This window comes from Dipodomys merriami, unplaced genomic scaffold, assembly GCF_024711535.1.
Source record: "Dipodomys merriami isolate MVZ:Mamm:240054 unplaced genomic scaffold, mDipMer1.0.p SCAF_45, whole genome shotgun sequence".
Taxonomy (NCBI): domain Eukaryota; kingdom Metazoa; phylum Chordata; class Mammalia; order Rodentia; family Heteromyidae; genus Dipodomys; species Dipodomys merriami.
The window spans coordinates 3436331-3507303 of NW_027206013.1; the positions used below are offsets into that span (position 1 = coordinate 3436331).

Below are 70973 nucleotides of genomic sequence, written 5' to 3' on the forward strand. Positions count from 1 at the left end.
TGGTTGTTATCAGTCTGGGAGCCTGGCTTGGACTCCAGGACTAGAGGACCTTTCCCACCCATCTTTGGCAAGCCTGGCCCTTCCTTCAGCTTCCTAATCACCTGTAGCCTGCAGGGAAAGTGTCCATGGGGAACAAGGAAGCTGCTGTTCCTCCACAGAGGCAACTGCTTAATCTCCTGCCCTTGTGGATCCTGGCCTCCCCCAGCCAATGTCCGCCTGGTAGCCACAGGATATGGGCACCATGCCGTGTCCTTGTAAGCCTGGAGGTGAGAACAGCCGGCTGGATGGGGGCGTTTCACATGCACAGCACGCATTCCTCACGCCTGTGGGTGTGCAGGGCTGTTTGCGGTTACATGAAGATTTCAGATCCGAGGTACTGAGCTGCGGCTGAGCAGTGCCCAGGGAGGGCTGGGGAGCAGGGTCCAGACTAGAAAAATGGGGTGACTTTGATCTCCAGCTGGGATGATCAAGGGCTCTTGTACCAGCTTGACTGTGTTTGGGAGACACATAGCTAAGGTCCTACATACACGTGACTTGAAGGTTTGGTTTGAGGCCTCTTCCTCCTCTCCCTCATAGAGGCCTGGCAAAGTGCAGTGTGCTGCTGGTGGTGTGTGTGTGTGGTCCTCTCATGATCACACTCCACCTGGCAGCAGAAGTCTAAACACACCTTGCCTTGCCTCTGCCAGCACGCCCCCCCCTTCCCCGAGGCCCAGCTTCAAGAAGGGGAGCTACTCTCTCCAATTTGGACAGCACCCCTCTGCTTTGTGCCCCACACCACCTCCCTCACAGCTATTATAGCATCTCGGGTGGGAGTGGGAAGCCGGATGCAGCCGGCTCTGTTGCTGTTTTAGGAAAAGAGGGGCTCAAGACAGGGAGGGCCGAGCCCATGTTCCAGCCGGGTTGTCTGACTGGGGGGCCTTGCGCCTCGCCCCTGCACCCCCCAGGTTTCGGGTTTCCTGCCTCGTGCATGTGGCCCTCTTTCCCTGGCAGGCCCAGGGCCCCCAGTCACAGCCCGCCCTGCTGCGGGTGTGATTTCTCAGTGGCGTCCTCCTCGCCAGCTTATGTCTCACATAGGGGATGTTTCCATTTTTATATCAGAAAGGAGCTGGTTCCAAGCGCCTCATCCACAGCCAGAACATGGTGCCTCTCCTCCCCCCCCCCCCCCCCCCGCCATTGCTGCCTCGACAAGGATGTCAGGTGCTTTGGGGAAGGGATGGGGGTACAGGCCGTGCTGCCAGCCAGGGCCCTAATTGCTGTCACTCAGGGAGCTGGCTCTAGCCTGGGGCAGGGAGGAGCCACAGGGCAGGGTCTCCGAGGCAGATGCCAGTCCCTAGGGAAATCAGAACCTCTGTCAGGATCTGCTGACATCCCCCTTCCAGACCTGGAGCTGCACTGGCTCCAGGTGGGATGGGTGGGTCTGTGATTTGGGGACAGAGGTGTTGCTTGCAAGATGCTTGTATTGGGGTGGGGTATTCAGGGAGGTTTGAATCCCATCACTGCTCCAATCTAGCTTTGTATCCAGGCTTAGTTCCCCACCCATGGCAGCCTGTCACAGAGCTACTGCAAGGATAGACTGAGGCTCACAGTCCACTGACACAGGGTACAGCGCACAGGTAACTGTTGCCAACACATTACCTAACTATTGCCAAGTTGGACTCAGATGGTGTCCCAGGGGTGGGGGACACTGTGCCCATTGTTATCTCCTAATTTTACTGGTGCTGGTGCCCTAGAATCCATGAACCAGATTTTCTTGGGAAGAAACATTTGCTATCCAGAGCACAGAGCAGTCTGTGACCTTGACATCCAAAGGTCTCATAAACCAGCGTGCACGCAACTCTGCTCCTGAGACTTAGCGAAAAGGACAGAAAGGGCGGCACTTGAAACACATGGCAATTTACAAAAAAAAAAGGAATAGTAAAAATTCCTAGGAAACATGAAAAAGACTCCATTTTATGTCATCAAAGTTGTGTACCTTAAAGGAACAGGGTACTGCTTGCCCAAGAGCATTGATATTGCAGTGTGCATTGGAGGTGGTGCTGCCTAGACTGCAATCCTCTAGGGAGGTGGGATGTTGGCCTCTAGGTCAGGCCTACTGGGATCTTAGATCCCTGAAGAGGTGAGATGAAGAGCATCCACTCTTCCCAGTGGTCTGGGTGACCATGGGAGCTTGTCTATAGGCTCCAGAGTGGAAGAAAGGGTAAACTGAAGCATGAAGGACTCAAGGTAGGCATGGGCTATGAGCCTAGCATGAGAAAAGGGTCTAATCTGGGCCTGAGGGATTGTCTTCTCCATAGCTACTACTTAGGCCTACGTTCAGGGTGTGTGGTTGAAGGCCTGTAGGTGATATCTAACTTGTCAGGACAAGAGCAGTATGAAAGTAGCTATAGAAGATGTTTTTGAGGGTGTCATATGAGGTCTGGAGCCTGGGGTAGGCTAGGCCAAAGTCTCCCTAAGGATTCACTGAGGGATAAGGGCCCAGGCCTGGGGATAATTGGGAATAAGTGCCACTTATGTGCTCTGAGGCCATGGCCCCTCTTGGTTTTAGTGTTTTCCTGACAACTGCTCTCTCTCTGAAGCCCAAGACTGGTGGGCCTCAAAATTCCTCTGCTGTAAACCCAGAATTTGGTGTTACAAGATGTCCAGTCTCTAGGCCTGATGCTCTCATTCTGGCTAGGAAGCCTCCCTGGACTCATTCCTTCCAGAGTTCTTGCCCTCCTGATCCCTCTCTTCTGGGACAGATACTTCTTCACTGAGGGGCTCCATCAGTGCCAGAACACGAGGCCAGGCAAGGGCCAAGGGGTCAATCCTGCTCTTCCACATGTTGGCCTAGGTGACAAAAGCATAGCTCTTTATTCACAAGTGACCCTGCTCTGTCCTGCCCCAAAGCCATCTCCAGCTCCAGGTGGAGATTACACTCCATTCAACAAGGGGAAACTGAGGCTTGGGTTACAGGCTTTGACCAATATGCCATGAATTGCTGGCTTGGTCTCTAGAGAATGGGTTATGAAATCTCAGGTGGTATCCTGAGTCTCAAAGTCCTCACCCTGGGTCAGAGGACACGTTGTTTTGCCTGTTGTTGTTGGCTTGAACTCAGGGCCTGGCTGCTGTAGGGGATCTCTTTTGCTCAAGGCTAGCACTCTACCACTGGAGCCACAGCTCTACTTCCAGCCTTCTAGTGGTTAATTGGAGATAAGAGTCTCAAGAACTTTACTGCCCAGGCTGGATTTGAACTGCGATTCTCAGATCTCAGCTTCCTGAGTAGCTAAGAATATAGGTGTGAACCACTGGCGCCTGACTGAAGATTCTTGGCCACAGAAAATGTTTTAGAAATAGCACTCACTCCATATGAAGATGAAAGATGGCTAAAGTTGGGTTAATTTCAAGAAATCCACATGATTCCAGCAGAGGTCCAGGCTAGCCTACACACACTGCTTCCTGCAGTTTGAGGGAACAAGAAGACTTTGTTGTGTTCCCCAACATTCTGTAGATAACTAGGTTGGACATGTAGGTCTTGCCTGTATCCACCCCACTCACCTGTGCCCCTAAATGTCCCTCTGACCATCTGAGGAGCCCGGGTCCCACCCTCCTGGCAAGCCTTCTGAGGACAGAGGCCCCTTTCACTGGGCATGCCCCATATGCTGGTACTGACCACCAACAACCTCTCTGATGGGTTCCTGGAGCCTAAGTAGGATACCATATGTAGGGAGCAGTAACCTTCTCAGTGACCTGTCCAGTCTGGATCATCCTCAAATCTGTACCTCACTCTTTAGCCCATCCCAGCCCTGTGCCTGGCAGGCAGCATTGTCCAGGTTGTGTTTCATGCTTTATGATCCCTCCTGTGAAGTCACCTGGGTACTTTGAGGCATTGGGTGGGGGTTGCCTGTTTTAAAACATGTTTTGTTGTTATTCCAGGAGGAGGAGGCCAACAGATTAGGAGACAAGTGCCTTTTAAGATTTAATTTAATCCTAGTTGCTCAAGAGGTCGAGATTTGAGGATTATGGTTCAAGGCCAGTCTGAGTAGGGAAGTCCATGAGTCTCATCTCTAATTTACCACCAAAAAAGCCAAGAGTGCTAGCCTTGAGTGAAAAAAGCTAAGGGACAGCACTCAGGTGGAGTTCAAGCCCCCAGTACACACACACACACACACACACACACACACACACACACACAGAGTTTATTACCCATAATTCCCAGGAGAGGGTATATCCCATGGGAAACAGAGGAAACATCAGGGCTAGTCAGGAGGCAGATAGGATAAGGGGAAAACATGGACAAAGCCTCTATCATGCTTTTTGTTTGGAAAACAAAGGTGAGGCATGGTGAATAGGCTGTCCTTGGGCCATGTTAGAATAATTTCAGCAGGGCTGAGAAGGTGGCTCAGTGGTAGAGCGCTTGCCTTGCATGCCTGAGGCTCTGGGTTCAATTCCTCAGCACCACATAAGCAAAAAGAAAAAAGCCAGAAGTGGCGCTGTGGCTCAAGTGGTAGAGCGCTAGCCTTGAGCTGAAGAGCTGAGGGACAGCGCCCAGGCCCAGAGTTCAGGCCCCACAACCAGACCCCCCCGCCCCCCAAAAAAAGAAAAGAATAATTTCAGCAGACTCTAGGGCCTAGGGCCTGTTCTAGTTGTCTAGTAACTGAGGTAATCAAGAAAGGGGCCTGATGGCCTGGGTTTTCACATACTGGGGTGATGGAATGTGGGCTGTCTTGCATAAGCAAGAAGGGAGCCTTATACTATCTCTAGTAATTGGTTAACCCTGAGATGTTGAGCAAGACCCCAAGCACAGAAAGTAGGAGGCTTGTTTACTGCTGCTCTGGTGGAAAGCCAGGGTGGTAGGAGGGTGGTAGTTCACCTAGCAGGTGCTGGCTTCCCAACCTCTAGGTCCGCAGAGGAACCCCACAGAGGCCTCTTGCTGACTGCTCCAGCTAAAATCACTCTCAAGCTTAAGAGAACTGCATAGGTGGGATTAGGCTAGAGCTCCAAGATTCATGCCTCTTGCCTCTATCCCAGGCCTGTTTCCTCCTAGATTGCTGTCTTCGTATTGTTCCTGGCTCGTGTGTGTGTGTGTGTGTGTGTGTGTGTGTGTGTGTGTGTGTGTGTGTGTGTGTGTGTGTGTGTTATAATTTTTGTTTGGAGAATTAAAAATATACATATGAAAGTTCATCATGCTCTGTGCCAGTAGTTTATGCCTGTAATCCTAGATATTCAGGGAGCTAAAATCTAATCAAGGTTTGAAACCAGCCCAAGCAGACAAATCCTAAAGACTCTTATCTCAATACTGGAAGTGGAGATGTGAATCAAATGGTATAGTGCCAGCCTTGAGCGAAAAAGCCAATCAAGAGTTCCGAGTTCAAGCCCCATTTCTGGCACACACACACACACACACACACACACACACACACACACACACACACACACACACACACACACACACACACACACACAGCACACACAGCACACAGCACATCAAAATCTAAAGTCTGGGCTGGGAATGTGGCTTAGTGGTAGAGTGCTTGCCTAGTATGCATGAAGCCCTGGGTTTGATTCCTCAGTACCACATACACAGAAAAATTCACAAGTAGTGCTTTGGCTCAAGTGGTAGAATGCTAGCCTTGAGGAAAAGAAGCTCAGACAGTGACTAGGCTCTGAGTTCAAGCCCCAGGACTGGCCAAAAAAAAAAAATCCTAAAATCCACAAATATACCATGCTAGTCCAGTCTTTTTCCCTCAGACTCCTTGGGTCCCTTGTTGCTCAACTGCCTATCACAATTGCTGGTGGAGACCAGATTGCAAAAGAAGCAAGCTCAGCCTCTCATATCCACTATACTAGCTCTCAGGTGGGGCCAGCACATTGTCCTGGAGGGAAAGGATTCATCCTTTCCAACAAGGGCCATCTGTCAGGGACCTCTCTGACATCAGCATTTTCTCTTTGTAGCTCATATTTCCTGCCTCCTGTCTTTGTCCTCCTGAGAATGTCCAGTCTGTCCCATTACCACCATGTCAAGCACAAAGCCAGCATACAGAGGCTCTTCAGAATTGGAAAGAAATGTCTGTCTTGCTGGATATAGGTGGTTCATGCCTATAATTCTAGCTACTCAGGAAGCTGATATCTAGAGGTCAAGGTTCAAAATAAACCTGAGCAGACAAATCTGGGATACTCTTATATCCAAAAAACCAGCAAAAAGCTGGAAGTAGAGGGGTGGCTCAAGTGGTAGAATGCCAGTTTTGAGCAAAAAAGCTAAACAGAGGCATGAGGCTCTGAGTTCAAGACTCAGTACTGATATTTTTAAAAAGTGCCTGTGTTGCCTGCATCCCTCCTTTTCTCCCTCCCAGTGGGCCCCACCTGGAGCTCCTACCTGGCCTTGGCCTTGGCCTCCAGTGAAGCTACACGGACTATTTCATTGCTTTGACCCTTCAGAGGGCATCTGTCTTTTAGAAGGAGATTTGAAATCTTTTCATCACAGCGTGACTGCTGCCCGGTCTTGTTTCGGTCATCCAGTTTTATGTGTTCCATTTTATGCTCATTCTCCTCCTCTGGATCCTTTTAACTAAAATGATCCATTTATATTGAGTTAAAGATTGTATATTCAGGGCATTCACTCAGTAGGTGATTCTGAATCATAAACAAGAAGATGAAACAGAGACCTGTTTTTGCATATTTTAAAGTATGTGATGGTATTTGTAATACTTGTACAATTGGCTTTGGGAGAAGGGGTGGGATATTCTTTTGTCTCTAATTGTGAAAAAGTATCCAAAACATAAAACTCATTAGTTTAACCATTTTTAAGTGTGTCGTTCAATAGCATTAAATACCTTTGCATGACATCATTACGCAGCCACTGTCACCATCATCCACAGAACATTTTCATCTTCCCAAACTGAAACTTTGTACCCATTAAATAACTCTCCCTCTCCCCCCAGACCCTGGCATCCAGCCTTCTGCTTTCTGTCCCTACAAATTGGACTATTCTGTATATAAGTGAGATCATACATTTGTCCTTTTGTCACTGGCCTATTTCACCCCTCTGTTGTATACCTTTTTGCTGCATAGCATTTGGGCTCTTTATATTCTACCACTGTAGGAGGTAACGTGGATGTCCTGCTTTTAATTCTGAGGGCTTGATTCTCAGTTTTCAAAAACATACTTTTTAATCCCTGTTTCTCTAGTTATCAATATTGTAGACCCTGGAAAAAGACAACTCTGTCTGTGCCAGAGTTAAATCAAGGTTCTGAGTTCTGAACCCCTCCCACATACCCCAATTCTCAATATTCCCCCCCCTTTTTTTTTCTGGTGCCAGTTCTGAGGCTCAAACTCAGGGCCAGTGTGCTATCCCTTCGTTCTTTTGCTTAAGGCTAGTGCTCTACCACAGTGAAGGTACAGCTCTACTTATGGCCTATTGGTGGTTAATTGAAGATACAAGTCTCATGGATTTTCCTACCTAGGTTAGCTTTGAACCATGATCTTTAGATGTCAGCCTCCTGAGTAGCTAGGATTACAGAAATGAGTCACCATTGCCTGGCCATACCTCAACTCTTGGCAAGAAAGGTAATAGTGACTCATGAAAACATTAATATTAATTACATGCTTGTGTGAGCACCCAGACTCTGGGGTGAGCCTACTACAGTCCAGGAAGTTATCTCAGGATAGTGTGGATCTTATGGGCTCCTAGGATGGCCTGAAGACCATACAGATTTGGGCCAGGATTGTACCTCCAGACCCCCTCCATGGAGGAATGGGCTTCACTTTCTACTTAGGTTTGAAAATTTTCAGGGAAGCCTTTGATTGGCTTGGCTCAGGTCACATGAGTCCCCCTATAGCCAATCACTGAAGAGGGGAGAGGAGATATTGTGATTTGACCGGCCTGGCTATGGTGTTTGCTACAAATCATCTTTGGGAGTTCAGCTAGACCACCTTATGTCACATCTGAGAGTGACTTGTGGCTTCCCTTATGCCTAGGATAGACTTCAGGCAGCTTCCTCAAGTAGGTGGTCTCTCAGCCTTGCACCTAGGTTTGTGTGGTCAATGGTTGGCCATCTCCAGCTCTGCTGTTCTCTCAGCATATCAACTCTGCTCTGCTTTCAGCCTCAAGACTTTGGGACATGCCATCAGAGCCAAAATGGCTTCTTCAGCTCTGACCATAATCCACAGTCACCTTGCTACTCCTGTCTATGCCTTTCCTTATACCCCAGTATCATGGGTCCAGTATCATGCTGGATGAAGTCAGTTCTGCACCTTCTGCTCACTGAAGGTCCAGTGCTACCTCATTACAGCAAATGTAGCATCAATTTTGTAAATTATGGACATTTTTAAGTGTTTATGGTGCTCTGGTGTGATTTTTGGCATGTGTGGCTGGTGATTCAGGAGGCACATGAGGAGAAGACAGCCTCATAAATGAGAAACCACTGAAACGCCCCGTTATGGAGATTTACACCACGCCTTAAATATTAGAGATTAATTTTTTGATAACATCTATAAAATAAAGAGATTTATGCCTAAAACAATACTGTATATGGTGACAGGAAGGGATTAGAGTCAATTTATTCATGTATTAGTAAAAAACTCAATTTCTTATATTGTGCAGAAAAATTAAAACCCTTTCTGCATTTTATTACAAATTATGCATTCTCCATATATGGAGATAAATAATTGATAGCATTACAAATACTTAATCTAGAAAATATTTATTAGGAACAGACAACTCATTTTTTATGTGTTTTGTTGAGGACAATATTGCACATTTTAAAAAATTAACGATGAATTTCTGCAAGATAAAAAAATACCCTATCTCTTAATTCTCTTGTATAATATCAAATCCAACCCAAAGAAGCACAGCTGGCATCCGAATATTGTTTCCTTGACCTTAGCATGGACTAACCAGAGGGTCTTGGGTGTCATGGCTCCCAGCAAGCCTCTCCCTTCCAGTTTGGGAAAGCATTTTGGAAAGTGGCAACCTAGTTTCTTCTTCAAGCTTTCCTTCGCTTGTAATTTAAAAATAAGTATCTCAGACTTAATTTCTGAGAAAGTGTTGAATAATGAGATTTGTGGACAGACTCACACAGCCAAGAAATCAACACACAACTCTCAGCCCCGAGAATTATGGAGCCCATGAATTATCCAGCCCCCACTCCTTGCAGGCTCAGGTCCCAGGCTCTGTGTGTGGAGGACAATGGAGTTTGTGGCTGGTATGAAGTGGAGTTACCTACCAGGGTTAGTGGCCTTGAACTCCACAGGTGGTCCAGCCCATTTTTGGTGGGGACAGGTGGCCTACCATTCTCTCCTGTTGTCTCTGTAAGGGGGATTCCTTAGAGTCTGGAACTTGTCCTTGCCCAGGGTCATACTCACTGTCATCCCATCCCAGGTGACAGTAACAATGGGAGATAAAAGAGAGCCAGGCAGGGCTCCGAGTACTTTTCAGTCACCTTACAGCTGGGTCACATCTCTGACCTCTGATGGGGCTTATCTCTGTCCTCTATCTCTGCTGTTTGTGTGTATGACTAGAGGCGGGGGTGGGGAAGGGGGGGGATAGGAGTCCATGACAATGCCCTGGTAAGTCCTTGTCTCCCCTATACCAGGCCCACCCTGGGGAGCACCTGGGAGCGAATAAATAACAGCCATGTTTATTAAAAAATAAATTTTGTGCCTAGCGGAAGTGCTGCTTCTATACATAGAAAATATGTTGAAAACAAAACGGTTTTTAAAGGCTCCATAGCATTAATTATTCATTGTTCACTAATGAACACATGCCTTTTCAGAAGGCACTCCCCCTTCCACATGGGGGTCTCAGGACTCCTGGGAAGCCTGGTTCAAGAGCTGATGGTTGGAGCGGCTGGGGTGAGGGGCCTCTGTGCAGCAGCCTCCAGGAAGAGGGCAGGTGGCTCTGAACCTGGGTGTCCTATGAGAAAAATGGAGGTGACCATGTTACCTGTATGAGTGTTAGATGGATGTGGGTACTGGATCTAGCATGTGTGCCAGGAAGGGGCTGCTTCAGGACTGAGGTCCGATGAGGGCAGCCTGATCTGGAGAGGGCCAGTGGGCACTAAGCACAGGTTGGGGACTAGTGGCTAATCCACTCCCCACCTCCTCCCCAGACTGGATATGAGGGATTGGCCTAGAGACAGAAAAGAAAACAGTCTGGAAACTCGATTCTGATTGGATGATTCAACCCAAGGATTAGCCAAAAACATCTCTCAGTAGCCTGCCTGGATAAAGAGGGCCACAGCTCCTCGGGGAAGAGCCCAAGTCACGCTAGCCCTTGCCCTAAGAACTTCCCCGTAATGCAGAGTTGTTGGCCCCTCTAATCAGTCCCATCGTTGGGGGTCACTTTCATTGGGTTCAAGTCTACAGAGATTGGCTGGACCTCAACTTGGACATCCTATGGAGAAAGGTCTTTCCACTCATACTTCTAGGAAGCCTTGGACCCTATGACCCATTTTTGGGGTCCAATGAAGAACTAGCCTAGTTCCTGTCTCCTGTATCAGTCAGGATGGGCAAGATATGCACTAATAATGAACAGTCCCCTATCTCAGGCCTGTTTAAAGCAACAGAGGAGGATTTTCAGACTAAGCTGGTCCTGTTCTAAGTGACTGAATGAATTGGACCATTCATTCATTCATTCATTCATCAATTCATCTATCCCATCCATTCATCCACTCATTCACAAACACTCTCAGCATCCCCAGGCATACATTCTGGTAGGCAGGTTTCCTGGGGAGGGAGGATGCTGAGCCCAGCAGTCATCCTTAGGCTGAGGGGCCTTGGGGGACCAGAGGAAGCCTTTCAGAGCTGCGCTGACAGATGGGGGCGGAGGCGAATGTGGTATCCAGGGCAACAGATCCCCTGAGAGGGAGATGAGCTATGCCCTCAGGCAGCAGCAGCTGAGGGGGACCCCAGCCAGGGGCCTTTGAAGCCCTGCCAGCCCCTGGGGCAGGTGGAGGAGAGAGAAGGGGCTGCAAGGAACATGTACACCAAGAAGCTCCATATCTGCCATCCTGCCATTCCACCCCTTCTTGGTCAGCAAAGCTCTCACTCTCCTGTCCTGGCCTCTGTTCTGGCTTACATAGGGACATAGGGTGGTGCTTGTGTTTCTACTGTCAGAACCTGGGCTCAGGTCTTGGCAAGGGCCTCCCAGGGTCCAGGCTGGACCTGGGTGATAGCCCAATGTAGCTTACTCAGAACTCATGTGGGAAGCTGTCCAGGACATGGCTTGATTTCAGGCTGTGAGTGGCTGAGGGGAGGCTCCTGGCCTGAAGCCAGGGCTCCCCCCCCTTGCTTCCCTGCTTGCCAGCAGGTCTGACCTCGCTGGAAGCATCCCTCAGTCCAGTATGGATTTCTTGTCTTCACTGAGCTGGCTGCACCCGCCGGGTGCAGTGCTAAGGGAAATAGCTAGGCCTGGGGATGTTTTTCTGTTATGGTGAGAGGTAGAGGATATGTGGACCCCAACCTCCCAGAGCTAGAACTCCTCTTTCTGCCTATCACCCTGTAGTTATTCTTACTGGCTCCTCAACCCATACGGGGGCTGATCCTGTCTTTACCAAGGCTTAGACCCTCTGCCTACCTCTCAGGACAGGAGGCTAGTATCCCAGTAACACTCTGGGGGCCTTTACAAATCCAGCATAACAGAGATGCACTCTCTGAGCTTCTGTGTGTCAGGCACAAATGATCTCACTCGGGCAACAGTGCAGTGCCAGTGGGCTAAGAAGGGGGCATGGACTGCTAGTCATACAGTCAGGCTGGAAGAGGCACCCACATTGCTCCTTGATCCCCTGTTGACACTGGATTGGCTGAGGAGGGACAGGGAAACCTCTAGGAAGGGAGGAGAAGACACTGGACAGAAGGAGAGAAGATATGGAGATGAGGACATAAGCTTGAGAGGCAGATGGTATGGCATGGCAGGCACACATGGACTTGTACACTTGGGAGGCATGAATAGCATGTATATACAGCATGCTCACAGATATGCCATGCACACATGTACAGCCATATTTTGTGCATATAGGTGCACTCATGCACGCATGTGCATACATGCACAGGCAGAACTAGCCATGGGGCCTGTGGCAAGGATAGAAGGCCTGCCAGCCAGGAAGAGCTGGCTGCTAGTGATAATTGATCCCTGGTAGATGGGCCTGACTCACCTTCTTTAAAGCCAAAGGGTAGCTGCCAGCCCCCTGGCTCTCGAGAGAGGCCTGAGAGGCCCCCATATCGGTCTTGCCATGATTGTGGGAATTACTGGGAGAACTCTGAGCAGGAGCCCTGGGATATGGCAGGGCTCTAAGGTATGGGCTTCAAGGCCGCAGCTCTGCTGGATGTGCCCAGACTTGCAAGCTCCTTGCACCCCCCAGTACAACGATGGAGTGGGGGTGAAGATGAATGTGGAAAGTGAGAGCACTTGGGGGTAGGATTGCTCCCTGACTCCCTCCAGACACATCTCATAGGGCCAAGCTCAAGGCTCTGCAATGATCGCAGGGATTTCAGGTGAGGCCCGAGGGACCCATCACTCCCTGGAGGAGAAATTCAATCCAATATTCAGGAGCCCAAGGTCCCAGGCCTGTGGGCCTCTTCAGCTACCCAGGCTGGACCAGGTCAGGAACCTTGTACCAAGGTGTTGGGAGTGTCCAGGGCATAGCTCCCTGGTGCACAGAGAAGGAAACAGCTCTGCTGTTAAAACAATTTATTTTGCTGTCTAAGAAACTAACAGCTGTTTATAGTCAGCGTGTGGGAGCTGCCCTGGGGTGATGGATCCAGCCATTCCTTGGCTTTCAGTGAGGAAGCACTATCTCCCGCCAGGCAAGATCAGCAGAACAGGCCATTGGACCTAGGCCTTGATGCTCTCAGGCATCTCCGTGTCCTATCCACCAGGGCTCTGGGTACCACCTTAGTGAGTGCAGTGGTTTGCAAGGGAGAGTATCACCATATAAGGCTGATGAAAGGTACAGGGGCTGTCAGGGAGGCCCTGCTAAGGCGAACTCAAACAAGCCCAAAGGATGAAGGCAGGAATCAACCTAAAGCGAGGCTCGGGGGTGATCACTGGTGGCACAAAGAAGGCCAGTGTCCTGACACTCTTAAGCAAGCCCAGCTCTCCATGAGGGCAACACAGCGTCTCCACCAACCCATAAATGCTTACTCAATTTTTAAAAATGGCTTCTATAAGCCAAGCCCTGGTGGTTCACACCTGTAATCCTAGCTTCCCAGGGGGCTGAGATCTTGAGGATCACAGTTTGATGAAAGTCAGCCCAAGTAGCAAAGTCCATGAGACTCTAGTCTCTAGCTACCAAAAAGCTGGTAGTGAAGGTGTGATTCAAATGGTAGACCACCAGCTTTGAGCAGGAAAAAAATAACGGACAATGCCAAAGGCCCTGAGTTCAAACCCCAGTACCAGCACAATATAAGTAAACAAATAACAAAAACGACTTCTAGCAAAAGATGTCAGAGAAGATCCCCTAAGGGGGGAAGCAAAGCTGAGCTTAGGCAGGGAAAGCATGGTATCCAACCTGACCCCATCTGCCTTTGTACAAGTGAGCCTTGCATCATAGCTACCCACAGCAAGCAGCCAAGGGGCTGGAAACAGGAGAGCAAGGTCTCCCCAGGGCCCTGTGGAGCAGCTATGCTGGGGAATATTCCCAGTGACTACAGCAGGGCTTCTTGCCAGTCATCCCTGGAAGTATGTCACCAGGAAGTGGCTGTTTCTGGGTTCTGCCATCTTCCATCTCCACAGAGGTCCCAGGACTTCATCTCTGCTGTCTTTCTCATGGTGCTGGAAACTGGTATAGTGTGGGCCCTGCTACACCTTTGCTCATCGCCAGCCCTAGCATGGATACTTTTCTAGGCCAGGCCAGCTGCTCCTCTGAAGTCCACTGTGTTGCTGCCCAGTGGGGCCAGGCCGATCAGTTTCTGCAGCAGCTTCAAACTCTAATGCCAAGTGAATATGAGCAACACCAGCACATGACAATAAAGGGTTTCTGCGGGAGCTTTTGAAGTGAGGTTGGGGCTGTGGGGTCTCTGCTTCCAAAACCTTCTAAAGAAAGCTCTGAATTTTGCACAGGGACCCCAGAATCACCTTCGGCAGTACTGAGAGTCAAGGCTGCCCTGTGCCCAGCAGGTTACCTCTCACCCTGACATATCCTCAAGGTGGGGACATGTTTATGTCCCTAGAGATGAACAACAATACTAGCTGAGGTGACAATAAATACAGGCTCAATGGGGACTTTCTGGATCTCAGACAGCTGGTGTTCATGACAGAGACTGGAGTCTCAAAGCTTGGAGCCTACCTTGGGGGACAATGCCAGAAATGACATGAGGGTCCGTGGGCTGATGGCATGTGAGCTGGACTCAGATTACTTGGTCTTAGGCAAGAAACAGGTCCAGCAAATGAAAGACTCAAGGTGGGGGACACAGGATGAGGGAACCCCAGCACAACCATGTTCATTGCAACATTGTTTACCATAGACAAGATATGGAATCAACCCAAAAGCCCTTCAGTGAATGCATCAAGAAAATCTGGTGTATATATACACAATGGAATTCTACTTGTCCATCAGACAGTCATAAGGTAATGGAAAGACTTGGAAAAAATAAAATATTAAGCAAAGTAAGCCAGACCCAAAGAAACATAGGGTGCATGTTTTCTCTCATTTGTGGTAGCTAGAATGAGCCTAACAATCTACAAGTAAACACACTGGATGGTTTAAAAAATTAGCCAGGCACTGGTGGTTCATACCTGTAATCCTAGCTACTCAGGAGGCTGAGATCTGAGGATTATGGTTCAAAGCCAGCCCAGGCAGGAAAGTCTGTGAGACTCTCTTATCTCCAATTAACCACCAGAAAACTGGAAGTTTGGCTTAAGTGGAAGAGCACCTGTCTTGAGACGAAGAGCTAAGGGTCAGCGCCCAGGCCTAGAGTTCAAGCCCCATGACTGACAAAAAAAATACACTGGGACTTGATAAAATATATAGTTATCTAGACACACAGTGATACCAAAGGAGGATCTTCATAGGAGTGGATCACAAAGGCTCAATAGCTATATACATCTGACTATATAAAATAATAGTTATTGAAATGAACTCCAGGAAGTGGAAATAAGAGGGTTGGATTTGTTTTTCTGTTTTTGTTTGCATTTCTTTTTGTCTTATTTGTTTGTTTGTCTATCTTTGGGAAGGTAAAGGGGCACAGAAATGGTGGGACAAAGACTGAACAAATTCAGCAGTGATACTCACTAGACACTATGTTGAAAATGAACTATATAACTTGTAGGTGGGGATGGGGGGAAAACTGAAAAAGTGAAGGAAAAGGTGACATTTTCTTTTTTTTGGGGGGGGTGGATCTGGTCGTGGGGCCTGAAATCTGGGCCTGGGCGCTGTCCCTCAGCTCTTCAGCTCAAGGCTAGTGCTCTACCACTTGAGCCACAGCGCCACTCCCAGCTTTTTTTTTCTTTTTGCTTATGTGATGCTGAGGAATCGAACCCAGGGCCTCATGCATGCAAGGCATGCATGCTCTACCACTGAGCCACCTTCCTAGCCCCAAGGTGACATTTTCAAAAAGAAATGTACTCTTGGTCTGACTTGTGTAATCATAACCCCTCTGTACATCACCTTTACAGTGACAATAAATAAAAAATTAAAAACCCAATAACATTCATCTTTTTTTGTTGTTGTTTTTTCCAGTACTAAGGCTTAAACTCAGGGTCTCACACTAGCTTCTCTTGCTTGCTCATAGCTGGCACTCTACTATTTGGACAACACCTCCAGCCTGGCTTTTTGCTGACTATTTTCAAAATAGAATCTAGCACAGTTTTCTGTCTGGATTAGCTCCAAACCACAATCTTAGCCTCCTTGACATAACTAAGATTAGAGGTGTGAGCCATGGCACCCAGGAAAAGTCATATTTATTCTTGGCTGTCCTTGAATTTTTTTTACATTTAAAGGCAGCATTTTTCTGGCCCAAATGTGTACAGCATGGAAATCACACAGGGCACTGGTTCAGCCCTAGAAGTGCCAACCAACTGCTAACAAAAGGAGTAGGATGTGATTTTTTTTTTTTTTTAGGTCTAAGATGGGGACTCAAACTTGGTACCTGCTGCTTTTATTCATTGGCTAGCACTCTACCAACTGAGCCATGCCTCCAACCCCTGGATGAAAATTTTTATTAAGAACTCAGAGATCCCAGTGATCAGGCAGTCTGAGTTGGAGGGATTAGACCCTGGAATCTACCAGGTAACTGTGGCTCATGCCTGTAATCCTAGCTCAGGGGGCTGAGATCTGAGGATCTTGGTTGGAAGCTAGCTCATAGGAAAAGTCTGTAAGATTCTTATCTCCAGGGAGGGGGAGGGGGAGCAGGGAGGATTGGGTGGGGGGGGGACAGGGGGAGGATGGGAAGGGATGGGAAGGGGAAACAAAGGAGGAGGCTACAATGCTTGATAAGAAATGTATTCATTATCTTGCCCATGTAATTGTAACCCCACTGTACAGTATTTTCACACACACAAAAAAAGATTCTTATCTCCAATTAATCACTAAAAAGCCAAAAGTGGAGCTGTGGCTCACGTATAGAGTGCTAACCTTAAATGAAAAAGCTGAGGGACAGTGCCCAGGCCCTGAATTCAAGTCCCAGTATTGGCAGGTACGCATGCGCACACATACACACAGAGACACACACACACACATACACACAGAGACACACACACAGACACACACAGACACACACACACACAGACACTCACACAGACACAGACACACACAGACAGACACACAGATACACACACACAGACACACACAGACACATACACACAGACACAGACACAGACACACACACACACACACACACACACACACACACGTGGCTTCCCCTGGTTGTCACAGAGTCTGTATAACCAGATCTGGAGCCCCCTCTAGTTTGGCTGCCAGGACTGGCCCTACGTGATGCTAACAGTAAATATTTGCTTGGCCCCATCTAGGGGCTATAGCTGGGCTCTCTGAGCCTCTGGGGACACTGTCAGCCCTGAACCAAGCTATAGGGAGGTTACCCTTCCCACGCTAGGAGTTGTACCCCTCCCTGCTCCTCCTGCAAGGCTCCCAGGGGCCTGGAGCTATTTTGGCTGTACCAGCCTCTCTACTCCTGCCAGGCTTCAACGAGCAGATTGTGCCGACGTCGACAGAACGGGTAACAAGCCGCCTGCGTGGCACTAGGTGGAGAGAAGGCCCAATTAGAAGTGGAAGGATGGGGGGCAGGGCAGGCTCAGTCTAGTACACAGGGGGCCCTCAGACCCAGTCTGCCCAGGGATGCCATGCACAGCTTTCAGCCACCAGCCCCAGCACTCAAGCTGCATGACACAATAATGACAATGTGGGGGTGGTCTTAGAGGGATTAAGCTTACAAGCCTCCCTCAGCCATCATGTATGGGAGAAGTACTTAACACATAGGGACTTGGCCCCAATGTTGTCCTGAGACATTGGAGTGCCCACCAGAAGCCAGGTTCCCTTTTAGGTCTCAGGAAACAGCACACAGGTAAGTAGATAAATGCAAGCCGAGACCTCACTACATTTCTGGGCCCACCCCTGGATCTGGTATCTCCTGCCCTCTAGGAACGTAGGCACAGGATGCTACGGTGATGCTCTAGATTAGGTCAAAGTTTTTGCCAATCACAAGCTCTGAATAGAGAGGCATATGATTTGCTTTCTACTCAGAGCATGTGGGGGAGGAGCCAGAGTCTGGCCCCTCCCCTCCAGCCAGAAGGAGGGCTGCTTCCAGTAGGTCTTCTCCCAATAACTGAGCTCCTCCCTCCTGCCAGTGTAGTTAGATTAGTCTGAAAATCCGAGAGTTAGATACTACCTGGTCCTTGCTGGATCCTGCCTGCCTGGGCTGGCCCTCCTGGGGTCTCAGGGTCTGGGTAGGTACTAGAGGGCATGTTGCAGAGTCCAGCAGAAATAGGCTAAGCCATGAGACCTTGTGAATCTCCCAGTGCCCCACTTGTGAGGATCAACATCTCCCCTGGGCCCAGCCTGCTCAGGGCTGGCTATGGGTCTGGAGGAATGGCTTGGGATGAGTCTGTAGAGGACATGGGGGCTTAGAGGAGGAGGCTGCCAAGGGGCCCTGGCAGGCTCTAACAGATTGATGTATACTTGGCATCCTGGACTGCATCTGGCCACTGATGGGCTGTGTTAGTAGGCTCAGGACCAGGACTAAGGTTCTGAGTACCTGCTGTGGAAAGCTACAGCTGGGGGTCAGGAACCCCTTAAGATCTCAGCAAGATATCTGCAATGCATACAATAGAGCCGTAACTGGGAATTTGCTACCTAAATGGATAGCTGGCCTGGACGAGGCCTTCCAAGCAGGCACTTTGGGCAACACTTTGGTGTATTATAAGGGGAAGGATGCAGGGGCTCACTGGGAATTCAGGGAGTCCTCTCCTTGCTCCTCCCATCCCCCACCTTCACTCAGGCCCAGGACAGTGAGTACAGATCTCCTATGCCAGGGTACCCACCAAGAAGGCACGTAGCCACCATGCAGATGAAGGCACGTAGCCACCATGCAGATGATGGCACACCATGTCTTGATGTGGCACCTCGCCCCTGACCCCATACAGTAGCCACGGACTAGCCAGTGAGTTGACTCTGTCACACCTAGACGTAGCACTGTCTTCCTTCATGTCATCCCCATCCCTAAGGCTACCCAGGTTCCCATGGGATCTGGAGGCTGGGCAGCACAAGGCGTTCAAGCTCCCTTCTTCACAAGGGCTTAGGAACAGGTAGGGTACTTTATGTCATGCATGGGCAAACCTGGCCTTGGCTTTGCCTAAGTAAGGCTCTGGGGCTTGCAGGTATATGTGTGATGGTGAGGGTACTATAGTTGGGGGAGGGGAGGGGACAGTTCCCCTGGCTGCTTCACAATGTCTGTGTCCTGTAGCTGTGGGTGGTCAGGGATCAAAATGGCAGGTCCAGGATCCCCTGAGTATTGCCTCCCCCACCCAACCCATGCCTGGCGAGTCCAGGTAGTTCTCAGGTTCCAGTGCATAGATAGCAGCCCCACTCCCAGGCCCCTGTGAGCCCATCCTTATTAGCGCTTCTGCTTCTCAACGATTTTGCAAGTCAAATCTTGCATTATTGAGCTCTTGTTCTGTCTCCAGTTTGATGTACTGTGAGCTGGGGGGGCCATCAGGGAGCAGCAGCTGCCCAGCAAGAGGACCTGGGGGGTTTTGCAGGCATTGAGGGGGAGGTGGGAACCCTGCAACTCTGTCCTTCCATGAGCATCCAGAATCATGCCCATTCTGCCTATTGACCTGGCCTAGCACCACACCCTGGAAGCAGAGCCCTACCCTGTCCCATCCTTTCCAAGGGATCGCTGGTCCCAGAGTGAACAGTGTGGCTGGCCCCTGCTCCCCTGCCTCAGGGCTCTTTCACGGGCGATTCCTCTGCACATAGGCTGTTCCAGGTTTCCTATCAAGCCAAGTAAAAGAGAAGGTTAATTTTCTTTTTCAGGGGATCCTCAGGGACTGACAGAATAGTTGTCCAGCCGGAAAGGACATCATCTACCACACTTTGGCTCCTCTTAGAGCTGAGCATATCTTTAGCTTCTCTGAGGCTGGGGATCCCCTCACTTGCCTCGGCCGGCATGGCCTTGGGGTGGACAGTGAGAAGGGGCTGCTGAGAGCTCCTGGCCTTGTGACCACTCAAATCTTTTCTTTTTCTGAAAGTCTCATTTTCCTTCTTACACCAGGGACAGTGTGACCCTGGCACAAGGGTCACAAGAAATACATAGCCTGATGGACAGGCTGGACTCAGTGGCAGGTGGCAATTGTGACCTTCTGCAGAGAATTAGGTTTGGGCTAGAGGAGGCTGACGCTTAGGCTAGCCATCCATCCTCTGTCGCTCTGGCTGGTCTCAGGTCCCATGCTGTTCCAGGGCCACAGTGCTCCTATAATTCCTTTTTTTGGTGCTGGTATTGGGACTGGTACTCAGAGCCTAGGCACTGTCCCTGAGCTTTTTTGCTCAAGGCTAGCTCTTTACTATTTGAGCCCATTTGAGACTTTCACAGACTTTCCTACCTGGACTGGCTTCAAACCTCCATCTGCAGATCTCAGCCTCCTGTGTAGCTGAGGTTACAAGCATGAGCCAATGGCACTCAGCCTCCACGACTCCTTTTTAGATGAAGGAATCTTTTCCAGGAGTCATGGCTCTGTACAGTGGTCAGATCAAGCAAATGTGACACTTACCTGACCAACAGGGAAGATGCACTTGCTTCGCTGGACTGGCGTATGGTCACCCAGGTACATTTGGAGATGTCAAGTCCATACCTAACATAAAGAGCTTTTCTAGTAGAGCTCTTCATTCAATAACCTGTAGTCAGGGCTGGCTTTCAGGTAGAGATGGCCCCAGAGTTTGTAGGGCTGTTTTGAGTGAAGAAGTAGGGGGGAGGGTTGGATGCTCTGTCTGTCCTCCTGAAGTCTCCACAGCATGAACAGTAACACTAGACTCCCTGGCCTGGGAGCCTCACCCTCCATGGAGCTTGGGCATGGAAACCACACAGTAGCTGGGTGGACTAGGGTAGCCCTCCATGTCTGTCATGGGGCTTGAACTTGGGGCTTGGACACTGTCCTTGAGTTCTTCAGCTCAAGGTGAGCACCACTTGAGCCACAGTGCCACTTCCAGTTTTCTGGTGGCTAATTGGAGATAGTCTCATGGGCTTTCCTGCCCAGGCTGGCTTTGAACTGTAATCCTCAAATCTCAGGCTCCTGAGTAGCTAGGATTACAGGTGTGAGCCACCAGTGCTGAGCTCCAGCCCTCCATCTTTATCAGCTCTTGGGGGAGGAGGGAGGTACTTGTCAGTCAAAGTACATGGCTTAGGGGGTTGGGCCCTTTGAGGCTTTGTCTTGGCTTTGGATCCCTGTAGCCTCGGGGCTGTCTGTGCCTGTCTACAGACCAACTCTGCCTCCTCCCCCACTGGCACAGAAGTATCCTATGCCCATGGCAAGGGAGGTGGGTGAGTGAGGGCCCCATTGTCCAGTCCATTAGTGAGGAGGGCCCTAGGCATTCTCACTAGCCTGTCAGGTTGTACAGCTGGACGTGATGGTGGGTACCAGGCACTTCTCACCAGGACAAATCTTCTCCCACTTTTCCTGAGCTCTTCTCTGTGTCAGTGGTCCTTGAAACCAACCTTGATAGCACGAACCTAATGCAATGGTGACAGCTATATTAAGTCAGTGCTCAACTGAACCTGAAGGTGGGACATGCATGTCTGGGTCTCATGGGAGGTAGGCAGGTAGAGGGGTGGGGGTTGACACTATCTGAACCCCCAATTTAGGCCCCTGTATGAACTCAATGTAGTTCTGGGGTCAGGAGAAATTCTGTCTAAGGGTAGCAGGACTGGGGGCTACAGCATGGGTACCTGGTCTAGGGTCCCTAATCAAGTCAAGCTGGATGTGGCCTTGTGGTTAATTTGTCCCTTAGCAGGTCTAGAGGCCTCCTTGATGGATCTGGAGAGAGCAGTCCTGGATGGTATTTGACCAGAGAGGAGAAGATGGGAAGGTCATAACCCCCCAGTAAAGTAGGAACTGGGGGAGGACCACTAAACGGAATGGTCATGGGTAGACGGACAAGCAGACAGGGACAGAGGGACAGGCTACTAGATTATATTTATCTTCCCTAGTCAGGAGAAGCAGAAGGAGTGTTCAGTTGTGATCTAGCTGGCACAGTGACAGCAGTGGGCCCTGGGGGATGGGATAGGAGTCAGGGTGAGCTGACAAGAGATTGACTTAGGGGGGGACTGGCAAAGGCACCCCAGGAAGGGTATCTCCTCCACCATACCTAATGCAGTGACGGCAAGTTCCTGCCTGCTCCCGTCACCCCTCCCCCTCCCCTGCTCTGCTCCATCATTTTTCAAAAATAATTGTGTTGTGGCTGCATCCAATTGAGACTGCACCCTTCCCTACAGGCTGCACCCTGCCCAGGTCGCTAACTCCACGTCCCCAGGCCCTCCCAAGCTGGCTTCGCTGGCTGTTGCATGTGTGTGGCTGTGTTTTCCAGCAAGGTCTTCATCATTCTCTAATTGTTTGCATTTATTTCTCCCCTTCCTCAGTGAACAGCCCCTATAAGCCTTGATGGCATCATTAATGCAGCTTCCGTGCTCCTTTGTTGGGGGGGGGACTGTCCCCGCCACTGCATCCCCGAGATGGATGTTCTTTTATTGCCCATAAATCTCTACACAGCCCTTTGTGAAGACAAATCAGAGGCCTCCTGTTCCCCAGCGTTTGTCAGGGCCGGTCGGTGGTGGGTTTAATTAGCCCTCAGCACTGGTAGGAGAAGCTCTGGAGAAGGCAAGGTGCAGGCTGGCACCACATGGGATCTGCAGAGGGGGCTGTCCTCTGCCCTCTCGCTTTATCTAGAGGGACTGAGGCTGGGCAATGTGAGAGAACAACGTGTCACTCCTCCTGCATGCGTCTGTCTTTGTGGATTCCACATGCCAGGCTCTGTAATGTGACTTTTCCTTGTCCACGTGGCTGGGCAGCAGCTCAGGCCCATGCCTGCCCAGGTGGGCTGGGATGTGATGCCAAGCAGTTTCAACCTCATCTCTGCCAGCCCTTAGAAAGGGACTACATGAGTTGAGTGCTGGTGGCTCACATCTCCAATCTTAGCTACTCAGGAGGCTGACATATGAGAATCATAGTTCGAAGCCAGCCTGGGCAGGAAAGTCTGTGAGACTCTTATCTCCAATTAACCACTCCAAAGCTGGAAGTGGAGCTGGGTATCAAGTGGCAGAGTGTTATCCTTGGGCACCAAGGCTCAGGAACAGCACCCAGTCCCTGAGTTCAAGCCCCAGAACTGGCACAAAACAAAAAAATAAAATAATACCACAGGCCAGGTGCCAGTGGCTCGTGTCTGTAATTCTAGATACCCAGGAGGTTGAGATCTGAGGATCACAGTTTAAAAACCAGCCAAGGCAGGAAAGTCTGAGACTATCTCCAATTAACCACCAGGAAATGCAAGTGGTGCTGTGGTTCAAAGTGGTAGAGCACTGGCCTTGAGCAGAAAAGCTCAGGGACAGTACTTAAGCCCGAGTTCAAGCCCCATGACCAACAGAAACAAATAAACAAACAAATGAATCCCACAGAGTTGAGGTGTACTCAGATGGTCAGGCCCAGCCCAGCCTGGTTCTACTATTTGCAACGTGGCCTTGGGTCCCTTTTAGCCTGCCAAGGCCTGGGAATCCAGGTCTAAGCTTAGTTGTGGTCTGAGGCCAAGAAGACAGGTTGCTGGGTAGAGGACTGCTGTGAGGTGTGTCAGAAAGACCCTGATCTCCCCAACCCACCCCAAGGGAGGAAGGTCAGCCATTGTAGCAGTCTGATTATCCCTCCAGTGATGGCCAAAGCAGAGACCCCTTCCACAATAGTTTATTCATTCCTTACCACAGGAAGGACAATGCGGGGCAAGACCCACTGATTGCCCCACAGAGGTATGTTTGGGGGTATGCACTATCTGTGAGGGACTCCTGTGAGGCATACCTCTTCAGGAGCCCCACTCCTACGGGAGCAGACATTAGTGTCAGGCCTCAGCTCTGGACAGGCCTGGGGGCCATCTGATGGATATGAACTTGGTATGATCACATGTTCACCAATGCCTAGAGTACTGTTTCCCTCCTAAAGTGACATCCCCAGGTGGAATGGCATAAGCAGAGAGATTCATGTCCAGAATCCTGTGGCATCCCTTGATGCCAGGGTGAAGAGACTGCTTAGAGCTCTGAGAAAGAGCCCGGGTTCACAGTCAGGCATGTGAACAAGCATGGTTTCCCAAGTCCAGTCCTGCCTGGAGATGTCACTTCTCATCTCTGAGCCTCAGTTTCCTTATCTGCACACCAGGGACAGGAGTAGTGTGTTCCTGTGATGGTACGAAGCACCTGCCCCACACTGTGGAGGCCGAGAGCTGGGGTCAGGATCTGTGTCCCTGATCTGTATCCCCTGTTGTGTGCACAGGCTCCCAGCTTGCTGCTGCTGTAACCAGCCCCTAGCCCCCCAGCTCATCTAACAAATAAACTCTCTCTTTCCTCCAAACATGTTTCTGGCATGTTCCTGGTCTCACCGGACATCAGTCGACCATCAGCTGCTGCACATTCTGCTGCTTCTATTATTTCAGAACTAATTTAAGGATTAAAAAATAATTCTCCCAATTACTGTGCAAAGCCCTGGGCAGCCAGATAAACAAGAGGCAGGTGCTCCTATCTAAGCCCGACCCTGTGGCCCTCAGGGAGCCCCAATGATAACTAAGCCCCCACAGAGTCTGCAATAGTGCCTCACCAACCTCCTAGGGTCTCAGAAATGGATCATGGTTGCCTGAGAGTGACCCCCAAGAGCAACCCAGGGTCCTGTGGGCTGCTGGCTCCTGATTCATTTGCCCTGGCAGCTGCATTTAATGGGAGTCCCAGGCCATATGTCAACTTCTGTCATTGTGCTTGGTGGCACAGGCCTAGAAGGGCCTAGGACACAAAGGCAGGCCTGTGAACTGTGAAGGATTTGGTCTACAGGGAGCCCTGTGGCTGGCCTGGTCTTCTGGCTTAGAGCCAAGAGCATCCACAGGAAACAGCAGTGGGCTTTTGGGGGGGAGTTTCACATGGCTTTAATTAGCTTACTGCACAGGCTTCAGGGTCCCAGAGATTCAGGCTGGCCATTAGTCAGTGGCCCACATCTGGTCCAATATCCTAACTCAGAAAATCAGCTGGGCCAGACCTTGGTGGGTAGGGATAAAGAAGGGTTACAGTGGGCAGCAGTTGAGCCTCTGGGCTCTAGCCCAGCACCCCACCCTATTCCAGGCCCCTCGTCATTGCCGGCCGGTGATCTCATCTCTTCCTGGGCTGTAAATATCACCCAAACGCTCACGACTCCCAAATGTGTCCTCCAGCCGGGCCCCTCTCCTGAGCTCAGCCTGCACAGCCCACGCGACACCCCCGGCCCAGATGTCTCCTAGGCCCCGACAAGGCGTCCGCTCCTCCCAGCACCCCCACCTTGAGACAGGCGCCCCATGCTGGCTGCTTAGGGCAGATGCCTGGGAGCCCTGCCTGCCGCCTCCGCCCATCCTGTCGGAACCTAACTTGAAACACATCCATCCGCTGCCTTCTGGGTCTCCTTGCCCCCTGCTCAGGCCTGGCCAGATTTTGACAACCCTCCAATTCCTGCCAGTGCATAGATCACCATTGTGTATACATCTGACAGATGACCTGCTCAGGAAGTAATCCTGTCCCACCCCTGCCTTACAATGAAGTTCCTAGGCTTTTGGCTTCTGCCCATTGTCTCCACTCTGTGATATGCCTCAGTTTCTTTAAGGGGTGGGGAGAGATGCACAGTCCTGAGGGACAGGCCAGAATCTCTGACAGTATGAGGAAGAACAGGGAAGGGGACCATGGGGGCAGGGCATAGGCCAGGCATTTGGGCTGTCACTCTGGTCACAGCTCAAACATTATGGGTTAGCTCCCAGCTCCCAGCTGAAGACCAGCTGTTGGTGATAGACACAGAACGTAGCCTGAGGCCAGACAGGTGCCCGTCAGTGAGGATGAGGCCCAGCATTTGGTAATGAATGCTGCATCCTGGAATATATGCAAGCGGAGGTGGGCACAGCACATCTTCTGTAAGCACCACAGGTGCCAACACCTTGCTGCAGGCAGCCAGCTCAGATAGGTCTCAAGATTTTGTTTATGCAAATGAGTTTTCTTTTCGCGGTTCTTCCCCCTCCCCCACAACTAGGGCTTGAACTCAGGGCCTCTAGATTTCACTTTTTTTCTTTTCAAAGTTGGTGCTCGCTCTACCACTTGAGTCACAGCTCCACTTTCAGCTTTTTGCCGGTTCACTGAAGATAATCTCATGGAGTTTTCTGCCCAGGCTGGCTACAAACCCTGATCCTCAGATCTCAGCCTCCTTAGTAGCTATGATTACAGGCATGAGCCAGCAATGCCCAGCTAAATGAGAGGTTTTTAGAACCCGATTCACATGCCAGAGTCCTCAGCCTCAGCTCACACAGCCCCGCCCCTACCCCACACCCAGCTGCTGGCCTTGTCTATTCAGGTGTGTCAGGGGTACTTGGGAAAATACTGAAGAAACCTTTGCCAATGCTCCTTCTGCCCTCCAGTTATAAGCTGGCAGACTCCTAGGGTGCCAGGGAGTGCTTTAGGTAGGGATTTAAGACACAGCAGACACGGCCCAATATCTCATCATCAGGCTGTCCACAGTACTGCCCATGCTGAGACTGCTTAGAGGAAGCAATGGGATCTCCTGGGGCAGAGAAGAGCTGGAGCACACAGCAGTCTGCCTGGCACAACTTGCTCAAGCTGCCCCTTCCCTGGCCACAGGGGGCAGACAAGGTTACCAGGTTGAGCAGCTCAGGTGTGCCAGTGTCCACTCTACAGAGGGGCAAACTTCAGGTGGAGGTGGGGCAGTCATGTGGAAGCTGGCAGCACCAAGGGGCACAGGTGCCAGGATCTCCTGGAAGAAGAGATGACACAGGGGCAAGGGTACATGGTAGATGGAGGATTTGGGAATCAGCTCTGAGTCCCCCACCTTAGGCGGTGGCTGCTGAGCCCGTCCCCCACCCTCTCCTCCTCCCCTGAGCTTCTGGAGCCCCGGCCGCCCCCACGGCCATCTGGCTCCACCAGCACTGCTCCCCCACTCCTCCCCCAAGTCTGTTTTTCTCCTCCCTCAGCCCCACCATCCTATGGAGGAGGGGGCCCTTCCCTGGTGGTAGGTCCCCTGCAGTTTTCTAGGCATGTTGCCCCTCTCTCTTTTTTGTTCTAAGACCTCCCCAGCCCAGGCTTAGGAAGGTACAAGTGTGTATTTTTATCTGTGCTATGTGCTGTTTTGAAGCCTATGCATGCACACGTGTGCACACGTGTGGTTCCTGCTCTGCTATGTGTGTTGCATGTGTGTGTGTGTGTGTGTGTGTGTGTGTGTGTGTGTGTGTGTATCCTCAGGGGCTTGCTTCTGGGCTGTGGGTATGGGGTGAGGGGCACAGCCAACTGGACTGTGGCCCTGGGCAGTGATATAAGGGTACACATGGCCCCTGCTCATCCTGCAGCCTGGGCCTCACCCATCCAACTGTCCTTTGGTCCCTCCTGTCCATCAGTAGGAACATTGTCTTTATCCCTTCACCCCCAGCCTGAGCTGGAAGGTGCTAGAGCAGATGTCCCTACAAAGGCGGCCTTGTCCAGTCCCGTGGGCCTGTCATGTGCTCTGTTAGCCCAATTCTCCAGAAGCCAGCTGGGCTTAGGGTTGTCAGCTGTAGGGCAAGCTCAGTGGGTGCTGCTGGAGGGTGCAGGGATGGCACCTCGTGCCTGGTGTCTGGGTGTCCATTCCATTTTCTCTTGAGGGCCTCATGTCTGGGGGAGGTGCTGTGCCTGGCCTCACCCTTGCCTCTCACCACCCACAGCACCCCCAGCCTGAGAGGCCATAGCTTAAGAAAAGAGCTCTTTATTCCACGTCATCCGATATTTTTACACAAGTAAAATAAAATGCATATCTCTATATACCGCGATCCGGGTGGGAGGCGGCGTTCTGGAACAAACGTCGCCTCCGGAACCCTGTAAACATGATGGGGTGGAGATGGGGTGGGCTAGTGGGGAGGCGTCCATCAGGGGAGGCCTGGCCTGCCCCACGGGGCCTGCCCCCAACTCTGGCTGGCGGCGTGGAGTGAGACCCCATATGTACACACCTGGCTGTGGAGAGGCTCTGGTGGCTGGTCAGCAGGGACCCAGCACTGTCCACAGCACCAGCACAAGGCCCAGGGGCGCAAGGCTGCAGGCCAGGGCTGGTAGGGCACCTGAGCCCTCGGCATCACTAGCCCCGCCGCCCCCGCTGCCTGCCTGGCCCAGACGGCAGTGGCTACGGGTGCGGTTCTTGCGGGAGCAGCCGGGCCTTCGGCGAGGGCCTGTGGTGGGTAGCCCCGGTGGTTCTGAGCCCTCAGGCCGTAGCCCAGTTAGTGGGGGCTCTGCGGAGCTGGGCAGGGTCCCAAATGGGGAGTCATTGATATGCCGTGGTCCAGAGCTGTTGCCTGGCGGGGTGTCACCAGGTGGCACACGCCCCTTGAGTGCATTGCCAGCAGAGGCTGGCCTCCCAGGCTCCAGCACCGAGGCTTTGTCTGCGGCATCAGGCTGGCAGCACTTGGGCAGACCCAGCAGCTCCTCGTCAGCGAGCCCAGGATGGAAGGGCCCAGTGGCCACGGCGCAGCCCTCCAAGTCATTGGCTGCCAGGCGCTTGAGATCGCGGCCAGCCAGGCGTGAGGGCAGGCTGCAGGGCACCTCTGATGATGACCCTCGGAACTTCTGCAGCCAGGCCCACAGTGGGCGTGCCCGGCAGTCGCAGACCCAGGGGTTGTCATTGAGCCTCAGGTACTGCAGGGCCCGCAGCGGTGCCAGGGCCTCGGCAGGTAACATGGAGAGGTTGTTGGCAAATAGGTAGAGTGTCATGAGGCGGCCAAGGTCACGGAAGGCGTGCGGGTGCACACGGGCTACGTGGTTCTGGTGTAGGAGGAGACGGTCCAGGCTGTGCAAGCCGCGGAAGGCTCGCTCGGGCACACTAGGGATACGGTTGCCGTGCAGGAAAAGGTGTGTGAGGTTGCCCAGGTCACGGAAGGCATCATCAGGCAGCGCCTGCAGCCAGTTGTCTTGCAGGTAGAGGTACTGCAGAGCAGCCAGACCACGGAACAGGCCGGGGCCCAGTTCCCGCAAGCCACAGCGGTCCAGGTGCAGTGTGTGCAGGCGGCCCAGGCCTTGGAATGTGGCAGGGTCCACGGCACGAAGTTGTGCATTGTCACTGAGGTCCAGCTGCTCCAGGAGGGTCAGGCCAGCAAAGGCAGTGGCGTCGATCCTGGCCAGGGCATTGGAGTGCAGCCACAGGATGGTGAGGTTGCGGCAGGCATGGAAGCCTGCGGCCGACACGTGGGAGATGCGGTTGCCATGCAGGAAGATGCGCTGGCTGGCGGCTGGGATGCCAGCAGGCACGGCCTGCAGGCCTTGCTGGGGGCAGCTTGTCGTCACCTTGGGCTCATTGTAGCACACGCAAGCACCAGGGCATGGCGCCGCCACCCGCCAGGCCTGTAGCCACAGCACCCAAGCCAGCAGCCGGCTCCCTGTGGGCAGAGGAAAAGAGCAGTCAGCAGGCAGGGGGCTCCTGGGAGCTAAGAGGTGATGCTGGATCCAGGTCAGCACTTGGGTTAGACCTCAGGAAGGGATGAAGCTGGGTCTAAGAGGTGTCTTGCCAACCCTGGAAACTGGGTGTTTGGGTACTGCTATGTCACATATCACAAAGATGATGCTGGGCTACAACCTGCTCCAGTCACACTGGGGACATAGGGACACCCCAATGCCACCTTACCTGATGCTTACATGATTGCCATTCTCCTCTCACCAGGGTTAGCCTTCTTCATCACCTTACAATTACCCCTTGGGAGGCCTCTCGGGGTGGCTGTTCATACCTGTAGATGCCTTTCAGGACTTTGGCAAACATAGACCTCCCCAAGTTTGGCTATGTCTCCTGGGGCCCTCAACATTGTACCTGGCTTGCCCCAGCCAATCCCATCAACCCGCAGGCCATGCTAGGAGAGAGGCTAGAGGGCTAGACAGGCCAAACTTAAGAGCTGCTGGGAAGAGTGGGTTCAGGAGGAAGATTGGGAGATCTCCAGGTAGAGACTTGTCCCTAGCCCTTCTAGGTAGCCAGCGACTGAGCTTCAGATGGACTCTGCAGTAAGTAGCCCATCTTCCTAGGTTGCAGAGTGGGCGGGGTTGCTGCTTGGCAATCCATGCCTGGCCCAGGTCTCTGAAGCAGCAGGAATTTAGGGAGGGGGGAAAAAGGGGTGGGGGAAGAGTGATCATGCCTTATTGGTAAGCTCTGCTTTCAGGCAGAAACTACAGATATCTGGGTTCTCTGCCTGCCTACTGCCCGCCCCACCCCCAGGGTGCCCCCATTAGTACCTTTACTATCATAGGAGCTTCCTGCTTGGGTGCAGAGGGTCCAGGGGTAGGAAATGAGCATGCAACCTTGCCCAGGAGGAGCACCCCCCCCCCCCATACACACATACTTAGGCAGACTTCTCCCTCCTCCACACATCCTCCCTTTTAAGCACTTCCTGACTTGGCTCAGAATACCTCCTGCAGCCTCCTCCCCTGGCTTCATTCTTTGTTCTATCCCCTCCCAGGGAGGAGTTCACTTCTTCCCAGCCAATCCCTGCATGATCCCAGCTGCCCTAAACCCTCCCACCCAGACTCACCCACCACCAGGATAGAGTGGTCTCCCTCAGCCCCAGGGCACTGTGCCCCTCCAAGATAAAAAAGCCAGACATACTTGGGGCTTTACCAGCATTGGACCACCCCTGGGGCTGGCTACCACTTCCAGACCTGGCCTTACCCACAGGCCATCCCTGTGGATGCTTTAATGCCTGGCACTGAGTACCTTCCTCCCTCCCCCAAGTGCTGGAGTGTGTGTGTGTGTGTGTGTGTGTGTGTGTGTGTGTGTGTGTGTGTGTGTGTGTGTGTGTGTGTGTGTGTGTGTGTGTGTGTGTGTGTGTGTGTGTGTGTGTGTGTGTGTGTGTGTGTGTGTGTGTGTGTGTGTGTGTGTGTGTGTATGTGTGTGTTTCCCCCTTTTCTGCCTTCAGGAGTGAGTCTATTAAAATGTGAATCCCCTTGGGAGAGTTATAGCTTATCAGCCAACACTTGAGTTATCAGCTAACACCTTGGTTGACAGCTAACACCTATGTTGACAGCTAACACCTTCCTTGGCAGCTAGCTAAGAGCAGGATTCTGCAGCCACGAGGCAGGAACCCAGAGGGAGAGAACCAAGGGCTAGCTTCCTCCACCCAGAACTGTGAATGTGACCACACTGAGGTCCTCTTTTGCCTGGAGCCGAGCAGACAACTGTCCTAAATCTAAATCTAGGAAGGCATGCAAGTGTAACGGGCATAAGGCATGCACCCAGGTCCTGGAGTCCTTCCCCATAACCCCAAAGGCCTTCTGGGCTGAGCTCTGTCTGCTGGGATGAGTTATTGGCTGCTGAATAAAGGGTAATTTGTTGGCCTCCAGAGGGATGGCAGTCCCAGGATTGGGGGAGCGGGGGGAGGTCCAGAGGGGCAGGCCAAGCCCCGGAACCCCCAAGATCTGGGAGGCCCACCCAGAGCTGGTTTTGTGTAGGATATTCTTGGGCCTGATGTTCTATTTAAGAAGCTTGACATCTCCAGACTTCTGGGCAAATGGGGCCTGCTCATGCCAGCTCCCCACAGAATCTCATTCATTGTCACAGGAGTCACTGAGCTTTGTGAACAGTGCTTCCTGGCCTGGGACCTCAGGAAGATCTGGAACCTTCAGCCCCACCATACCAAGCTAGGGACCTCACTGCTATGGGCAGGCATTCTTGCCAAGTACATCATGCCACAAACTGTGGTACCCACTGCACTATGCCACTGACAGACTCACCTAGCCTGGGCTATGCCTCCAACCACGTATGGTGACATGGCCACCACTGTGGTCTCCAGGCCTTTGACTGTAATCTAAGAGCTTGGTTGGGGTCAGTACCTAGAGTGGCTCTAGGATTGAGCCACGCTCAAGGAGGTGGGTAAGTGGGGGAGCAGCCGTGTGGCACTCAGCCCTGCCAGAAGCTGGGCTTGGGCACAGAGATACGGTTGCATTCCTGCCGAGACAACTGCTTTTTTGGAAACCAACTTCTGAGAGTCGGCCCTCCGCACTGGCCCTGCTGTCAGTGAGGCTGGGGTGGGCTCTCTTCTGCTGCAGCCACAGTAATTGGCTCCAGCCTGGCCCCCCTTGGGGCCTGCCCGCTGGTCTCCATGGCAACCCTGCCGCTGAGCAAGCATGAGGGGGCATCTTTTTATGAGATAATCAAACTCAACTTTGCAAGCATGGGTTTGGGTTCACAGCAGGGGCCCAGGGAAATACCCGAGGCCTGGCCAGGCAGATGAAGGATGACTCTGACCCTGCTCTGGAGCTGCCTCACTTGGCCTTTCCCTGCCTCCACCCCCTTCTCACTCCCACAAAGGCCTTCCTGGCCTGCCCTGGTCCCTGCAGTTTGATCTCAAGGCCTCTGAACTCCAGGCCTGGTCCCTTCTATGTAAATCCTCTCCTTTCTCTTTCCCCAGCCTGCCTCCTGATTCCCAGATTCTCACAGGAGACCACCTTCCACTGGCCCAGGCTTACTGTCCCCTTCAGTCCCACCTGCCACCCTGTCTCACTTGGGTCCCATTCTTCATGGAACTCGAGAAAGTGGTGCTCAAGGCACACACAGAGGAAAAATGGCCCTGTGTGGGGGCTGTGTGGCCCCAGCTCTCACACACAGAACCCAGGGAAGCCTGCCATCAGGGCTATTTGCAGCCACCTACACCCGCCTGCCTTATAAGCTGTGTACAAACTCTCACCATCCCCAGACCTGCCAGGTGGAGGACTCCACCAGGGCCATTCCCATAGACAGCCCCACTGGCTTGTGGGTGCAAGGTTACCAGCAAGGGCCCCTGCCTTAGCCCAAGTCTGGCTCAGGGGCCACATGTGTATAAAGGCAGAGGTAGAGAGAAGGCTGGCCACCCTGCCTACAAGATTTCTCATGGAGGACAGGAAGTAGATACTGGCCTGGCCCTGCCAGGGAAGCCAGACAGGACACGACAGCACCACTGAGTTATATGAGCAATTCATTATGCACCACTAGCTCTTAGGAGCAAAGAACTCAAGTTCATGGTCACTGCAGGGGTGGAGGGAGGGAAGGAGGAGGGAGAGACAAGGTGGATAGAAAAGAGGAAGGCAAGTGGAGGAGGGAGGGATGAAGGAGAAGAGAGAAGGAAGGAGGGGGGAGAGAAGTGGGAAGAGCCAGAGGGAGGAGGCAAGAGGGACTGAAGGACAGTGTGGAGGAGGAGGAGCCAGGGAAGGAGGAGGCTTCCGGGGACTCACCCAGCAGGCAGTGGCAGAAGCCAGCAGGCAGGCAGCTGCTGACCTCAGCAGCCCACCTCAGCAGCCTGAGGAGCTGGAGCAGCTGAGCCAGACTGCTTTCTTTAGAGTCTTCTCTGAGTTCTTTGCTCCCTCTATCCGCTCATTGCCCTCAATCTCCATCCCCGCAAACAGAAATATCCCACCCCATGGACTGTACAGGAAGGGGATTGACCAGCTATGGCTAGTTTGAGAAAATGTGTCAATGCTAACTAAGAGTTCATTTTCTTATCACTATCCTCAATCCCTTTTACAGATCAGGAAACTGAGGCAGTGAGCAGTTAAGCCCTGCCTCACTCCTACCTTCAGACTTGCCAAGAAGAAAGGTGGCTAGGGGTGGGGGGAAGGAGCCAGTGCCACTTGGAGAGGACTCTGGGAGTGTTGGCACAAGCGTGAGAGATTGCCACGTGTGGGGCCTGGGCAGGAATGTGAGCAGAGGCTGCAAAGGTGTTGAGGTGGGGGGGGGGGGCTGCTAGCCTGTTAGGCAGGTGCTGGGGGCACAGGGTTCTTTCCCGTGCTCTGTGTGGCTGGGAAGGGGCATGTCTTTTCCTCCCTCCCTCTTTCCCTCCCTCCCTTCCTCCTTCCCTCCCTCCCTCCCTCCCTCCCTTCCTCTCTCTCTCTCTCTCTCTCTCTCTCTCTCTTTCTCTCTCTCTCTCTCTCTCTCTCTGTCTCTGTCTCTCTGTCTCTGTCTCTGTCTCTCTCTCTCTGTCTCTCTGTCTCTCTGTCTCTCTCTCTCTCTCTCTTTCTTTTTTGGTACTGGAGATTGAACCCAAGACATTGTACTTGCTAGGCAAGCACTATGCCACTGAGTTACATCCCAGCCCATGGGACATGTCTTTTGAGGCTCTGAGCTGCTTGGCACCTGCCCTAGAGGTTAGGGTCAGAAGGCTGCAGAGGGGCCTCATAATCCTCTCAAACGCCAATGACAGCCCCGTTGTCACAGCACAGACAACAGTTATGAGGCAGAACAGCTCAGCACAGGGACCAGAAATAGCTCCGGGCGGAGGTGGAGGGGCCAGAGTCATTCTCACACTGCAGAGGGTCAGGGCACCCCTCCCCATGCCTGCTTCCTATTCCAACCAGCCCCCCAGCACTGACTCATTACCCCCCACCGGCCATCTGTCCCCCTCATCCGCACTCACTTTTCTCTCACACACACACTTCCTACCCTCTATCCACCCTTGGGCACATAGACACGTGCAGGGGTAGCTCAATTCCCCATGGCACTTCTCATGCCCTTATGGGGCCCCAGGACTAACTAAGTAAGGGTAGAAGGATACCAGCGGTCCCCTTGAGAGGAAGCCCACCTTGTGTCTCCTAGGGGGAGTGTGGCTGCTGGCCACTGCTGTCTTTGAGCCCCTGGAGGCTCTGTTCTTTATTGATCTTGGCTTTGGGCAGGCAGGCCAGGTCGATAATGGGCAAGGTCACCCACCACAGTGGGAGGGCACCTGGTGTGCTGATATGATTCAGGTCTGGTCATATGCAGTGGGGAAACTGAGTCCCAGTATGTACAGAGGCCTGTACTTAGGTTACTCTGTGCCTGGGGGCAAAGCTGTGGGAACAGCCTTCATATTACAACAGGAAACCTCTCTACTCCTCTGTCCATAGGATACTAAGGCTTGGTAAGGGACAGCCCCAGACTGAAGGTACATTCAGGAAGGCCACATCCTAGTAGGAGCTATTCACTCTTTTTCCTTTTATCCATCTCTCATCACTGTATCTACTGGGAGAACCATGCCCAGGGATGGTGCCAAATGCAACAGATGAGGGACCAGACCCAGCACCTAGACTCTTGACCCTTGTGGTCAGGCTAGCTACAAGAGGTAGCCCTACTTTGTGGTACCCGCCCTGTGAGACAGTTAGGGCCACAATGGCTTGAGCTAGCACCCAGCCAGCACATGGCCTGGAAAATTCTTTTTTTTTTTTCCTTTGTGCCTATACTGGAGCTTGAACTCAGGGATGTGCACATTCACTTGGCACTTTTGCTTAAGGCTGACACTCTACCACATCCTCCACTGCTGGCTTTGCTAGTTAACTGGCAATAAGAATCTCATAGACTTTTATGCACAAACTGGCTTCAAACTGTATTCCTCAGATCTCAGCCTCTTGAGAAGCTGGGAGTCTAGATGTGAAGTACAAGCACCCAGTCCTGGAAAATTCATTCTCAGCTAAGGCTGACCTGTCTGCCAAGGGCTCTGAAGCCTTGGCAGTCCAGTCATACACTCCCATCTGATGCCCACCTCGCTTCTGCCCCTCAGGAGCTCTGTCCTGGGGGCTCATAATGCTGAGTACCTGGAGTCTTGCCTAGCCATAGGACAAAGCTAGTCAGCTAGCACAAGATGCCCCAGTCATCCACAGAAAGCTGGTACTCCACCCTGCTTCAGGTGGCTAACCAAAACTGCCACCTAATTACCTGGAGAATTCTGTCTCTAAGAGAGCTCATTGTGGTCCTGCAGCTAATTTGATTCAGACCAGCAGAAGCTCTGGACTACAGGGAAACTAATGAGAAACTCAACCAGTGGCTCACATGTCCCTGCTCTGGGGGTCTTAGGAAAGAGGATTCCCCATGCCACCGCCTGGGACCCAGCACTCACCTGTCCTTACATGTCTGCCCAGGATGAGTATCTAGTCTGTCGGGATCCACAAGCCTGGGTCCTGCTCTATTATGCCCCATACCCATTCCAAGGGCTAGCAACCTAACGTGAGCCACAGCCCTCCCGACTCCGCCCCAGCACTGTTAGTGAGGCACAGAGGATCAGCCTCTCACAGGGCTGCACACTTGGGGTGTACACCAGGAGTACACATGATGGGAGCCTAAACTCAGGACCTCAGAAGGGAGAGAGGAGTACAATAAAAGTGTAAGGGGCCGTGCACAAATAAATGCATCATTAGCATAGTCAGTATACAAAAAAGGATCCCACACTGAGAACATACAACAGAAGCTCTGAGCCTTGCACTGCCAGGTCTAGGGGCGGGCCAGGGGCAGTAGACGGTTTCTGGCCTGGGTTGTGCAAAGGGTCTGTTCTCACTACAGTGGGAGGAGCTGAGCAGGCACTTCCCGCATGTTCTTGGGCCCTAGGCACATTGTAAAACATGAGCAATCAGGCAGGTGGATGGCCTCTGCCCAGGTAGGATTTATTCTATGAAGACATGTGTAAGTCTGGAGGCCATTGTCTGTTCACCCTGTGGGATCGGCCTATACTGCCTCCCTGGCTCTGCTGTCTGTCAGGAAGAGTGCAGTTGGACAGGGTCTTAAATCATGACAGTATTACCAGGCCCCAAAATATGTTTCTACTAGAGGAAGGAGGCTTCTCTAGCCTCCCAGAGGCCTCTGTAACTAGCAGTAGCCCAGGGCATTTTCGAAAACACAAAGGGACTCAGGGAGGGGTGGTAATTCTGTTTGGCCAGGGACAGGCAGGGAGAGCCAGGGGATCTGGCACTTTCCATGGGATAAGGGACCCTAGAGGTATCACACTATCCTCCTCAACCTGAAATACCACTGCAGTCCTCCTTAGGATGAGGCTGGAGCACTGAGTCCAGGAATAGGGGGTGAGGGGAGTGCTAAGAAAGCCCTAGTCAGAACGGAGGGGCCCTCTTACCTTCTGTTCTATTGCCTGTCAGCAGATTGGCTCAGGAGTTGGCCACTGCTTTGGTAAATAATATGTTATTAGAGCACAGACACACCTATATGTTCACACATTGTCCACAGCTGCTCTCTCAGAGTTGAATTGTTACAACACACCATGTGGCTCACAGTGCTGGAATAATCTAACGTCAGACCTTTATAGAAACAGTTTGTCGATATGGCTTGTGACTGAGCACCTACCACATGTGGGTATTGCCACCATTGTCCTCACAAACAACTCAGCAGAGGCCGCTTCATTTCCGCCTCATGAAAAGGAAATCAGAGGGGTTGGAGGCATGGCTCAAGTGGTAGAATGCCAGCCAATAAGCACAAGCAAGCACTAGTGAGTTCAAGTCTATATCAGACAAGAAAAGAGAAAGCGTGTGTGTGTGTGTGTGTGTGTGTGTGTGTGTGAGAGAGAGAGAGAGAGAGAGAGAGAGAGAGAGAGAAAGAGAAAAGGAGAAAGGAGAGAGAGAAAAAAAACTAGGGGTCAGGCTGTCTGGCTGAGGCCATATGATTGGATGAATAGGGCTCAGTGGCTTCCCACCTTGGGGCACCAAGAAGCCCTCATCAAGGTCAGCATCTTGAAGTGGCTAGGGGTGGAAGTGCAAGAGAAATACTGGATACTGAATTCTGTGTAGGTCCAAGGAAAAGCAATAATTTTGTTTAAAGAGGTTGCAATCAAACACGCATAAAAGAGGACAACTTAAAAATACAAAGAGGGGGCTGAGAAGGTGGCTCAGTGGTAGAGTGCTTGCCTTGCATGCCTGAGGCCCTGGGTTCGATTCCTCAGCACCACATAAGCAAAAGGAAAAAAATCCGGAAGTGGCGCTGTGGCTCAAGTGGTAGAGCACTAGCCTTGAGCTGAAGAGCTAAGGGACAGCGCCCAGGCCCAGAGTTCAGGATCCACGACTGGACCCTCCCCCCAAAAAATACATAGAGGGAGACTGAGGCAGGAAGATCATGAGTTGGAAAACAGCCTGAACTAAAAAACAAACAAACAAACAAAAAACTAAAAAACTGGGCACTGGTGGTTTACATCTGTAATTCTCACTACTTAGGAGGCTGACATCTGAAGATAATGGTTTGAAACCAGGCTGGGTAAAAAAGTACATGAGACTATTATCTCCAGTTAACTAAAAGCTGGAAGTAGGCATGTAGCTTAAGTGGTAGAATGATAACCTTAAATGAAAAAGCTAAGGGACAGCATCCAGGATCTGAGTTTAAGTACTAGAAAAGAAAGAGAGAGAGACAGAGACAGAGAGACAGAGAGACAGAGACAGAGAGAGACAGAGAGACAGAGACAGAGAGAGACAGAGAGACAGAGAGAGAGACAGGGAATAAAACTTGATGGTAAAAAGCATATGAACAGCTAGCTGTTCCCAGAGGCTGGGAGGAAATGCTAAGCGACATCGTTCCCAGTTAGGAGGAAAGGACAATGACTCAAGGATCCATGAAGATCAAATGAACTCTTGGAGAGAGGAGACACAGACAAGTCAGCATTGATGTCCTTCCTAGGATGTTAAGATAGGACCAAACACTGGGAATATACAAAAGAGACCCTGAGACTTGAGCTGCTAGGCCAGGGGTGGTTTGGGACCTCAAGTGGGTAGGAGAGGGTTACTGTCATGGGCTACACAGACCTAAGACCTGGCGAAGCATCTGGTCTTGCTGAAGTGGGAGGAAGCAATTATTCCTGATATAATCTTTGCAACTAAGATCTAGTAAACATTAACAATATGATAACACGGTCCAGGAAAGGATAAAAGGACTATCCTGAACCACCTTCAGTGACCTCAGGCCCAGCTACTTCTGCAGACCACTGGCCAGGATCATGAAGGGAAGTAGGCTGTGAAAACATCTTCTGTCCTTATAACTATCATCATCACTACCATCGCTGCTGTCGCCACTACCACCACCACCACCACCATTTCCTCTATCATCATTTGCCACCACCACCATCATCATCTTCATCATTTCTACCACCACAATCACCACCATCATCAACACTGTCATCATCATCACTCACCACTGTCATCATCATCACCACCATCATCATCACCACTGTCATCATCAGTCACCATCACTGTCATCACCATTACCATCATTATCGTTACCACTGTTAGTCATCTTTCCTTCACTGTGTCAAAATATGTGAGATAATTAACTTTTAAGAAGAAAAGGCGTATTTTGGTTCATGGTTTCAGGGATTTCAGCCAATAGTCTTGGCCATATGGCTTTTGGGCCTGTGGCATGATGAGAATTCACAGCAGAAGAAGTTGTTCATCTCATGGCAGCCAGGAAACAAACTGAGAAAGGAGAGGGGCTAGCATCCCGTATTCCCTTAAAGGGTACACCCTCCAGACCTAATGTCCTTCTACCAGTTCCCACCTTTCAAAATTCTGACACTCCTAACAGTGCTTTGGGGCTAGGGATCAAGCCTTCAACACACCAGTCTTTGGAGGACATTCAAGAGGACATTTCCATAGATTGGTATATAGAAATTGCCATCACCATCATCACCATTATCAATCATCTACCATAATCAATTCTATCATCATCATTATTACCACCATCATCACCACCATTACCATTTTATCATGCGAGCTGTAAACAGAGAACTTGGATTGAGGGCAGCTGCGGGCAGACCTGGAGCCCATAAGGAAGGCAGTCAGCATCACACAAGGATAGGGAAACAAAGACCAGTGAACAGAGAGCCAATGCTTTGTGAACACCAGACATCTTTGGGCAAGAGCCAGACAAAGGATGTCCCATTCTAAAATCAGAGCCTTAGGCTATACAGGGACTTCTTTGATGAGTATGTCTCCTAAGGAGGTCCTACAGGGCTCAGTAGCAGAGTGGTGGCCAGGAAGGGGAGAAAGGAGGGAAGCAAGAGTGGCCCTAGCCTCCCTGGGGTAGTCCATTGTGAGGGTGTTGGCTGTTCTTGATATTTTCATGATAGCCCTATGTTTCATCCTCCCATAGCAGTGAGGGGTATGACTATCACCTCCAATTCCTCAGGTAAAAGCCCTGAGATGTACCAAGATCATCGGTAGGGCACCAGTGAGGGGAGGGGACAGGACACATAACTTCATCCGAGGTGACCAGAGCAGACCTTGAGCCCCATGGAGCACACAGAGGGAGGGAAAGCCACTTTGGGCTCCAGGATCGTCCCTGGCAGCACCTCACCCTCGGCCCAAGCTTCCATTTATGAGAAGCTGAGGGTGACTCGGGTAGCCTCTGGTGGGGCTTAGAGGCAGGCTCTACGCCCGCTCTGAGGACCTGGAAAAGCTGCCAGCCTTCTCTCAGCCTGTCATCACACTTTCAATGTGAGGATCACAGTGGCCAGCACTCACCTTCCCAGGACTGCAGCAATACCTCTAGCCTAGAAATCTCAATGATTCCCCCAGCCCAGGCCTGAGCTCAATGTATTAACATCCTGCCTCACAGAGGTTACCCTGGGGCCTGGCACTCAAGACCAGTCTGGCCTTGGTCAGCTTCACCTCAAATGAGGAGCTGAGTCGGAAAGTCTGTGTTGCAGTTGCCCAAAGGCCACTCCAGCCTGGCTATCCTGACAGCTGCCCCTGCTTCGTGCAGTAGATTCAGCAAGCCAGGGTCTGGCTGTATCTGGGCTGGATGAGGGCATAGCAGAAGCCAGGATGAGCTGCAAATGTGCCTGGAGCTGCTTCCCTACCACCTCACAGATCTCAGTCTTAGCAGAGAATGAAGGCTTGAAGATAGGCCTGCAGCCTGGTGCAACCTACCTCACCTTTGTCAGAGCCCTATCCACACTCAGCACCAAGTCAATGCTTTCCATACGATTCAGTGGTCTTTCTCTTCTGCCCACCAGCCTCATATTATACACGGTAATCGGCATCAGACACATCTCCCTCTCAAGATGATTGTGACATGGAACACATCCTGCAAGGGTTAGGGAGCAGGAGACGGGCTACTCCCCTAAGGAAATATCACAAGAAAGGGTCCTAACCATTAGCATCTGGGACTATCCAGATGGGGACTTCTGCCTCATGTCCTGAAACCTGACAGTTGACAAGCCCCATCAACAGAGCCTCAGTTAGCTTCCTTTCCAAAAGTGACCAAAAGCAGAGTTTAGTGGCTCATGCCTGTAATCCTAGCTATTCAGGAGGTGGAGTGCATTGTGGTCCAAGGCCATTCCAACAAAAAGTTTGTATGGCCCTATTTCAACCAATAAAGCTGGATGCAGTGACATATACCTGTCATTCCAATTATTATGGTCCAGGCTGGCCAGAGCATAAACATGAGACTATTTTTAAAAGAAAAAAATAATTAAAGCTGAGCACTGGTGGTTCCTGCCTATTATCTTAGCTACTTAGAAGCCTGTCATCTGAGGATTGCAGTTCAAAGTCAGCCCAGGCAGGAAAATCTGTGAGACTCTATCTCTAATTAACCACCAAAAAGCCAGAAGTGGAGCTGTGGCTCAAGTGGTAAGGCCCAGCCTTGAACAAAAAAGCTAAGGAACACCAGGAAAGTGTCCAGACCCTAAGTTCAAGCCCCAGTACTATCACATATTACCCCCCCACACACACATACACACCACACACACACACACACACAAAAGCAAAAAGGGTTGCAGGTGTGGCTCAAGTGGTAGAGTACCTGTGAGGCAAATACAAGGCCCTGAGTTCAAGTGCAGTATCATGAAAAAGCAACCAGAAAGCCAATAGCCATTAAGCATATAGAAAAGATATCTATGCAGACGATGAGGAAAAATGACTAACAGAAGAAGAGACAGTGTAAGGAAGAGTAAGAAATTAGCAGAAAAATTTAATTAGTTGTCCTCCTATGGATAAAAGGGGGTTTAAAACAAGAACAGGGTGTTGTGACCAAGGAGCCATCAGATAGCAAGAGTGTCTAGAAATTAAAAATAGAATTGCTAAAATTAAAAAAAAAATCAATAGAAGAGTTGGAAAACAAGGTCAAAGAAATCTTCCAGAGAGAAAAACAAAAAGAGAGAGAGAGAAAAAATGAATGAGATTCAATTGACAAATACAGGTCAAACACTGGTCTTAAGGTAGTTGCACAAAGAGACAATGGAGAAAACAGAGGATTAAAAAAAGTTAACAAATAAATAATCCTAGAGAAATTTCCCAGAGCCAAGGACCTGGTCAGTCATTGAGCATCTGCAGCACAATTTCAGGTCCCTGGAGATAAAGAGAAGCTTGAGGTGCGGAGAAGGAAGTCTGATCATGAACAATGCAAGGTGGAACTGGATTTCATAGCACATTGTACACCAGAGGACAGCAAAACTGTAACTGCTTCAAAATTCTGAGGTGATAGCATTTTCATATAGAATCCTGGACCCAGCCTATCCAGCTTGAATAAACTTGTAAACATGGGAGGATTCAGGACTACTTCCAAAGACCATGCCTTCCTTAGAGGTAGTTGGGATTGTGTTTAGGGCTGGGCACAAACAAGAATGTACACCCATGGAAGAAAACATGCATCCCACGAAAGATGGCTGCAATCCTAATGGTGGTTAAAGAGCAGGACAAAGGCCTAGGAAAAATGACAGACCCAACACGACCCTTCACAAAAACTGATCAGCTATAAACTCCAGAAGAAACAAAAGGACACATGTTAGAGGCTATAATAGGACTTTGTAAGCTGAAGATAATCTTAACAAAACCGGGAAACAGAAGAACAACAGCTGCCTACAGGGAAGATTCAGGCAGAAATACTGCAAACTGATTCTATAGACTAGCCTCCAAGATCTGAAGTCAGGTTAAAACCTTGTGCAGGATATTGAGAACAAAATGAGTGTGTGTGTGTGTGTGTGTGTGTGTGTGTGTGTGTGTGTGTGTGTGTGTGTGTGTGTGTGTGTGTGTGTATGTGTGTGTGTGTGTGTGTGTGTGTGTCCTGGAGTTTAGGCGCTGTCCCTGAGCTTTTTTGCTCAAGACTAGTGCTGTGTGTGTGTGTGTGTGTGTGTGTGTGTGTGTGTGTGTGCATGTGTGCGTGCGTGTGTGTGTGTGTGTGTGTGTGTGTGTGTGTGTGTGTGTGTGTGTCCTGGGGTTTAGGCGCTGTCCCTGAGCTTTTTTGCTCAAGACTAGTGCTCTACCACTTGAGCCATAGCTCGACTTCAAGCTTGGTGGTGGGTTAATTGGGGGATAAGAGTTTCATAGCCTTTCTAACCTTGGCTGGCTTGGAATGATGATCCTCAGATCTCAGCCTCCTGAGTAGCTAGGATTACAGGATGAGCCATTAATCAGGGCTAACAATCTTTAAAAACTACATCTTTACAATTGAAATCTTAGAAATACAGTTTTTTTAAATGAAAGAATGTAGCTTCCAAGGTAAAGATAAATGCGAATTAAAAACAGCTATCCCTGAAATACAGGAGAATGCAAGCTGGGAGAGCTCTGGAGCATGCAGTCTAGGAGTCCTGCCCGGAGGACTCACTCTGCTAAGGGTGGCAGAGAATGCACCTGGGTCTCCAAGGACACTCTGAGTTCTTAGTCACAGAAGCTTCTGCAATCCCAACACTTGAAAGGACAAGCTTTTAGTCTGAAATTGCAACTCTTGTGTTCAGGCCTTCTGCAGATAGCCAGGCAGCTCCACCTGCCTTGATGGCCCTCCACCTCCATCTGGCCCAGTCCCTAATACCCTGGCAAAGCCCCACTCTTGTTTCCTCCACACTTGGGCTTGTTCCTGTCCCCTCACTGTTACAGGTACCAACCACCTCCCTGTTCACCCACTTTTGAGCCTTCATCACAGGACGGTGGAGGAAGGGGCACTGACAAACCAGCAGGGCCCACTTTGCTTTGGAGTCAGGTCTACAATCCCTGGGTCTCAGCCCTGAACCTGGCTGGGCACAAACAGGCTTCTGTCCACCGCTGAGAGCACACCCCTGATGTGTCCCTGCAACTGAGCCTGTGGCGTGCTGGCAGGGGCAATGTGAATAAGTAATTGCTCTTTTATTAACGAGTGATAAATTATTCCTATATGATTGTGTGTGATAACTCCTGCTTATTTGAAATCAATTTGGGATGGAAATCGTTGGCGGCTTCTCACCTGCTCGGGTGGGAGCTCAGGCGCTGCTGCCTTCTGGAAAAGGAGGTCAGTGTATTTTGGCTACATCCTGCAGCTCACGAGGGACTCCCAAAGGCAGCAGGAAAAGGTGGGCTGTTCTAGGCTGTGGCCTCTGGCCTCATCTTCTCATCACCACTGGGCAGGGAGTGGGGAGTAGGGGTGTGCTCGGGAGGGGTCAGCTCAGGTCCCAGCCAGCCTCTTTTACCTGCCACCCATATGCAGCTCCCAAGACGGCCTGATCTATCTACCCTACTGGCCCAAGGCACAGACTCCCCTGGAGCTGAGTTAGGACCAGGCTGAGAGAAGATCCTCTCAAGGCCAAGGCCCACTGGACACCATCACAGGCACCAGTGACCACAGCAGGGCCAGCAGGAGTCAGTGGCCACCTCTAGGTTTAGCTGTACTTATCTCTTATAAATGATCCCTGGGCAGCATGACCTTTTACTCCAGAGGACATATCCAGTGTCCAGCTTCCCCCTTCCCACAGCTCTCACTCATAAAACCTCAAAAACTATTTGTAGGAAGTAGAGCTATGGCTCAAGGGGTAGGGCACTAGCCTTGAGCAAAAGAAGTTCAGAGACAGCACCCAAGCTTTGAATTCAAGCCCCAGCACTGGAGAAGGGGGGGTATGCGGAGGAGGGGGAAGTAACCAGGTGGATATAATCCTATTTACTTAGAAGGTTGATGAGATCTGAGGATCACAGTTCCAATCCAGCCAAGGCAGAAAACTGTGAGACTCTTATTTCCAACTAACCAGCAAAAAGACAGAAGTGGTTGTATAGCTCAAGTGGTAGAGCACCAGTCTTGAGTGAAAACAATCAAGTGACAGCATGAAGCCTTGAGTTCAAGTGCTAGTACCAACACATATATACTTTTTTCCCTGGTACTTGTCCTAAACACCTTGCTTCCATCCTCTTCCCCTTCCTCATAGCCCAACACTAGAGGCCTAGGCTGGTTCATATTTACATTTCTGCAACCTACCAGACAGCCCAGCCCACCTGCTCCAGGGCAGCCTTCTGCTGCCTCATTGGCTGCTTCAGGCCAAAGCCCAGCAGAATGGCCCAGCTCAGACCCAGTGAATGCCTCTCAGGCTTGGGTTCATTATCGATGGACTAGATCCCAGGGTCTCCCTCATACCATCCCACTCCGCCCATCTACTGTCAGGTGCTCATTCTATCCCACACCTTGGCTGGGTATCTGTGTGGCTTGCTTCTGCCATCTGTCCCTCAGTTGTGGGCCAAATGGAGGCTCCACGTCCAGGTGATTGGTATACAGTAGGCACACTATAAACTGTTTGTCCCACAAATGCAATAATTGTCCCCCAGTAGAGACAAGTGACAGGTGTGTGGTTGTGGAGACAGCATTCCCTAAGTGTGTTTGGCCCTGGCAGGGGCTCTGCACTGTCTGTGGAGAGACCACTCAGTGCTAAGCAGTTTCACTTCTGTCATTCCTAAATATTCATGTCCCCTTCAAATGTAATGTGACAATATGTTTTCACTTTTTTTTTTCTTTGAGACAAGGTCTCTTTGTGTAATCCAAGTTGACTTCAAACTCATAATCCTGCTTCAATCTCCAGAGTGCTGAGATTACAGGTGTATAGCACCATTCTTGGCTTCCAGGGTGATATTTGAAGATGGGGACTTTGGGAGGTGATCAGGGTTAGAAGCAGTCCTGAGGGTGGGGCCTCATGATGGGATTAGAAGAAGAAACCTTGGAGATATTACTCTCCCAACCCTCAACGTCAGGATGCTGAGAGATGGCCATCGGTAGGCCAGGAAAAGGATCTTTACCCAAATCCTATGCAAGTTGGCATCTTGATCTTAGATTTACAACTGTGAGAAAATAAATTTCTACTGTTTAAGAGACCCAGTTTGGATTTTGCTATGTCCACTTGAGTTGACTAATAAAACCATTGTTCCTCTCTGTCTCTGTCTCTCTGTCTCTCTCTTTCTCTCTGTCTCTGTCTCTGTCTCTGTCTCTGTCTCTGTCTCTGTCTCTTACCAGTGTTAGGACTTGAATTCAGGGCCTGGGCATTGTCCTTTAGCATTTTTGCTCAAGGTTGGTGTTCTATCACTTCAGCCATAGCTCCACTTCTGGATTTTTGGTAACTGGAGATGAATCTCATGCATGGACTTTCCTACCTGGGCTGGCCTTAAACCTTGATCCTAAGGTCTCAGCCTCTTGACTTGCTAGAATTACAGGCAGGAGCCACCAGCAGCTGGCACAGAACTACTTTCTTAAAACTTTGGTGTATTTTTCCATGTTTTTCACTCATAAACTGGTAAAACAAAAAGTATATTTTGAATGTTCCATTTGGTCTCATGTATTGATGCCAGACAAGGTGGGAGGGGGTGGTAAGACACCAATTCTGTGCTATAAGGTTCATCCCTAGCTCATCAGCTCAGGATAGGCCCTTTATGCCTGGAACTTTTCCTGGGCAATGACTCATCCTGTCCATAGGAGCAACTATCCTCCTGTACAGCAGACAAAGCCCAGGTCCCAAGTACACCCATGTACGGGCTCTGAAGAGTCAGCCTTCTGCCATGCAGGCCCTGGATTAGTCAGCTCACTCCCAGGCAGGCTTCCCTATTCCCAGCTTTACCGCAAAGGGGCTCTTCTCTCCTGAGCTCTACCCCACCACTCCTAAGGAGTCCAGATCCTTCCAATTTCTTCCTTATTTATACCTTGGCCTCACTCAGGGAGTCTGTCTTCAGACCCCCCAGGGACACTATGGGAGCTTCATCCACAAGGTACTCAGGTAGTGATGGGCTAGATAGCTTAGACACTCAGGCTGGGTTGAGGATTAAATGCCAGGCCAAAGCAGGTCCCCACCATGCCCCAGCTGAGAGAGCTGGAGGCTGCAGTAATGATGGTCATGTGACTTCAGGCTCTCTGGGTATGCAATCTCCTGGGGAGACAGTGATGTCCCTCCTGCAGAGGACAGTGATGGCAGGCAGTTTTAAGTGGGGTGGACTGGGTGGCTTCTTGGAAGAGGTGTTTTCCCTGTGTGCCAAGGCCAGGAGGTCCTCAGTGCCAGGAGGCACCAGGAGGGTGCCGGGGTTGGCATCTCTGGCTGTGATGAAGGCCCTGTGGGCAGAAATAGAATGGGGGCAGGCCCTAGTGCTGGAGAGGACTCCCAAGAGGATTGACACCCTGTTGCCACCCACCCGCCTCAGGCCACCTGGGGTGGGGGCCAGGCCAAGGCTCCAGCAGCAGTTGAAGAATGGAATCCATTAGGGCCACCATCTGTCTCGGCTGTGATGGGTCCTCCTGGTGACATCCTCAAGGTATGTAGATGGAATATCTTTATGGGGAGAGTTTTTCTTTTGCCAATTTTCGAACAGGAAGCCAGGCACTTGTCACACCTGTCCCCGTGTCAGCCTCTGCCTGACATAAATTGGGGCCGAGGCAGGGAGATAAAAGACAGCCTGGACACGGCCCAGTGTGCAGGGGCCATGTGTCAGGCTGCAAAGCACATAGAGCTGTGGCGGGCTTCCTGCTGGGGCTAGTAAGGGTGAGCTCCTTATCCACCCCCTCGTCCTTTCCCTGTTCAGGGCCCTCCTAGGCACCCCCCTGCTTCCTGTGGAGCAAGAGATCTTCTGTTTTGGGAACTCCAGCAGCTAGCACCCCCTCCCCTTGGGCCAGCAGCTCCAGTTTCCCTTTGAGGGCCTGGTGGGGACAGCACATGAGAGGATAGGTCTCAGGGTTCTCACTACACTCCTATCAGCATTTCTTTGTTCTGGGGACCTCGTGGATTGGGGAGAGGGTATCTCTTGGAACCTGGAATACCTTGGGGACAGTATACTACAAAGAACTCAGGGTCCCTGCTGTCCAGCACAGGGTTGGCTTGGAATTGAAAGGAGGGAGAAGTCAGTGATCACTGGGGCCTCTCCTGAGGCACTGTGAGAGACCACCAAGGTCCAGGCTTCTTCCTCCTGGTGCATATTAGCCTTGCTGAGGGCTGGGGAGGGTTCCCCCTGCCAAGCCACACCCATGGCCACAGTTCTCAAAGCCCCTTCAAGTGGGTCAGGAGATACTCCTGGCCAGGGAGACACCAGAAATAGCAGGTACTGCTGAAGCTCCCACCCCACATCCTCAACCCTCAGAGGCCCCATGGAGTGGGGGGCAGGGACCACCAGCTCAGTGTTCTCTGAGGATGAGGGGGCTGGATGGATCCCAGGAGAACTGGGAAGCCTCAACTAGGGCAGACAGGGGAAGTGGGGGAGTTGAAAACACATGGGAGACACTTGGCTGGGCTGGAGGGGGGGGGGGGATGACTCCCTAGGTTCTTGTCCAATATAGCACAGGGGCGGGGCGGCGGGGGGCGCTAGAGAGCTGAGAGCAATGAGGCCGCTGCCTTCCCTAAACTGCCATCCTGGTGGCCAGCCAGGCCTGGAGGAGCAGCTACTCAGGTTCTTGCCAACTGGCCTTTCTGCAAAATTCTGCCTCTAGCCACAGTTTCATGAATATAAGGTGCTTCTAAGGTAGAAACCAAACTTGGGGGGACAGGTGGCCCAAACTTCCAATGCCCAGATCTCTTCAAGGACCAGGCGCAGGGAGTCATGCCCACAGCATGGCAAACTAAGTGAGTGGAGTAACAAAGGCTCCAAGCAGTGAAGGCAAAGGGTCTCCCACATCCTTCTAGGCAGCTCCAAGTTCCCTTCCAACGGAGTATTTCCCAGAAACCCAAATTGGGCTTCTGTTTCCCTGACACAGACCCCCAGCCAGTCCTCAGGACTCCTCATCCTGAGACAGATCCTCCTCTAGGATCTGCCTAGAGCATGGACATTCCCACCCTGCATCCCCTTTGACCCTGGGCTTCCAGAAACATAAACCAGTGCCTCCTCAGGTGGCTAGCAAAGACTTCAGTGATGGACTGATAGGGGAGGAACAGCCCCAGACAGAATTTCCTCCTCTGTGTCCTCATGGCTCTACTATGCTGAGGATCCCATCAGAGACCACTCCCTGACTTCCTAGGTGCTACCTGGATTTCCCTGGGGACCTGAGAGTCTGAGGAGTTTTGCTGGGTGGTGGGGGCCCTCATCTCCCATCAGGGGCCCCAAATACCTATCAGGAACCTCAATTTCCACACTCAGTTCCCATGTTTGGGGAATGCACTCTAGGAGTGGCCTGGCCAGGTTGGGAAGGGGTCCCTGGAGTTGGATGACCAAGGGTTGGCCAATGTGTCTGAGTCAATCTCCCAGCATGGGCCCAGCCCAGTGGGCAACATTTCCCTCACTATTACATCATCCACATGCCAACAGGGAGGGAAGGGGGTGAGCTGCTGCCTGCTGGCTCTAGAGCCTTCATTTGTAGGTGTCTTGGCCTAGTAAACTGCACCTGCTAGCCAGCCCCCAGGAGCCCCTAGCAGGCAGGCAACCATGCACTGCTCACACTGGTGCAAATGCTCGGTGATGTAACCAGGGGTCTGGCTGTCTCCCTCCACAGAGTCCTGCTGGTGTGACCACCATTGCTCATAGTTCCCTCATGCCAGGACTGATCTGTTTGAGGAGCATGAGATGGGGAGCTGGGACCTGGAGACAAAGGGTTCTCCATTGGAGGCCTTCCGGCCTAGGTCCTGAAGAGAGAGAGAGAAAAAAAAAAAGAGGCAAAGGTGGTACCTAGGGATGGCTATGGCAGATTTCAGGCTGGCTGGGGTTCTGGATGAAAGACAAGATGTCTGAGGGTGGGGAACACGGCCTGGGAGGAGGCAGATCTGAGACAGGCCTAAAGGGAGGGAGCTAAGTAAGAAAAGCTAGGGACAGGGTCAGACTCTCTTTGGGGATAGGTAGAGAGGGGAGGCCAGGTCACTGGGTTTGAATGTTGGGTACAAAGCACTATATGTTATACCATCAGACAGGGCAAATATGGGAATGGAACTCAGCTACATTTCAGGCGTGATGTGGAACTGCTGGGACAGGAGGAGGGCAACCTAGGGAGCTGGAGACCACTGCTAGCTGCACAGGCCCAGTCCAAGGCAAGAGATGGTTATCATTCATTGGCCAACTACCTAGACCTGAGAGCCAGTGCACAGCCCTATGGCAGGCCTGGGTGAGCTAGATGAGCCCAGAGGAAGGGTGGAGGGCCTACATAAACAATGGGGCTGACCTCAAGTCCTTTCCTGCCTTACCCATGTTCTGCTACCATCTCCCTCTAACTTCTTCTGCTAGTTACTGGGACTGAACTCAGGGCCTGGGTGCTGTCCTTTAGCTTTTTTTGCTCAAGGCTGGTATTCTACCACTTAAGCCATAATTCCACTCCCAGCTTTTTGGTGGTTAATTGAAGATATGTCTCACAGACTTTCCTGCTTAGGCTGGTCTCAAACTGCGATCCTCAGATCTCAGCCTCTTTGGTAGCTAGGATAACAGGTGTGAGTCATCACTACCCAGCTCTTCCCTCTTTACTATGCACTTACAGTATGCTGAGACTGCTGCAGCCCCAGTGGCTGCTACAGAATGCCACCCAGACTGCCCATGAGCCCACCATCTCCCCTAGAGCCCCACAGCTCACGCACTGAGGATACACTATTTTCCACCCATGCAGGCACTGAGCCGGGAACACCACCTCTAGTCAACAGCCATAGATTACAGATGAGGCCTCCGGTGACCAGGGAAGGGCAGTGCTGCTCAAGGTCACACAGCAAGCCAGCACTGCATGAGCTGATCCTATGGCTGCCCAGACTTGGGGGAGGGGGAGACTTCTGGCAGGTCCCTGAGCTGGCCCCATCTGGGCCCTGGCAGGAGGGTGAACAAAGCCAACATCTTAACAAGGTCACAATGGCTGGGATAAATTGAGGATACAGTGCTGGGGACCAGACAAGCCAGGGGCAATCTGAGAGGGCTTCATGGAGGCAATAAAGGACTTGAAGCCCCACCCTGGCGTGAGTCTCTGGGCACCACAACCTACTCAACCCCACCCCTTATCGTGATGGGCCCCTCACCCAGTTTCAGCCTTGGCCTGACATTTCCCGTGACATTTGCTGCAAAGAAATAGAGTCATAAATCCAAAGGTTAAATTTGCACATTGCCTTGTACAGTCGGGGAAAACCATGGTCTCTCTAACCCACCAGGTGCCCTGTGAGTGGAGGCTTGTGTGGGACAGCCCACCCATCCTGGTGACCCCCCTCTATCCCTCCGAGTGACCTCCCCTCCCCCTCCAGTCACAGTTTCCCCAAATGGGTTCCTCAGCACACAGGCCCTGATGTTGGCTGCATAGAGATGCTTGTCAGACACAGCGCTGCTAGTCTGAAACCAAGGCCCCAAGATGCCCTGCAGGAAAGAGGCTCTGTCAGCACCATTTAACCCAGCTGGACCCAAGTTTGACTGCAAAACCCTTGTCTGACACCCACAAACTTCAATTGCCACAGAGCATGATCCATGACAGCCTGTTGAGAAGGCCAGGGTGCTGACCATAGGACTAGAAAGCACATCCCCCCACCTGCCCTGCACGGGGCAGGCTGCTCTGAGCCAAGCTAGGTCAACTCCTGACACTCTACATCTCCCATCAGCCCAGCTTCATGTCCTGAGGTGCTGGATATGGGGCTCTCTGCCTGCCAGGCCCAGTTGGGCTAACACAGGGACCCTCATTTCTCTCTGCTCAGCACTACTCCAAGACCACTTTGGAACCAACAACCCTTGCTTCTTGGCTCCAGGGTCTGGCTCCCCTGGAGAGGGTCATCAGGTTCCAAGGGTTCATAGGCCACCTCCGTCAGATGGCACAAAGCTGAAGGACAATGTCACCAACTCCTCAGCCTCCCTCTTCCCACCGCAGGGGAAGGCAGAGAAAGGAGGCAATCGGGACACACACAACAGAGAGACTGGAGGCTGTGTGAGGTGGGGGTCAGGAGAGAGATGGCCCCAAAGCAGTGGCTGCACAGATGGCTGTCCTCAAAGCTGCATCCTGGTTCCATGGCAGGAAGCAGATTCAACTCACCACCTTGCCACCTGATGTTTGTAAAAAGGCTCAGAGGGGCTGGGAGCTGGAAATGGGGGTGGGGGGGCAGAGGGAGCGGGAATCAGGCCTTGGCCTGGGAGTGGGCCCCTCCCCCACACCAGCTGAGGCGGGTGGGTGGGGAGCCAAATCTCCAGGGTCCAGCTACATGACTACATGCAGTGTGAGAGGCCAAGGCAGGTTTAGATAAATAAATTATGGTGCATTCTCAGGAAGGGATTCCACACACACCAGTAAAGCATGATGCACAAGAATAGTTCTCAATGTGCAAAATGTTTAAAATACAGTGACAAAAGAAGAAGCTGCAACACAAAACACCCGCTGCAGTGGGACACAGAGAGGCCCACGCGCTCAGGGGATGTTGCAGGGAGATTTGGGGGGAGTGGGGAGTTGCTGAGGCGGTGTGCCCATCCACCCCTCTGGCTGGGCTTCCACCGGTGGGCTCTGTCCTCCAAAGCATTTAACCCTGGAAACCATGAGACCCAAATCACTCCCCTTTCTTTGTCTGGCTCGGGGTCTGCAGGCTGGGAATGAATGGGTGGGGGTGAGCACACTCAGCAGTTAAGATTTGGCCACAGGAAGGGCATTGGTGACCTTGGCCAGGGTACAGGGGCAGCTAAGCCACAGGGCAGAGACCCTGAGGGGTACAGCAGGGTGCTGGGCCTTGAGAACACACACGGGGCTTGGGGAAACAGGTGGGGCAGCCAGGCTGGCTGGTCTCTGGTTGGTGATAGAAGTTGAGCAGTCCTACCTGGGGTGGGAGGGGGGGAGGTCACAAGTCAGGGTTCACCAGGTTGGGTGCAGGCTACATGAACTTCACTGACACACCCAAGTGCCAGCAGCTTCCATAACTCTGAGAGGGCCAGTGTGGAAATCTGCTTATATACACCTTCCATTGTGGATACACACTTGTCCAATTTCCTTCCTTCTCCTGACCCCTTTTCTGGATGCACAGACGGAGGCTCCGGGGAGACTTTCCGGGCCACAGGCCCAGGACCACAGGAGGGCTCCCTCTGCCTCCTTTCCTGTCCCAGCCTTGCCAGCTGGGCCCCTTCTGGTGCTTATCAGCTGCCATAGATGTCCAGTCTGTGGCACAAGGCTAGGAAACAAAGAAGAGGGCAGAGCCAGAGGACTGTTCAGCCCATGGGCAGCAGAGGGAGTGAAGCCAGGACCAGCTTCATGGCCCCACAAGTCCCACCTCTCATGGGCCAAGCCTCTCCTTCCCCCCATCTTCCAGGCTATAGGATCTCTCCCCACCTTCCAAGGCTTTAGCCCAGCCTGGGGTGTGGGTGTGGGGAGGGCCTCTATAGGCCCTGCAGGCCTCTGGCTTCAGAGGGGCAGAGTGCAGGTGCCGCCCCAGCTGAGGAAATGCCTCCCTCAGTGCCTTCTCTCCCTCCCTGCCTGCCACTTCCTCCACCATCCTGTCACCTGTAGCCTTCAGGGAAGATCATCTTTCACTGCCCCATCTGCAAATGGGGGGAGGGTGGCAGTTTCCAAGAGGATACCTGCTGACTGGGAGTTGGGAGTTATTTGGGGAGAAGTTTGAAGGCAGAAACACAGGGGTCAAAATCCTGAGGAAAATGGGCATAGTGGTTCACACCCATAATCCCACCACTCAGGGTGGCTGAGGCAGGATTAAGAATTTAATGGCCAGCTCAGGCTACATTGTATCTGTCCCAAAACTAAAACAAAACTCCTTAGAAAAGTGGAGCTAATCACATTGGGTATCAGCTTCATCCCCCAAACAACTTCTGATTAGTGGCCCACGGTTCAGCTGAGGAAGACTGAGGGGCAGAGAAGTGACCTCTCACCCAAGGTCATGCTAGTGATGACTCCACATTAAACCAGATCCCAAATCTAGGCCATTGTTCCCCTGCCATGCCACACCCAGGTGCCAGGCTCATGAGCACTCCTCCCCCTGCCAGTCAACACCTGAGTGCTAACCATTCACCTCCCGAGTCTTTGTCCCGGGAACTCTACTTCCTCACCTTAGCTGGTGCAAGACAGGAATTGGTACCTGCTTTCTAGAGGGGAATACGGAAGCCTGAAGGGTACTTAGGTGGTTGAGATCTGAGGATCAAGGTTCATAGCCAGCCCGAGCCAAAAAAAAAAAAAAAATACATGAGTCTCTTATCACCAATTAATCACAGAAAAGGCTGGAAGTGACACTGTGGCTCAAATGGTAGAATGCTGGCTTCAAACAAAAGGATCTCAGGGATAGCACCCAGGCCCTGAGTTCAAGCCCTAGTATCCCTCCCTGCCAACATACACACACAAAGGGGATGGGAGTGGCAAACCCACCGCTTACTTCAGTGAGCTTGTTTTACACCCCACACCTATAATAGCACTTTCTCCATTTCACAGATGATGGCAGTGGCTGTCGCTGAGGATAGGCATAACCTCTGAGCCCCAGCCCAGGGTCCTCTCACTGTCATGTGGGTGGGTCACCACCACCCTTACCTGCCACTTGGCACCAGCCATAGCACCCTACACAATACCCTGCCTGGGGCAAGTGATCACCAGATGGACCCCATCACAACTAGAGGTGCTGAAGGCAGGACCCCCTGGAGGTAACATTTGAATTGTTGCCTGTCCTAGCTGGTAAAACTGAAACAGGAGCTAAGTGTGCCCAGGATTTGACCTGCTTGTCACGATGTTGACCTCAAATTCTGAAGTGGGCTCTCCCTGCCCAGGGGGATCTCAGCCTACCACTGGCCACCATTGCATTGGTGGATGGAGGAGCTAGTAGGAGACTCTGCACCTCACAGCTGAGTTGGGGGGAGCATTAAACAAGCCCCCCCCAACACACTCCCAGGGCTTCTGTTCCAGATTTGGGCAGAATGCGGACACAAGCCTTCTGGACACACAGGGGGGCCATCCACACCCGGAAGCAAATGACACACGCGGCTATGCTCACAAGCACACAGTCATGTGTACAGACACATGTGCAGACACATATAGTGTGATACACGTGCACGCATGCGCATATGCATGCACATACACACATGCACATGCACACACACACTCTTTCTCTCTCTCTCACGGGGTTGTGAAAGGCACACTCCCAGGACACATAGAGGGAGAGATGGCCCAGGGTTTCTCATCCTTCTGTCTGTGGGTCCAGTCTACCCAGAGACAGCCTTCTCCCGCAAAACATGAGCATGTGGAAGTGGGAGTGGGTCCCGCCAAAGGGGCCCCAGCATGTGCCAAGCATGGAGATCACAGCAGGCATGTGTGCATGCATGTGGACGTAGGCGTGCAGAGGGGGTGAGGACACGGATGTGCACTCTCAAGAGTGTGTGCACCCGTAGTGTTCGTGCATATGCACACTGGGGCATCTTTGGCGTGCCTATGCATGCAAGGTGTGCAAGTGTGCAGCCCACGTAACACGTGCACGTGCAAGGAAACGTGTGTGCAGGCTGCAGCACGGTGGACATCAGCAGGGCAGCTGGGTGGGCACCTGGGACAGGCAATGTACTCACCCCAGATTCTCCAGGCAGGGCATGCCCAACCCACATGAAGACCACCCTCCCCTGTCCTCACTGCGGGGGGGGGGGGGACTTCGCACCGTGGGGGGAAGGGTTTCCCAGGACTGCCAGGAAGGGGGGGTGCTGCGAACCCCAGCACCCCTCACTCCCTTTAACCGAGCCCCGCAGGGACCCTCAGGTTGCAGATGCAGGTAAGCTTTGCTGTCTGTTCTCAATGCATGACCTATGGGGGTCGCACTTGGGGCTGCCCCGTCCCCCACGCCCTCTACTGCCGCCAACGCCCCCATTCGTCCCGACCCCTGAGAAATGGAAGATTGTGAGCTGAGACTGCTCCGTACCCACGTTCCAGCAAACCCTGTTCATTAACCCTTTCGCGGCTCGGGCGCTCCGAGGCCGGACCCCGCCCTGCCAGCTTGCAGATTCCACCCAGGACCTGGTCCACACCTGGGACCCCCCCGACCCGCCGCCCTTAGCCCTGCCGTCGCCTTCAACTTTCCCCGGAAAGCGGCAACTTTTTCTGCTGCCGCCGGCTCCGCCCTCCCGGGGCCGGGGCGCCGGCGGCCCGAGTCCGGCGTGGCACTGCGGTGGCCCCTCCCGGCGGCCTGGCGACCCTTCCCCCCGGCGCCGGCAGCCCCGGACGTGTCCTGCACCTCCAGGGGAGGGGCGAGGAGTCCCCGCACGGTGACCCCACTTGCAGCCCGGCCGGGGCGCTGCGCGGACACTCACCTCCGGCGGACGCCCTCTTCATCTTAGGGGTCGGGCGGGGCGCGTCGGGGACCGAAAGTCGCTTCGGGGCGGGCGCCCGTCTCCCCGCGGCCGGGTCCGCATCCAGGCGCCGCCGCTCCGGCCCGGTCCCGGCCCGGCCGCGGGACGAGGCTCGGCGCGCTCCGCTCCGCTCCGCCGGGCTGGGGCTGGGCTCGCCGGCCGCGGGCGCGCAGGGTGAGGGCGGCGGCGGCGCGGACTGGCGGGGCGCTCGCGGCGCGGGCCGGGAGCGGATGAATGTTTTATGGGATCATGTGGTTTGACGCGCGAGGAATCCGCCCGAGCTCCCCGCCGGCCGGGGCGGGGCGGGGCCGGGGCGGGCCGGGGCGGGGCCTCGCGGCGGGCGGGGCGCTCACCTGGGCGCCGGCCCGGGCCGGGCGGAGGGTGGAGGGCGAGCCCGCCAGCGGGTCCTGGGCGGCGCGCCCGGCTAGGACGCCCAGGCCGGACCGCAGGAGGCGCTCAGTCACCCGGTGCTCCCGCACCGCGCGGCCCCAGACAAAGGCGGCGCATTCCTGAAGAGGCGGCGGCCCCTGCAGGCGGCCACGGGCATGGCGGCCCGCAACCTGTCGTGGGCGCGGGCTGGAGGGCGTGGCGGCCCCCGGCTGGCCCGGTCCCCATCCGGCCAGACCTTTGTTCGGAATTCTGGAGTATGAGGGTGTGCGCTAGGCCTCTGCAGCCCCACCCCTGCCTTGTTCCCACTAAATTTTGGGTCACTGCTCCCAGAAACTCTTTGCTGCAAGACTGCCACCCCGATTCAGTAAGAAACGAGGCGTATCGCTTAGCGCCTGAGTCCCTCCGCCGGCATTTGCACCGTCCTAGGCAGGGGACTCAGTCCTGGGCCTGCTCCTCATCTCTCCTCTCCTTGGAATGAGGTCTCCATAAGGTCTGAAGCCTTCCTCCAAACCCACCTGCTTCGTTTCTTCCACTCTCCACTAAGCTCGCCCCAGATGTAGAGCCAGAAAACTAGTGGTATCCTCCCCCAGATACATGCACAGGTGTCTCAAGTCTGGATCCTGCTTGGGGGATCTACCTGGACACACACTCCTGAGAGTGTCCTATGACTGTTTGCCTGCACACAGAGAAGCTTAAGAAGCTGGGTCAGCTAGGCCTAGATCCTCTCCAGCCCCCTGGGTCTGGATCTCCTGGAGCCAACCTGATAGGTGAGGGGATGATCTGGATAGAGTCCTTGCCAGCCAAGCCAGTCTGCCAGACTCTTTGCCCAAGCTAGGACCCAGTCTTTCCCTGCAGCTGGAGAATCCTGGCTGAGGGTATGGGGGGAGCGGCTGGGAGTCTGGTCTGTGGTATCTGGTGCCCTGAAGCAGAGCGACTTAGGGGATGGATAGCCAGTGCACTGTATCTCCCCTAGGCCCAGCCCCATCACCTGAGATGGCCCTGGGGGAGATAGGCACATTGCCTTTTTCACCAGGAAAAGGAGAGGCCTTTCAGAAATTGAATGCTCCCATCCCCACCAGCTGTTAGGGAGCCTCATGGGCTAGGGACTAGTGGCAGTGCCTATGATGGTCTGGTCCTCTCATCCGCTGTGCATTCTGCACTGGCTCCTGCTCTGTGGCCCTCACCACACCTTGGCTTACTTTGTCCCTGTTATCCTTAGGTTAGCCTTGGATTTCCAGGTCACTGTGGAGTGTATGTAACTCCCAACCACATAGGAGATAAGGTGGATCCCAGATATCCCCAAATTTCTGTTCATGGTCCCCACAAGGGCCAAATGGGCACCTCTCCAGTGAGTGCTGGTCATCAGTGCTACCAGGCTAGCCCCTACAGTGGTTTAGTGAATTCTCTCCCTACCACATGACCAAATGACCACCTCTCCAGTGAGTGCTGGTCATCAGTGCTACCAGGCTAGCCCCTACAGTGGTTTAGTGAATTCTCTCCCTACCACATGGAGGGTTGTCAGCTTTTATAGACAGAACCTGCATAGTGGCTTTAATTATGTATGCCCAGACTACCTACCATGGCCTAAGATGGTGATTTCACCCACATAGGTTCAAAACCCCACCCCATTAACTATAGGAGCTAGGGCAGCATTTTGGGCATGGAGTAGACACGGGAAATAAAAGCAAGTGCCATTATGGATGCTGTGGCAAGGGTTCACTCTCTAGTCACCAAGCCTGGATGTTCCTAGCAGTTCTGGGCTAGGGCCTGCACCCTCCCCCTCCGCATCCCCCCCCAACAACTGCCCATAGGCATGGAAACAGGTCTGAGGCTTGCACCTGCAATGGGCTGCAGGCAGTTTTCCCAGTTCTTACTTTACTGAACACCTTGGGCAGAGCCTTCTTCTCTGGAGGCTCAGCCCTTGAGCCAACTCCTGAATGTGGGCTGAGGTGGGTGGGGGCTGAGGTAGGTGAGTGGGGCCAGCACTGAAGGGAGATGGGGTGGGGGGGCAAAGGGAATGTTGAATAGGGCTGAGTATCTGGACAATCTGCCTGCAGGACACAATTCACTTCTAGGACTGAGGATGTAGGAGGGTTTGTTGAAGCATATTTATCAGGTGGGCAGGTGCTGGGCATCAAGGAGAATGGAGGTCCCCCCTCCCAGCAGCTATCTCACCATCCCTACTCCTAGAAACAGGGAAGGGAAGGTAGCTGACAGCTAGTGTGGGCCAGTAGAGAGGGCTTGACAGCAGCTCAGCCAGCCCTAGGAGGCAATTCCTAGGGGAACACACCAGAAACTTAGTCAGGGGAGTCTGGCCATGAACTGACCCTTTGACAAAATCTACACGATCCGTGTCTAGGAAGCCCAGCAGGGTTACTGAAATGACAGACCATTTGGACGGTGCAGGTCTGATTCTCCAAGCTCTCTGGACACGTGGCCCTGGGGATCAGGAGAGGGCATGCTCTGGAGCCTGGAGACAGCTTTGCCTTTAGAGTTGAGGACGCTTGTCATACCCTGCCAGGGCTGGGCCTGTGGGGCCACACTGGCACCTATCTGAATCACTCCCCACTCCCACAGAGCATGGTCTCTGGCCAGTTTACCCAGCCCCTTTCCCCATTTCCCCTGTAGTGAAGGGCTCCCTCACCTCCCATCTCTGTCCCAAGATCCAGCCCAGAAGCCAGCATATTAAGAATAAATGGACCTCTGGGTGCTGGTGGCTCACACCTGTAATCCTAGCTACTCGGGTGGCTGAGATCTGGGGATCATGGTTCAAAGCCAGCCTGGGCAGGAAAATCCCTATGACTCTTATCTCCAGTTAACCACCAGAAAACTGGAAGTGGCGCTGTAGCACAAGTGGCAGAGCACTCGCCTTGAGCTGAAGATCTCAAGGACAGTGCCCAGGCCCAGAGTTCAAGCTCCACGACAGACAAAAAGAAAAAAGAAAAAAAGAAAAAGAAAGAAAAGAGAGCACTCTGCCTGGCTACGTGATCTCAGTCCAGCCCTTTGGCCTCTCTGAGCTCAATAAAGCTTGGGGCCAGAATTTAAGACCTCAGGGCATGGCCAACAGATCTCTTCTTTATCCATTTTGTTTTTCCCTTGTGAGGACTAGGTGGGACATTGACAGGGATCACAGAGTTTAACTCACACCTCTAGGTCCACTTAGAATCCAGCTTGGCATAAGAAAAGCTTTCAGCGTGGCCACTTGGGCCGACAGCAGCGTGAGTTGATCTTTCTGGGAGGTTGCCTCTCTTAAGGGTCCAGGGGAGACAAGCCTGCTCTAGTGCCATGGTTTTTGTTTTCTGTTCTTGGATATTCCCTCCTCTTTTGCAGAAGCGAAAGAGCTTGATCTTGGCCGACACACTATCTGGGCCACTGTGGGAGAGCACAGGAGAACCCAGGAAGGAAGCTGGAAAGCCAATCAGCAAAGCCGTGCCTGCTGCCCAGTGTGCCAATGTGACCTACCTGAGTGGGTGGCTGGGGATGTGGTCTCAGTGCCAGAGAGCTGGGGGGCGCCAGCCGCCATCTGTTCTCACCATGGAAGGTGGCTGTGTGCCCGAGACCTGAGAAGACTCTGTGCCAGGCCTGCTAAGTGCGTGGTCCCATTGGTCTTGTGATGGAGACATCTCTACTACCACCCATTTTACAGACAAGACACAGAGGTCTAGGGGAGTTTAGACAGGAGAACATTCTAGAAGCCCCTCTCTGGCCACTTACAGACTTTATTCCCTCCAGTAACCTCTTACCATCGCCCCCACCTTGGGGCTGTAGAGGGTCCTGGCCTTCAGCCATCATTGGCTTTGTACCCCCTAAGGAATCCCATCCTGATGAGTGCCTTTGTCCAACTTTGGTGCATATGAAGCCATAATTAATCAGCATCTTCATTTCTTATTCATCAAAGCTACACACAGCATCAACTGGGACTAGTGCAGGGAAGGGGCCGTCTGCCCGACTTCTAGCAGCATACCCAAGAATCCCTTTGGGTCTACCCATTCTAAATGCTCTGACGTTTTCACTAAGCAAGGGCCTTCTCCCATAGGGTGGGTTCTGCCAGGCCACACACCTCTGGGAATCACGGATGATAAGTGTACCTTGCACAAGTGTCAGTCCTCACCTGTAGCCCCTACGGCCTGTCTCTGGAATAAGCAGAGAGCGATAGGGAATGGAGGCCAAGTAGGACAACACTGCTGGACTCTGAGGCTGGGTCTGCCCCCTTCTGCTTCCAGAGTCCCCTGGATTTCCACACTTTGGGATAAGATTGGCCCACGCCAGTGGTCACAGGCAGGTTGGTTCGGGGTCCTCTCCTAGTGAGAGGGCAGCTGTGTCGCTGGCCTTGGAGGGGCTAGCAAGTCCAGACTGAGCTTGGAGATAAATTGAATGCTTCTAGTCCCTGAGCACCCAAAATCTGAAGCAGGAGCAATACTCTAGAAAGCAGTGTACCTAGGCTGTGCTAGGCATCACTGTGGCTTTGGGCCTCTCCTCCTGCCCCCTTCCCCCCTTGCAGGGAATGTGGATGCTTCCAGAACCACCCACCTGGCAGTAGCAGCTAAATTAGGAGCCTCTGTTCACACCAGGAGCCCAGTGGGCAGTGAAAACTGGGTGAGGGGTACATCTCTTGAGGGGACCCATGAGCTCCTGGTGGGGTGTAGGAGGCCTGCTTAGGAGTGGGCATGGCTTTCAACTTGACAGGAGTGAAGGGCTTCACAAAGCCTTCCTGGGCCCTCCGAGAAGGGTTTCTGTTGGGGCAACAAAACTCATCCTTGGCCTACATGCACCACTGACTAGTATACAGCATTATTCTTCCCCAGCTCCCCTGGGTCCTAGAGATCCCTACCTGGGCTACCACCACCCATGGAGCATGGAGACTGTTGCCCTTTTCCACTGGAGAGGCCAAAGCTTGTCCTTAGTGTATACTGATGGCTAAGGACACAGAAGGGACAGCATAACTCAGAGGATGCCCATGGAAGACACGTGTTCCCTTCTTCCTTCCATCACCTTTATCTGCCCTTTCCCTCAGTCATTTAGTCAGTCAACAAACACTGAGGCCAGTAAACCTCTGCTGGACCTTGATTCCCCTCATCCCTCTGGGATATAAATGGGGAAATTGAGTCTGAGTCAACACTGGCTCCATGCTGTGTAATCTCAAAAATATAGGATACCATATTCTTCCAGGGTAACTCAGACCAAGCCTTCAGGTTCTTTCTGCCCCCTCCCCTCTACTCCCCCCCACCTACTCAGTAGCTCTGCCCCCTGACAGCTATGGGAAAGAACTCTGTACAGAGCAGAGCCAGAATGGCCTTCTTACCTCCTGCACAAGTGGATCCCTGCCCTGGTCACAAGTAGGAGCCAGACCTGACCTTGGGGTGATGCAGAGCTCTCTGGGGCTAGTCCTGGGCTTGGGCTCTGGAGCTAAGATGCACTAAGCACAGGGCCTGAGTTTTCTCATGTCTGTTGTGCCCTGTTCTCAGCCTGCCAAGGGAGTCTGATGGGCATATGGACGATGCTTTGTGTGAGGAGGGGTTCTGAGGAGGCTGCTGCAGCATGCAGGCCTCTGGGTCGGGGGTATTTTTAGCCATGATTCCTGCTGACAACCCAGAGTGGCTGAGGTTTACTGCCAGTCTCAGAGGTGCTTTGCCCAGCAAGTTGGGATATCCACAGCCTGCCCACCCTGCCCAACCTTCTGCTACTTGTCTGCATCCTACAAGCTTTCTAGCCCTAGTTCTTCCTACCCAGGTGGCAGGCTTAGCTCAGACAATTCTCTCCCAAGACATTAGCCACTGTAGGAACTGAGCCTGGGCCCTGAGGAATAGCTAAGAAGAAGTGAAGGGAATCCTGGGCACAGAGCTATGGCCTGTCCATGTCCTGAGTCCTGAGATCCTAGATGAAATTCTCAACCAGCCTGAATGAGGGCTGGGTTTCTAGGAGGCTCTGGTTGATGCTCAGGCTCCAGACTCTAAGGGTCCATAGGCCCTTCCCATCTGCCGGGAGTCCTGATCTAGGGTCAGCAGGTACAGCCATCTTCCTAGCAGGTGTCTCCCAGGAGAGGTACAACAGAGAACCTTCAGAGAGAAGGTCTTTCTCTACATGCATTTCCTTGGACTCCTTTATCCTAAGGGCAGGCACAGAATCAGAGTCCAGAATCTTGGACAATAGCACATCTGTGTGCTCTACATCCCAGACCCAGGTGAGAGAGGCCAGTGCTGGAACCTATATGACTGCTTGGTCTTTAAATGAATGACAAATCCTGCCCAAAACAATTCTGAAGCTCACATCAAACAATAAGCATAAGGAGAGAGATTGACCCTATTGGATCTTATATTCCAAGACAGTCAGATGATGGGAAAGAAAATCTAGAAGGTGGCTCTAACACAAATATGAGTGGGGGTCAGGTCAAATCTAGGAAGAAGATATGGATTATTCAATAAATAATTCTAAATACACAATCAATTTAGAGACAACTAAGTTGTTAGGAGAAACTTTTGGATTCCTCCTCAGTCCTTGTCATTAAAAATAAGTTCAAAATGAAGCTATAAAATTAGCAGAATCAAGGATAGAATAAAAAAAAACATAATCTTGAGTCAGTCTAAGACTTATACAAAACTGAGAAGCCATGAAATGAAAGATGGATATATTCAACCTCATAAAAATAAAAAGTAGATACATGGAGGGAAAAACAAGCTAAAAAAGATAAACGATAAAACATGAAAATATAGGCAATTCATTTCACAAAGGGCCTTTTGGGGTTATACAGAGAGATCAGTAAGAGAAAGAACAACAATCCAAAAGAAAAATGGGCAAAGACACAAAATGACTCCTATAATAGGTGCTGAACCTCACTCAAAATAAGAAAGATGCACATTTATAATGAGATGCAGCACATCTCACCAAGTGCTTTCACATGAGAGACAGACAGGTGTGGGGCAGGGGGGCCGGAGAGAGAGAGAGAGAGAGAGAGAGAGAGAGAGAGAGAGAGAGAGAGAGAGAGAGAGAGAGAGAGAGAGAGAGATCCCTCAAGTGGAAGCCTAAGTCCAAGAGTAACAGGTCTCATCATGGTGGGGGCTCCCTCTAGTGGCTGGTTGGGGGGCCCTTGGAGGTTCCAATGGAGAAGAGGAAGCAAGCGAACACCTGCAGGTATCCAGACCATAAACTGGTGAAGAAGGAGGAGCACCCACAGGTACAACTGGGGGTAGGGAGGAGGGGAGAGTATTGGGAGGGGACCTCCGTAGGTACTGCTAGGGATGTCCTGTAGCTGGAGATGGATGTGGAGACAGTAATTATTTAAACCAGGAAATGAGCTTTCATTTTAAATGAAACGCAAAATGATGGCTCAGGGCTGTAATCCTAGCTACTTAGGAGGCCTAGATCTGAATATTAAAGTTCAAAGCCAGCCCAGGCAGACAAATCAAAGAGACTCTTATCTCTAGTTAACTAGCAAAAAGCCAAAAGTGGAAGTGCGGCTCTTGTGGTAGAGTGCTAGCCTTGAGCAAAAAAAGTCTATCAAGAGCACAAGGCCCTGAGTTCAAGCTCTAATATTGGCTCTCTCTCCACCTCCTTTCTCTCTCTCTCTCTCTCTCTCTCTCTCTCTCTCTCTCTCTCTCTCTCTCTCTCTCTCTCTCTCACATACACACACACACACACACACACACACACACACACACACACACACACATACACACACACACACAATTAAAATAAAAACTGGCACTGATGCTCATGACTGCAATCCTCAGGACACTGCAATTTGAAGATTATGATTTGAAGACAACCTAGGCAGAAAAGTTCATGAGACCCTGATCTCCAGTTAAACACCAAGAAGAAGAATGCAAAAAGCTGAAAGTGGAGCTATGGCTCAAGTGGTAGACCACTAGCCTTGAGCAAAAGAACTCAGGGACAGTGCCAGGGCCCTGAGTTTAAGCCCCAAGACTGGCACAGAGAGAAAGAAAAGAAGAAAGGAAAAAAGGAGGAAGGAAGGAAAGAAGGAAGGAAGGAGAGAGGGAAGGAAGGGAAGGAGGGACGGAGGGAGGGAAGCAAGGAGAGGGGCGGGGGAGGGAGGGGGAGGGAGGGAGGAAGGGACACTCAGTCTCTCTTGCTGCCACAGTGGCAGGGGTACCCCTTGTTGCTCCATCTGCTCAGGAGCCCACACCAAGTGCTCACAGTAGCCTGCTCACCCTCTGTCTTCATTAGAGCCCAGTTAGCAGAGGCCTGCTTTAATTAATTAGTCCCTTAATCTCTTGCTTGCTTCTCATTGCCAAGTTCAGCAGGGGGTATGTGGAGGCCTCCCTACCCTGCTCCCCCCACCCCAGCCCCAGCGTCTGACTGTGAGCCTCCCTCCTCTCCTCAAGGTTCCAGTCAACCAGTTCTGCTTCACATTCCCTCCCCCCCCTCTCTCTCTCTCTCACACACACACACACACAAACACTGATATACACACTTGCCCCCACCCCCCTTCCCTAGGCCTCTCAGGCAGGGATTAGGGGCGGAACTCAGGGCCTTACACTTGATAGTCAACTGTCCTACACTTGAGCAACACCTCCAGTCCTTGTTAGCTTTAGGTGTTTTTTGTTTTGTTTTGCTTATGTTAGAGTCTTGCCTTTCTGCCTGGTGCCAGACTCAGACTGCAATCCTCCTACCTAGGCCTCCCACGTAGCTGGAATCGCAGGTGTGAGCCACTGCTCCCAGCTGGCCCTGAAAGATGCATCTGTTTGTAAAACTCTGGGATAGGCAGGACCCAGCTGTAGAACCTTCCTCTAGACTCTTCTCAGAGCAGACCTGGGCCTTGCTCACAGACAGTACCTACCCCTACCCTTCCATACCCCCCCCCCCACATTTTCCTCTGCTTATGCCCAGTCCTGTTCTCTTCATCTTAAGGACTGGATCCTGGCCTTGAACACTCTAAAGTATTCTTAGTGGTAAGAGGACTAGAGGACTTAATCCCTCAGTTGAACTTGTGTTGGGCAGGAGTTCTAAGTTAGGCTGGCTCCCACCCTGGGAGCCTCATGTGCAGCTGGCAGATCTACAGAGATGTTCTCATCTGGGCTCCCAAGAGACACAAGAGACCGCAGATTCTAGGTGGAACCTCAGGTTCAAGCCTCACACCTGACTAGCCCTTTCCAATGTAATGGTGCCATAACCCTGTGCCCTCTGGCTTTATTCCATTTTATTTTTCACAGATCACCATGTGGTGGGATCTTTAAGGTCAGATAGACCAGATTCACACCCCTTCCATAACCAGAGTCCTTTCTGGCTTCTTTGCTTTTGCTGGGGGCAAGAAGATACTGACCATCCAATTCCCTTGCAGGCCAGGGGGGACGTAGCCAAGTGGGCAAGGGTGCCTAGCCAGTTGCTCCTGTCTGAAGAGAGGTTGGCAGGGCTCTGTCTGTTATAGGGGTGCTTCTATTAGGCCTGGTCCCCAAATGATCCGTGGGAACTCATCTCCAGGAGTACAGAGATAGGAGAGCAGGAAGGGTCTCCTGCTCTGCTGTATGGCTAAGCTGCTATGTGTGAGGTCCTGCAATGCAGCCTGCCAAAACTTCATAGTCAGTTCCTGCCTTCCAGCTTCCACATGTGTTCTGGGTCTGGGGCAGGCCTGCTGGAGGCTTATGTAGCAGAGAAGAGACCCGGAAGGACTCTGCTGAGGCTGCCAACGTGTATCATTTCCCCGTGCCAGGGGAGCCCTGAGGCCCACACATCCACTAAAACTTCCTGAGTTTTACAGCCCAGCCTGGAGTCTCACAGCACTGCCTAGTGATAGATGTCCTCCTGCTAAAAAGAGACCCTCAATCTGTCCCCAGCCCCTTTCCAGAAGTGAGGAAACTGGAAACTCTATGTAAAATACAAACCTGTGCTGTGTACAGCCCACACCCTACTATTGTCTGCTGGCTCCAGGTGTATTTCCATGTCTGTTTGAGGTCTTGGTGTTCCTCACTCCAGTGACCACTGTGCAGAGGGTGACAGTGAAGGCTGCCCTGGACCTGGATGCTGACATGGGCAGGACTCAGGCTCTAGGAAACCAGTCTGGGACATAGCCAGCTCTACCATCTGGCTCCCTTTCCTCCACCCTGTGAACTCCCAGGGAAGGTCCCAGATGGACCCATGGGACTAGGGAGCCACCTTCACCAGAGTTCCTGGGTCGAAGCAAGAAAAAGCAAGGTCGGGGCTGGGAAGGTAGCTCAGTGGTAGAGCGCTTGCCTTGCATGCATGTGGCCCTGGGTTTGATTCCTCAGCACCACATATTAAAAAGAAAAAAGCCGGAAGTGGCGCTGTGGCTCAAGTGGTAGAGTGCTAGGCTTGAGCTGAAGAGCTGAAGGACAGCGCCCAGGCCCAGAGTTCAGGCCTCAAGACCGGACCCCCCCCAAAAAAAAGGAAAAGAAAAAGCAAGGTCTCCCTAAACAAATGTCTTATTCCTGGGCCCAGGATGGAGTTCAGCTTCCCAGATAGCTGTGGGCATTGATTAAGACCTAGAGGCTGAAATACAGGTTCAAAGCTAGTCAGATCAGAAAAGCCTGTGAGATTTTTTTTTTTTTTTGTGGGGGGGTTGGTTGTGGGGCCTGAACTCTGGGCTTGGGCTCTGTTCCTCAGCTCTTCAGCTCCAGGCTACCACTTGAGCCACAGTGCCACTTCCGGCTTTTTCTGATTATGTGGTGCTGAGGAATCGAACCCAGGGCCTTATATGTGCAAGGCAAGCACTCTACCACTGAGCCACCTTCCCAGCCTATCTGTGAGATTCTTATCTCTGATTAACCACAAAAAAGCTAGACTAGAAGTAGAGGTATGGATCTAGAAGTAGAGTGACAATCTTAAGTGAAAAAGCTAAATGACAGAGCCTAGGCCCTGAGTTCAAGTCCCAGGATAGGCATGCACGCATGCACGCGCACACACACACACACAGAGTGGGCAATAAGGTGCCAGGCACTGCTGGCTCATGTCTGAAAGTCTAGCTACTCAGGAAGGTCATGATTTGAGGCCAGTCTAGACAAATTGGAGAAACCCTTGTCTCCAATGAATCGGTACAAAAGCTAGAAGTGGAGGTAAGGTTCAAGTGGTAGAGTATCAGCTTTAAGGGGGGAAAAAGCCAACCAAAAGTGTGAGGCCCTGAGTTCAAGCCCTAGTACCAGCACCAAAAAAGAAAAACAAAAGAGTGGACATTCTGGCCAAATAGGAAGACTGAGTTTCAAGGCTGACCTTGGCAAAAATGAGAGACCTTATCTGAGAAACAAACAAAAAGCCAAAGGACTAGGGATGTGGCTCCAGTGGCTCCGGTGGTAGAGCATTTGCCTAGCAAGTGTGAGACCTGAGTTCAGTTCCCATTAAAACACACACACACACACACACACACACACACACACACACACACACACACACACACACACACACACACACACACACACACGCACACACACACACAGCATTGCTTTCATTGTATAAGGGAGATGGTCCTAAACCTGCCCTGAGGGCCTCCATGAGTGGGCATCCTCGTGGGTAACGCATCCCAAATGCCTGCCGCTTCTCCTCCTATCTTGGAGAAGATGAGAGGGGGCTGGCTGTAACCAAGAAATTCTGCTGTGGATTTTTCTAGTTATGTGAGTTGAGGCGATGATTAAAGCTAGGTTGTGGGGAGATAAAAAGTGTGAGTGGTGCACAGGAAGAAGAGAAAGCAGAAGAGCCTCAAAGACCCCAGTAGGCTTTAGACAGGTGACTCAGGCAGCTCCAGCCTTTTGGGCACATGGAGCGGGGGAGGTAGCGGGCTTTGTTGCTTGATTAGGTACACCTTGCAAGTGCAGCTCACCCCAGATCTCCCTGCCTCCCCTGGCTATCCCATATAGGGACCCTGAAAGAAGGGTGGAATAGCCCAGGGCCACATCCTGGAGCTCAGGTACCAGCAGGAAGCTGACCTGTGTAGACATGGCACATTGGGCTCTGGACTCTCCAGGGTCAGCTGGACACTTGATGGCCACCCATTAATGACCTCTGTGTGCTCTCCTGCAAGATAACCCAAGGATCCAGTCTTCCTGCATGTTCTGAATGCTTCCTGTTTTTCCTTATTACCTTCACTTTTGAGTAAGAGACTTGTAAATGCTCATCTGTCCTCAGGCCAGGACCCAAAAGCAGCCATCCACACCAGAGTCAGAATTAGTGAGTACATTACACTAGCCCTGGCAGGGATTGGGATTTTAACTGGATGGAGAGAGGAGGCAATGCCTGCCTGGGCTCTGGCAATCAGCCCAGCTACTCCTGCCCTGGCCTGCAAGGAGAGGAGGGAAGCCTTGAAGTACCAAGCCTTTGAATGGCTCATCTCCATGACAACGTGTGGGTATAAAGGGCTGGGCCAGTAAACTGTGTGAACAAGGCTGGAAGGAGGGAAGGAGCTTTTATTTATGGGGAGGGATCAACTGGGAAGCAGGGCTGAACCCACATCCATGGCCAGCAAGGTCTTGACTATGTGCCCCTTCCCCATCCTGTAGCCTAGCCCCCTTCTCTGAGCAGATACCCACCAGTCCCACCTAGATAGAACATAGGCAAGTAAATGGAAGGGTTGGGTGAGTTCAACATGTACCCAGACTGAGCAGTGGCCAGGTTCCAAGTTCAAACCCCATGACCAACAAAAAGAAAATGTACAACCACCTCTGTTTCCCAGAGATGGAAAAAAATGAAGTTTGGGGGTCCAACATCTGGGAGATGCGTAGGGACGGGCAGAACTCAGATCAGGCTGCCTTGACTGTAAATGTGTCAGTACCACCGCTGATGCTCAGCTTCTGCTCATCCACAAATATAGTCAGAGTGATGGGAATCTGCTTCGTTCTCTTAACTCTACGTTGCTCCCATGGCCCACTGACTACCCTCCTCTGTGGGCCCCTCCTGGTTCTCAGGAAAACCTCACCCCTGACCTGATCTGAACGCCTGTCACTGGCCTTATCTGAAAAGCACCTTGTCCTGGTCTGTGTCCTAAGGTTGCCCCTACCAGAAAGCCCCAAGCAGGACTGTTTGCACGGCAAATCCCATACTGGGCAGTTCACACAATAAATCCCTAACAGGACAGGACAAAGAAATTCCAAAGAAGAGTCTAGAATGTACAAAATCCTAAAGCCCCTCCCACTGCTCACTCTTTGTTTCTCTAACCCTGCTTGGTGTTACATGGAGTCCCCCTGCAGCCATGATGAAGGCCTATCCTGGCCTGCTGAGGTCTCCGCCTTCTTTCTCTCCTTTCATCCCTTGATCTTTCCTAACACTCATGACTCAGTTTCCTAACACAGAGGCACTCTCTAAGCCACCTAGGGCCTGCCATGCCCCATTAGCCTTTGTGTCCCCTGGCACAAGTGTGGTCCCCGAGCTACTACATCCCGTAGGAACCCTTGAAAGTTGTCTCCCTGAGCTGATGCTGATAGCAGCAGTGGTTCAGTGTCTGCTCTGAGTCTCTTCCCCAAACTCCCTGTAGACTCTCTGCCTAGGACATTCCCAATAGCTGGAGATAGGAGTGGCCCCAATAGGAAGGGGACAAGAAAGTCTCAATGGTCTCTTGTATTTCAAATAGAGAGTGTGGTAGAGGCTTTTCGCCTGGTCAGGGGAGATCAGGAGGGCCAGAGCAGCCTGTGGTTGTGGGTGGTGGGAGAGGGTAGTAGGTCTTTGTTTACAGGCATGTGGTGGTGGCTCTAACTTTTTGAAAATGATAGAAAAATGCTTCTTTTTATCGTCTCTCTATTAGAAAAATGCCTTGTCCTTGAAAACATTGCACCTGGAAGAAACAAGAAGAATTCACTGAGATGGTCCCTGCAGAGTCTGTTTGCAATGCCATCCTGGCCAGCCCTCACCCTTCTGGGGCTGGTCCTGGAGAGGGTGCCCAGGAATGCCAGGGCCTAGGCTGGCTGCCTGTGGTTCATGCCTGTCATCCTAGCTTTTCAGGAGGCTGAGGTCTGAGGATCACAGTTTGAAGCTAGTCCAGGCAGAAAAATCTGTGATATCCTTATCTCTGGTGAGCTAGCAAAAAGCCAGAAGTGGAGGTGTGGTTCAAGTGGTAGAGCACCAGCCTTGAGCAAACAAAGCTAAGGAACAGGCCCTGAGTTCAAGTCATAGTAACACACACACACACACACACACACACACACACACACACACACACACACACACACACACACACACTAAAATGCTGAGGCCTGCAATGACCAAGGAACTCAGGGGAGTGCAGGCTGCTTTCTGAGTCAGGCTGATATTCACTGGATGGGCAATAGATGTGGGCATCCTGGCTAGGGTGAGTGCTGTAGCCCTGAGAAGGGAGGTAAGCTACAAAATGGATGCTGCTTTCTAGAAGGAAGCTAGCCTTGCCTCTTGTGGGGCATGTCAGGGCCTGCCCTGCCTTCCTGGAGGAGCATCTCAGGTTGCAGATGGTTGGTGTGGGGTATGGAACCTGGTGACGCTGTGGGCATGGCTGGTGCTTCCAGGAGCCCCCTGTGCAAAGGGACCTGAGGGGACAAGATGCTTGGCCAGGGGGATGGATTGGGGAGGGTCTCAGGGGTCTCTAGCTCATTTCTCTCTAGAGTCCTGATCTGGGATTAGATTTGAGAACAGGTTATTCTGGGGGTCACAGTGACCTCCAGGGATCACCTCAAGGGTGGGGGTATTCTCCCACATCTGTCCCTCTTGATGTGTCCCCTTGTGAGCCAGCACAGGGACTTTGGTGCCATTGTGCAGGTCTGGGTTTATCACTCACTGCCCAGCCCTATGTCTACCATCTTTCTCGAAATCTTTCTCTGAGCTGCAGGAAGCCA

At 52.0% G+C, this 70973-nt stretch overlaps 1 protein-coding gene across 1 annotated transcript; it reads right to left on the reverse strand.

Annotated features, from left to right (window-relative positions):
* Positions 1-27411: 27411 nt before the first annotated feature.
* Rtn4r (reticulon 4 receptor) lies at positions 27412-56082 on the reverse strand. The gene is made up of 2 exons (XM_069994380.1): positions 55789-56082; positions 27412-29084 (listed from the first exon to the last, which is right to left on the reverse strand). Exons 1-2 carry the CDS (start codon positions 55808-55810, stop codon positions 27697-27699), a joined length of 1410 nt encoding a protein of 469 aa, XP_069850481.1. The 5' UTR covers positions 55811-56082; the 3' UTR covers positions 27412-27696.
* Positions 56083-70973: the final 14891 nt, after the last annotated feature.

Excerpts from the sequence above, each read along its gene's own strand:
- Rtn4r (XM_069994380.1), bottom strand. The coding sequence starts at position 55,810 with ATGAAGAGGGCGTCCGCCGGAG. Across the intron at positions 29,085-55,788 it reads GAAGAGGGCGTCCGCCGGAG|GGAGCCGGCTGCTGGCTTGG; the intron begins GTGAGTGTCCGC and ends CTCTGCCCACAG.